Below are 72,089 nucleotides of genomic sequence, written 5' to 3'. Positions count from 1 at the left end.
GTGGTATGAAAGTGGGTCGCCTACTAATCTGGGCTGGGCACGTTATTTCGTTTTCTTTAGTATATCTGTTTAAGCAATGGGAAAACCCGCAGTTTAAGAGTTTCAGTTGGCATCGAAAACGGCAATCTTTTGAATGGAACCAATGGTCTGACATAAAAGAAGAAAAGAAGCATAACAGTTTTTCTGCACACTGCGTCTTCGCAAATATTATGCCAGAGCCATCACGTACGAGCACGCCCAAACGCTCGAAGTAGTAGCTAGACGCATTAGCCACACTTCCTCCTCTACTCTAAATGGATGTTGGGGGCAAACGACAGCTGTTCAGGCGATTTAAAGCAGGAGCGCCGCGTCTGTTGTTGCCACTGGAAAAACGAAGGGGCGGCCAGTTCTTAAAACTTATAACCGCTGCATGCAATTTCAGTTATTCCCGCCCTTCTTGTTCTTTTCACCTACAGGTTAAACCGTTCGTACAGAGTAACGAGATACGTTTCTTCCAAGGCGCTGAGGTTAATCTGAGCGACAGGTGCCAGATAGGTGCGCCAAGTCTAGCGCTGCGTTACCGGGTTCTTTTGCTAATTTGCATTCGGCCACGATACGCAGCGGGCAAGGCGAAGCGAGCGCGCAGCCGTTGCGTCCGTATTCAACGGCCCTAACCGTTCCTGCAGTCCGTTGGCGCTTTATAACAGCGCTTCGTAAACGACGCGCACTAGCTCAACGGACACCAGCAACAGCTGTTGCACTTATAGGGCAAGAAAGCGCAGCAACGACCCGCAATTTTTCCGACCCGAATGTGGGAAGTTGAAAGCCACAAGAAGTCATACTGCATGCCGTATAGACGAACTACCGCAATATGCTCATATTTATCGACTCCGCTTTTCTCTTTTCTAAGGAGCTTTTCGTTTTTTACTTCAGCATGGAAAGCGCGGTTCTTGCGACGAAGACACTCTACGATTTCGCATTGCAGTGGTCTGCTTGGTATCAATAAAAAAACTGCACAGAGAACACGTTAAGCCCCTCGGCGTCCACGAAATTTACCATCCCACATAGAGTAACACTTACGAACAGCAGAAGCTCAGGACAATGCCAGTCATTTCCATACGCTTCAACGCGCCGTGCCTCTAGCTGCTGCCTTTCCCCTGCCGAATGGAAACGCAGTAAGAAGGAAAAAAAAAAGAAAAAGAAAGCCGCTATAGCGACTGCGTACATATTTCTTCGTGTTTACGACCGCGTAGACTGTATGCAAAGAGCCAGGAGGCTGACCCAGCTCGAAACAAAGCAGAATGCTGAAGGGGTGTCAAAGCGAGGCCGGCGCACACAGGACTCCAGGCCGACGAGGGCAACATAGAAATACTCTGTGCACAGCGGTATCGAGGCTCCCCATATGCGTCACGCGTCGTGGCTCTGCGCGGAGCACATCACAACGAGGGGGCGTTGTATGCGGGGCGGGAAGAGAGCGAAGGTGTCGCACATCAATGTCACAAGGACGTAAGAGGGTCGCCCGTCGGCTGCTCCGTGACTCGAGGCGTGTACATATACAATCGGCGCCATTAATTCCGTGCAGCATCGTGGAAGCCGGGGGGCGCGCGAAGCCTCGTCCGTCGCTGCGCGCGAAGATGTAGTTCCAAGTTGCAGCAGTAGCACCTTGTTGCTACACGTTGCCTATAGTTGTAGGTTGCGCGTTAACTCAGTCGGACAGCCTTTCCTGTGCTGTCCGTGTCTAAGCGTCTTGCTCTGCAAAACACGTACGTGTTTATTACGTAGGGACAAACTAGTACGCGGAGTGATACGCTGGTTCCCGTCCTGACCGCTTTCCGGACTGTTCGAGCAGCGCTGCAGCACCAACGTCCAGCGGCAGACTGCATCAAATTAGTTGAACGTGGCACCATAGGCAAAAGCAGCAGCAGCAGTAGACTTGCATATACTGTCTGGCCCACAGCCCCTGCAAGTCACAACAGCGGTGTGATGCCAGAAAGTACGGACTCTTTTTTATTACAAACCGGCGACCATGCCGTAGAAGTAAGTGCTTGACAGCCGGAGTCTCTCATTCGCATAGTTAACAATACTGCAACGAATGACATTTTGTTAAACACAACAGAAAAAAATTTTAATGGGCTTTTGGGAGTTGGAGAACACAATACTTTTAACGGTATTGAATCTACTGACCTCTACATATTATTCTACGACCAATATTAAATTCAACAAAACGGCTTCTTGAAGCTCCGCGTCATGAACTTGACTTGTTTGTTTCAATTAACTCTTCATTGAGCCCTCGGCACTAGGACGTACCCGCAGGGGCGTGTTTAGTACTTCCCTGAAGCTACAAAAAGTATCTGTGCGAATTTCTTTATTTTTTGCTTTTACTAATAGAGATAGTAAATGAGATGCAAAAGGAGGGGAGGTTAACCGGAATGTAAAATATATTCGAAACTCTCCATGGTGTCGATCGTTGAGCGAAGCTTCTTAATCTATTAAATGTCCCTAATAATCTTTTCATCTGATCTGATTGTTCAATTACTCATTTTTTCTCCAACTTATTCATTTTTCTACATTTTTGTTTCACCCGTGCATTTACTTATTTTTACTGCATTTCTTGCAACCGCCAGGTGGCGAGCCCGTTCCCCACTGGGTTTTCATGTCAATATGTCACGTTTGAGAATCATCATCGTCATAATCATCACAATAATAATGATCATCATCAACCGCGCGGTCAGTTGCTGTCGCGCTGTTTCAAATTTGCTGAATGCTACAGACTCGTAGCTCACGAATCCGCTGATGAGTCCGAGCGTTCCGGAACACAGTATAATGCATTGGCGTCAAATCAGGCTGGTCGCCGCCGCAATATACGAGGGAAAGCGTCCGCGTATCACGTGAGGGGTCTCCAGTGTTACGTTTCATCTGGAGATTTACAGCGGCTTACGTTGTGACATCAAGTGACATGTACTTGATGTGACAACGAGTTGTGACATCAAGTAAAGAGAAAGAAAGAAAGTGAATATGTATCATCCTCCTCATTCTCCGTCTTCTGTGGCATGCGAACACCAAAGGTTAAGCCGTCTCGAACGCGCTGGCGAAGAATGCTGCTCCGTCGTGGCACGAACCAACGTTTTGCACGGACCGTCCAAACACAGTGACTCGGCGCCAAGTTCTTCTTACCCACTTAAAATGTTGTACTTCCTGAAGGTAAGCACGACGAGGTTCTTATACACACCGGTCTGCGCGAGCGTCGACCTTGCTATAGAACAGCGCTCGGAGACCGCGGCGCTGTGGACCGCGCAGGCACCCGAAAGACCGCAGAGGGAAGCAAGCACGCACAAATCCAAGCCAATACCGCTATATAGATGAGCACTCGGGAGACACGGCAGGCGCATTCCTCACGTCAGCTCCCCTCTTGCTCGGGCATCAGGCCGCAATCAGGATGCTCCCTGCTCGCTGCCCTCCGCGCTCTTCTCCCCAGCTGCAATCGCTGCTCCTTTTTCGCGTGCCCCTTTCCGCTCGGCTTTTACGTACGCGCTCTGTAAAACCGTGCAATGCTATTGAAGCTACTGCGGACGCCAGCTGATTAAGAGAGCACAGTCTTCGGTGTTTCCGCAATGCATCATATATACACTGTATATGTGGACCCCGTACCTGAACATGAAAAAGGTAGAACACACACACGCACGCACACGCGCGCGCTTCCCACTTCACGCAATCAAGCATTTCTTTTTCAGCAGCTGTAGTGGACTGTCGCAGGCTTGCTCATTTCTTTATCTTTTGCCGCTTCCTGCTGTTTCTTAATCGCCCGCCCGGCAAAGGCTGTAAGCACGCAGCGATGCCTAACAGCAGGGGACATTTGCATTGTGTATACAGCGAAGGATCGCCCGAAAGAGATTAGAGAAAGCCAGACCCGTAAGAGCAATGGAAGTCAGTAGAGGTGGAACCACAATCTGCGATTGATAGTTTCCAAATCCGTGCGCCGTCGCGAAAGCTACGGGTCAGAAAGAGAGAGAGAGAGAAACAAAAGGGGAAAGGTAGGCAGGGTAACAAGGACGTTTCCGGTTGGTTGCCCTACACTTGGGAAGGGGAAACGGGAAGAATAGATGGAATGAGAGAGAAGAAAAATAATGAAGAGTCAGTCATTGAAAGAGTCAGTCGCAGAGGAATGTTCACTGTCACAAGCGCTCGTACAGCCCAGTAGCCTTCAAGAAGTGCCTACCTCATAGACCACAGGTTCGGGACTTCGGGATGTGAATGCGTTGCTGCCTGCTTCCCCTGCTTTACTTCGTTCGCGCTGTCCCCCCCCCCCCCCCCTCTCTGTCTCTCTGTTTCTCTTGCTTTTCACCACGTATAATAAGACAGCCAACCGAAACTACTTTTGGTTAACATCTACGCCATTAAACACATCCTTTCTCTCGCACTTAGAATGTGACTGGTTATATATACGAACACCTATATGACTGGTCAGGGAACATTTCTCTGCTAATGTATTCACATGGACTGCATATTTATTATATTTATTAGCTCTCATTTTCGTTGTCTAGTTTTCCTCTTTCCCTTCCCCAGGTGTATACGGGTGGCCAGCCGGAGAGGGTCATGGCAAACCTTCCTGCTTTTCCTTCTTCGTCCCTTTTTCTCTCGTTTCGGGACGAATGCAAAATTCCACAATTGATTGATTGACTGATTGATATATCGGCTTTCGTTCGTGATTAGCTGACACGATTTATTAACTGCACGTATTTAATCAGTCACATAAAAGACAGCCATAGGTGCGCCTCATCGCTTTGTTCTCGCGGCCGGGCGCAATCAAAACGCGTCCCCTTCCACCGCAGCAGCCGCACAAGCCCTACAGCCAGCAGGGCACGCCGATCGAAGTCTTCGACGCCCGCCGATGCACATAAAAAGCGCCTGCTCGTTCGTCCGGCTACTACCGAAACTAAGCCGCAGGCTTTTTCTCCGCGCATCGCCGGTAAAAGGCGGAGGCAGCAAGGGCATGGTTGCGTCAGCTGAACACGGGTACCTGCCACAGTAAGGACGCGCACAAATTCCGCGCCGCGATAGTCGCGCCGGGTTGATCGGAGAGATCGATAAGAGCGTTCGGCGGAGTGCATGCGTGGCCTGTGACAGGGCCGGAATGTTCTTCGCTGGCAGGAGTTGACTCGCATCGGCTGACTTCGGCGCGTATACGGCCCGCGCAAAGCGTAAAACGAAAGAGAGCGCAAAGGTTGCTTTCGTAAGAGGAGCCCATGTATCTTCAGAGCGCTGTCGACTGCACCGGCATAATTCACTCGCGAAACAAGGGGAAGGCCGCCTCATTAGCTGGGAAGACTTGGGTCAGGTACAGTTCTCTCAACCTACATGGACTGACAAGCACAGGGTTGCCGTAGAAAAACGACGACACAGATCAGCAATATTGTCGGTTCTTGCGTGCGCGTTTGCCGGCGCCTTTGCCCATCGCTCTTCTATTCCCAGAGCGAGATCCGCATGTGCCACAGAAGAGAAGAATGCTAGTAATAAACGCACGTGTGCTGGGTCTAAGTACTTAGGTGAACGCAGAAAAAGATTCCTCGAAGCGGAACTGGCGGGACTTGGTGGAATCCACACATGGAGATCAGTACGATCATGTGTTCACGTTCATTTGGGGTCTTTCTCTCCCCGATCCCCTTCTCTATGCAGAGTATCATGCAAGTGCCTACTTATAGGCCCTCAAAAATTTTCTGTATTGTGATAAAGGGCTCTCTCTCTCTCTAACACACACACACATGCACACACAGACACACACAGACACACAGACACACACACACATATATATATATATATATATATATATATATATATATATATATATATATATATATATATATATATATATATATATATAGCAGGCTATTCAGCGAACATTCAAGTGCTACGTGTCCTTACACTGGGACGACACTGTACCTAAAGCAAGCAGACAAATGCCCATAAGGTCTTTCTTGTTATAGATCGACGTAAGCACATCTGTCCCGAGGGTGGGCCTGACTCGAATCCCCTCCTGTCGTTTTTCAAGTGCCGCTCTTTGCTTCTGCTCGTTCGCCCACAATTGCGGCCAGATCAGATTTCAGAGCAGCGAAACGTAACCTTGCGATAAACATCGCCGTTAGCGCGTCGTCGTCATGCTGAGATCTATAATCGGAACCCATCAGCACGGTGCGACCTGCAGAAGACCCGGCGACACCGTCAAACAGTCGAGCGCTCGTACGGTGACGTACGGTAGCTGCCCACCGAGACACAATGCAAGCGTATACGGCAGTCGTCACCGACCAAGGAGGGAGGGCCGCGTGCCGTTTTTCCCTTTTCCCACATCCGCACCCCGCGACCCTCAGGACGACCTCGAGGGCCCGGAGGGTGTCGACAGCCGTCTTTCTTCAATGGTCCCAAACTCGGGGGCGACTCTTCGCACGAAGGAAGCGTGTGCACGCGGGAGACCTTTTTGATCCCCGCGGTGCATGCAATGTGCAACAGGCCTCGGGCGCATGCGGCTTGCTCGGCAGGTGGGGAGCTTCCCTGCCGTTGTGGGGCGCCCGGCACGGGAGGCCCGCGGCGTGGCAGATGTTCTCACCGCGCGCAAAGCGCGGACCGAGAGTGAAACGACTTATCTTTTGGGGACTTCCTCGATTCTGTGTTTCTTTTTTACGGCTATATTTGTTGCTATCTAAACACCCGGCGTCTGCACGAATGGCTTGGACTTTATTCTTTCTTTAGCGAATACTACACTTTTGTGTGTGTGTGTGTGTGTGTGTGTGTGTGTGTGTGTGTGTGTGTGTGTGTGTGTGTGTGTGTGTGTGTGTGTGTGTGTGTGTGTGTGTGTGTGTGTGTGTGTGTGTGTGTGTGTGTGTGTGTGTGTGTGTCGAACCTCCTCTTTCAAGAAACGTGACTCGTTCGGTTTCGTGTGCCTTCTGAAAGACGAGTGCACTTCGGGAGCTTCTCGGTGAATGAAGACAGGCCTAATATTTACGGTGCTTCCGCCTTTTGTGTGCGTATTGTGTTGTGCCTTGTACTGATGGACGTTTTCGTCAACGTTTCGAAGAGGTGTATCCCTGGGCTGGCACCGGGGCCTTTCATAGCTTTAGAAAGAACCCGACGATCGAAGAAGTCGCTTTTAGTGTCACCCTAGCAGTGGACGTTAACGACCATTATCCCTTGTCAACAAGGACATGCAGACGGTATAATTAGTCGCATGTAGATGACAGAGAGTTAACTACGCACCAATTAGTCGTCTTTTTGTACGGGACGTATGGGTGGACATCCCCCCAAAGTAGCTAAGAAAAACAACAAAAATGAAAAAATAAAGTTGCAGAATACTGTAAAAACAAGTCTATAACGTGCGCAATTTGCACTGTCATATTGCTCCCGATCTAGCATCGCGCTGTGTCTGTATTGGACGCAAACGTCTCCAACCCTCTGCGCACCACATCACTTCGCGGCAAGCGCGTCTTCAACGACATTCACTTGGCGCTCTCTCGTCGACTTGGGATGGCCGATATCATTCCCCACAGCCGGCGACAGCCTATACGCCATGGCTGCAACCAGGAGAGGGCTTTCATTAAGTGGGAGACGGCAAGGTCGCGCCCGCAAGAAGCTGGCCGTACCGAGGTTTCGCTTGCCGATGCAAAACACGTCTTTGGCAGCGGCCCAAGTTCGGGGCCGCTGTTCGCAGTCGATCTCGAAATCGATCCCTTCTCGGAGAAGCGCGCGGTTCAGCGTTTCCGGCCAGATTCCGGACGCAGGCGTTGCCTTCTCGAATGCGCTCGGGCGTGCATGATCATAGCGAGGGCAGCTGGCCGGGGAATGCGGAGGCGTGCCTGCCGGACGAGCGCTGAGCAGATACGGAGGGACCCCGTCGGGCGCCATGCAGTAGGTGAGGTGGCTCACTTATGTGGGCGGCCCCGCAAAAGAAAAGACACCAAGGAAAGAAAGACGCGCATGTAGAAATCTCCGTATAGTCTCGGCCTATAGCTGTGCTACCGCTTCGCTCGGCACGATTATCAAGAGAAAGATTGCTGCCTGTACGCAAGCAAAAGTTCCAGCCCAGGGACGATTTCTAGACCTCTGCTGGCCCATGGGCGCCGCCATCTTGGTTGGTAGCATGGATATTTTCTCAAGTCAGTTAGGGCACTTAGAACGCAGTATTTGTCTGCATGGTTGCCGTAAATCAACAGTAACATCGTGCATAGATCATTACTATTCGAAAACGAGCGGCCGCGCTATACCAACCCTTGGTGACGGCACATCAGTGGCTCATATGAATCGTCTATATATGTATGCACTTGATGTACAGTAGCGGTCAGTATGACTGAAAGCGTCCAAATGTGTTCTATGACAACAGTGACTCCACATTTAGATGAAACAGAATAATTTCAAGCGACGGACTGTACAAAAGGAAAGCTTGTTTGTTTCATATTCATAAATAAAATGGGAAGATAGGCTACATAAGGGAGAGACAGCTACCCGGACGCAATTAGGAAACCAGCGCTGTTCCTTTCCCCACATAACGCGCACGCAAACCACAAAGAAGCAAACCTAATTAGTGCGTATTCGCATGTCAAGTTCAAACTTACCAGATGCGCATGAATGTACACGCGTTGGCAAAGTGTAAGCACACAACGCGCGTCGTAGTCCAAAAAAACTATGCCCTCGTTTGGGTTTCCCTGCCCGTCCCACACCGGCCAGCGAGCTGCCAGGTGCACCGCAGCGGATGCATTCATCCGCAAGCAACGCGACTCGTGGGTCAGCAACACAGCCCGATGAAGACAAACAATGCTCGCATCAGCGTTGAAGGCCGGGAGAGATCAGAGCGGCGAGAGAGAGAGGGGGGGGGGGGCTAGCGCGAGAGAGAGGGGAGGGCACACGTACAAACGACTGGAAGCCGAGCGAGCGCGCAATCGGGGGCCCGCATCTGAGGAATTCCAATTTATAAAAGCGGCTCGGCAATCATCCGCGCATAACGAGAACGCGCGCACACGCGGGAGCTGCTGCCGCGTGCGTTATAGCCGCAGCAGAAGCTACAGCCGGCCGGACTGCCCCGCCGGTGGCTGCTGGTCCGGGCAGCCATCGTGCTCCTTCCCGTCTACGCTTGTGGACGGGTGCCGCACAACGCCGCGGACGGTGCGAAAGAGGTGCTCGCGGGGGCAGCTCACGACGCAGCTCGCGAGAGCGTGGACAGCGGCAGAGAACGGCAGGCCGGACAGGAGCAGATTGTGGAGAGGCGCGGGGATCACAATGTGTGCGGGTAGAGGGTTGCGGGGTGGTGGGGAAGGAGGTGCGGGGGTTCCAAAAGAGGCGAAGGGGGGAGGGTTTGCTGATGGGGTGGCTCAGTTCCTCCCGGAGCTACTGCTGCAGCTCGAGATGTGCGGCGAACAGGAGGCGAGGCTGCCAGCAGCGGCAGCAGTCGTGAGCGGAGAGAGAGAGAGCGCCGGTCAGCGGGGTGAGAGATGTGAAGCCGCCCTGCTATTACGTACAGGACATCGTACATACACCCTATAGTTTCTTTCTTTCTTGGCTTTCTTTTTTCTGTTGTTGAGAGCGCGGCGACAGCACTCTAGAGGTTTGCTTGCAGTCCGCTGCTTTGGCGCACGACGACTAGGAGACGCGTCCTCCTCTTCTGAACGCGATGATGTGTTGCGAAAGAAACTTTGGCTTGTAACAATACCTCCCTGTATAGGCAAGCGCCGTCTTCAGTTTGTCACACGGAGGTGGCGAACGCCTTTGGGCGCGGCCGCGCGCAGCGTACTACGCATGCGTGCGGCACCGCGCCCCTAAGTCACGTGGCGCGTAGCACAGCTGTCGCCGTGTGTGCTTACAACGTGAGGAACACGGTACGTGCAACAAGGCCCTTTGTCAACGGGAACACGCACTGCGTAGATTTCTGCCATCTGGTTGTTCTAGACGCACTGCATAAAGGAGCACAGACAAATATTTTTGCGTACAGCTGTAGTGCCTCCGAACGATCACATCTGCTATACTTATTTATGGTGAAAGGCGAAGAAATGTTCAATTTATACTTGCTTTACTACTGGTTTGGTGGGCCCTCTGCTAGAGGATGAGACTGTACAACGTGTGGTGCTCGAAAACGGGCGTCAAGTTGGACGCGCTGGTCTTCGAAGAAGCGCACCCTAGCCGCCTTTCGTTACAGACGCCGTACAAAAGCAGTTGAGTTGTGTAGACCAGTATATAGTATACACTTCTTCAATACCCAGCAGAGCAGTCATATTACGAGCTTAGGATTAGCAACCAAGAAAGAACGGTATCAACATCAAATTCCGGCACCACCTACAGGTGACGTAATCGAACTTGACAGCATCTGCTTCGGGCTGGTATCGGTAGTTAATAGAAAACGAAGGCTTAAATTGCGTTAGAAAATTAAGAGGACTCATCCTGCCAAGGTTGGGCAAGTTCATGTACGAATAATGCTGCCTACACTGAAATTCTTCAAAATCCGTAACGCCGCATTGATATCGTGGGAAGTGCTTCTAAGGCGCGAAGTTCAAGATGGAAAGTACGGCCCTAGCTAACTTCCCCGATATTATTTAGCATAATCATGCAATATTTAAAGAAGCAATGCCACATATCTTTCAAGTCGAAGCTATACCGTACGCTGGTCTCACGTACAAGGGCCAGGTCTGACAAGTACGAAAGTTCAGAAACAACTACAAGATATTTTAACTTATTTGTTACAAAAATCGTCTGGCGATGCCTGACCGCGAGTCATCCACAGTGTTCTCACGCCATGACACAAAGCAAAATTTGCTGACGACGTGTGGCATTACAGTTACAGGTAAGATCATGTTGCTCGTGCAAAACGTAAACCAGAGTTCTGCGCGCGTTTCACGGCGATCACAGGAACCGAGCTAGCCTGTGTAACGTCGTGACATATCCACCTCCTGGGTACCAAGAGCGAAATCAGGCCTGTATTCAAAAGAAAGAAAAAGCTCTTACGCTACAATTTTTTGTAAGCACAAATGCCAGCCAATCCGGATGCTGCCCGTATTACTGGCGAAGGCATCTGGCCAATGACAGGAGAGCACTTACGGACGAAAAATGCTTCGTGAATTCGGCGCCTGGTTTGGAGAAACAAGTATCACAGTAAATCGTTTAGAGTTATAGACGTTTGCCAGAATTTAGGTTTTGGACCTTTATTTAACACACCACCACCACCATCACCACCACCATCACCACCACCACCCCACCACCCCACCACCACCACCACCACCACCACCACCACCACCACCACCACCACCACCAACAACAACAACAACAACAACAACAACAACAACAACAACAACAACAACAACAACAACAGCACCACCACCAACAACAGCAACAACAACAGCTTCAACAACAACAACAACAACAATAATAATAATAATAACAATAATAATTATTCGGAAATGTAATTCCAGTACTTCTTTAAAGAATTCCTCGCCGGGCCAAACCAATTACGTGTCTGAACGCCTCGGCTTTCCCGGTCACGGCTGCATTGACATACGAGGCACGACGGGCGGCAGTATGATCAGAGGGAGCGGGGGGACAAAAAGGCGAGAGAGGCTGCCACGGGCCACCGGATATTAATCACGGCAGGAACTAGGTCGCTGGGGTGGACCGGACATCCGTGCATATAGCTTGGGGGCACACTCGCGTGCGCGCGCGCGGCTTTCACTCGACCGCTCCCGTCGAGGCACCCTTCCCTGCATCTCAGGCGCGCACCGTTTCTTGTTGTAGGCCTGCTGCCTTCACCCAATCACCTGAACCACGCAGAACGCACGACAATCTTGCGCGCACACTTGTGGTCGAAGGTCTCAGGCCGTAGGCGGCCTGAAACTTTTGATGCTGTAGCACACTTTTGATGCTATAGCATCAAAAGTCTATGAAGCCCACTCTTAGGCCACTGCAGTGGGACTCTTTCAGCGCGTCAGTCTGGCTCGCGATTTGCAAAGAGGAGAGCTGCAACCGCAATGAAGTACGGAACGCAACCCGCCTCTCATAGTGAGCTTCGATGAAACGCGGTTTGGTTGTCTAAACTTTGAACAAACGGTGTGCCAGTAGGCTGTGTAGGATCGAAAGATGCATAGTGGAATCCGCGTTTGCAATTTCGTGATGGTCAGTGTGTGTTACACTGTTCATTAACGGACATCGTTATTTTGGGCTCGCGCGACACGCTTAGCTTCCAGCGCTTAGCTTCCAACAAGCATGTGCCGCAACCAGCATGCTTCCCCTACAAGCAGCTTCAAAACAATGCTTATGTATCGACCGGCTGGTCGATATATGACGCACTGGCCTTCAATCCATCGAACCAGGTCCATGGTTGTCGATTGTAAACTATTTAACGATGCCACCGACAACCTTGCGTGCCGAACGGCGCAGCAGCCGGTTGTAGTCGAGCACTTTCACGTGACTCTGCCAACGCTTCCTGCATGTTCAAGGAGCCTTGCGGTGATGCACGGGCTGTTATTTAGTACTCGCCCGACGGGAAATAATCTTCTTCAGTGCATTTTTTTTCTTTCAAGCTATCAAAGGCAAGTTACCGACAAGCACGTGAAGTGTACGAAACATGTTCGAGTTCATCTATGGGAGTGCGTAAACGCGAAACGCACCGCATCCGCGCCAACTCCTCAACCAACACGCGGGCCAGAGCGACGACCAAAGCACGCCGCTTCTTCAATTCGGCGTCACGGTTTGGTTGCTGTGCAGATGAGGCCTTCGCACCCCCAACACACAGCGTACGAGCATTCGCGTGTATGCTACGGCGAGGGGCCAACAGACCGAAGCACGCGCCAGCAATACACACGCGGACGCCGTATTAGAAGCGGCGGCTGCGATGCAAGAAGCGTCAGCGGGCTGGAATTACGCCCGAATCGCACGCCCTGCGTGACCCATCTCGAGCGAACGCAGAAGAGCGCGGGGTGTCACGCTACTGTAAACCGCGTGGGAAGAGCGAGGAGGTGGAGGAGGGTGGGGAGCTCCCGAGATGCGTTTAGCCGCGGCTTTGGCGGTTGGGCTTCGGATGCCAACCTCAGAGCGATGCGGGGAAAGCAACACTTCACTTTTCCGTGGGAACTGTTTCTGCACCGCTCTCGTCACAGTGTGCGCGCAACGAGTAGCTCACACTTTGACCGGAAGGCCGACCTGTCGTTGCCTCGGGAAGGCCACTGGCGGTCGTAAATCTCGGCGCATGCGAGGGTGCTTGCATTGTGATTCGTTCGTGCGGCAGCGTGCCTTCGTCGCTTCTTTTTGTCGCGCGATCGACGAGGGAAGCAAGAAATCGATTATACGAATAACCGGTCTTTCACCATGAGAAGCACACATCGAAGCGTGCTCATAAATACGTGTAAATGCAAAGTGAAAAGCTGGACATGCATAACGACCATGGCTTTCTTTTGCCGTTCATGCGAACAAAAGTATATATATATATATATATATATATATATATATATGTATATATGGCGCCACTGGCCGCTCGAGGCACTTTGCGTGTATTCACGGGGGGCTTCTTTCATGCTCGGAAAAACACTTTTACGGCAGCACGTACTGAACAACAGAAAGTTGTAACGGGAGGTTTTCATGTTGCTCTACAATTTTCTCGTTGACACCTTTCATCTAACGGTAATATTTCGGAGGCTGATTAATTAAGTCTAATTATGTAATTAGGCGGAATGCAAGGAAAATAATCAGAGTATCTCCAAGCGACGGCAAACACTACCTTGTTTCTGTCCAGCTATGGGGAATTTGCATATTTTGAAATCTTGGTGCATGATAGTTGGGACACCATGCATGTGACTCGGCTCAGTAGCTGTAACGTAGCCAGTTTGACTTTCTGCCAGGACGGCTGCATTCTACAAGAACACTTACGTATTTAGATTTAACTGCACGTTGACGAACCGCAGGTGGAAAAAAATAATCTGGTCCCCACAATCACGGCGTCACTCGCGACCCATTGTGCAGTTTCGGGTCATTAAATCGCACAATTTGCTACCTAAACAGGCTTTCATGCAGGAAACGTCTTGAGACTGAACGCCAGTTTTCAGGAATAAGCCCTAGATATAAGTGGTGTTGGTTAATTGAATCTCTGCAGAATTCGTAGCTTCCGCATCTGAACGCCACCGGACCTTTTCTGTTTTTCTTTCCCCGTTCCTCTTACCCCTCCATATTATCGAACGACCCTCGACACACAGCGCCATTCCCGATGAAGTAAGGTGCTACGCTTCTCAAGAATCGCTGTGGAGTGTTAACGAAGCGTAGTGACCACTTCTGTCAGTGGGCGACACTGCCATCTACTTTCTTGAGTCGATGTAAGTAAGAGACTATTAAATTGTTCGTGGGCAAGAAATGTAGAGAAGATATCCATAGTACCGGAGTCGCCGCAGTCGAGTAACTGCAACAGCTTTTCTACGAAACGGTTTCCATCTCGTTTCCCAGGAGGTGCATGTGTCGTGACGTCATGACCCCAAAGGTGGTCATGTGGGAGCGGTACATCGCGACGTTTCGGCACTCGCTCTCTGTGTCGCTCGGTCCTGAGTTACGTCGGTACTCGCTGCGCGACACGATGCAAGTATTTTGCGGTACCTTTGCTATACGCTCCCCACTCGGGCACGCATGCCAAAGCGTCCCTGCTCCCACGCGAACGCCTTTTGCGCGATGACGTCATTTAGAATGCGGTCGTGACTCTTGGGAAACGAAGCCGGAACTGGCTCGCGGAATAGCTTTCGTGTGGTAAATTATTTAGGGCACTCGGAGGCTTGCCGGCCATCTTTCCCAAGATTTTGAGGTCTCAGACTTTAACGCGAAACTGAGAAAACTCTGAAATGTCGTGTCGCGCCTTCCAGGAGAGTGTATTGGGCTTTCCGCGTTTTGACAGCCAATTCCAGCGCTGCGGCCAAAGTGCGCGCGCGGCCGACAGGCGAGGCTCATCTGGGAGCGAGGCTCGTAGACGTCTCCGATTCCAGCCCTAGACCAGCCAAGACCGGCCACGCTGACAGCTCCCCCGTCTCTGCCGGCCGCCGGTCCACTACGAACGGGAGGTGAAGGGATATTCGGCGCGGCGGGGTGTCGTCCCACGGCCAAGCGGTTCGTGCGCCTCGAGCATTGTCCGACTTGTTTGGCCGCTTCCATCGGTAAAAATAAGCGGCAAGCATGCAAGCATGTCGCGCCAGCAGTTTTCATACGCGGTGATGAAAGCCTTCAAGTGATGAAAGGGAAGAAGAAGAAAAGAAACGAAGGGAAAGAAAGCCACAGAAGTAGAAAGAAATCAGAGGAGGAACGGAGAAAAGAGGGAGAAGAAACGAAACGAAGAGATGGTAAACGAGCCCTGGGAAGCCTCGACGCATGGAGTTCCCTAAGCAAGCACGCAAGCACGTTGTGAGAGCAGTCTTCTGGGACTGTACGCTTTAACGAAAGGCTTCAAGTTCCGGTGAATGTAGCCTGGAGTGATGAATGTAACAATGAACAAAGAAAAAGGGGAGAGAGAGAGAAAGAAAGAAAGAGCAGACGAGTCCTGGGAAGTCTTGACACGTCAAGCTTCCTAATCATCGCCCGGAATGTCCGTTGTGGCCTCTTCTCAACCCCAGCGGACAACGTCGGGCGGGGTGCCGAGGTGGGACGGGCGAATGGAAGTTGCAGTGGTGCAAGGGGAGGGGAGGTGAGGGGGGGGGGGGGGTAAGAGGCGGCTGGCACGCTGTTTGCGGCGAAGTGGTGGCTGTCCGTTGCTTCTTGTGTGATTTTTTTGCGTACACGAAACTCGAGCCCTTCTTCTCTGGTAGTCTGCGTCAACGTCGTCATTACGCGAGAAAATGAGCCAATTTCTCGGCCTCCTCCGGGGCCGTTATACACGCCGCGTTCACGCGCGCTCGCAACAGCGGATGCTATGTGCACGACATGCCACGCAGACGCCGTCCGGGGAGGCACTGCTGGTGCAAGGACGCGATGCAGTGCATGTGCTCGTGTTAACACTGAGAGGAAGCCAGAGTGGGCTCGTGGGAGATGCTCACCCACCGCTTGCTGAGAGGCGTCGGGGCTGCGAAGAAAACGATCCTCCACTATCACGCAGGCTAGCCTTCCCGTTGCACGGGGGCTCGAACGTTGCGGCGTGTTACACTGCGCTCGCAGCTACAGGGGCGACATTACGAAACAACGCTGGAGCGCGTGTAGCCTCGGTGCTGAAGATGTCTGGTTCGCACCGGACGCTCACACGCGTCAGTTGCACGTCAGCAGCAGGCGCCGTAGCGCCGAGGCCAGCGTTGAGAGCAGGCGCAAGAACGAGCGCAGGGTACCGTAATGTCTCGCACATAACACGAGAGTTCGCTTCGGATTCTGGCACGCGCCAGGTTTGCTTCTTGCGTTACTTCGCGGTGTCCTTTGCTTTTGTACGACCGAAAACTATATGCGTGATAATGAAAATAATAAACGATCCTTAATCAACGTACGAGTCGGGACGGCTGCCCCTTTACGCATACAGGTTGAAAAAATAAAAGAAAGACGGGAGAAAGAAGCGAATTGTGATAGAATGGAAACTGAGCATTTTGGTGCTCGACGGAAACATGCGTATACAACACGCAGAAGATGAGTTACGCGAGGTAGCTCGATGAGACTACAGGCAAACGATGCTAAGTTGAAGCCCGGAATGTACAGTCATCGTCTTTAAATCGAACACGATTTAAGCGCCTCTGCTTCTTCTGTGGCAGAGCGCCTGCGATTTATGGTTGGAGTGCCTCGAATGGGAGCTCCGTATATTTGCCTGCCAAGGTATTCGATGTTCGCTCCTGACAGGCCGGGTTCGTTAACTTCAAGTTAAGCCGCTGTATGTGCGCCTTCACTGCTCGGGCTATGATTCTGGCCGAGAGTCTGCCAACTGCGGCGGCCGTAAATGTTTACGGGCGATGGGATTAGCGAGAACGGTGAATTCTGGTTGAATGCCGGGCTCTTTCCCTTTTCAATCTCTATATAGTGTTTCTTGCGACTCGCGCAGTGATAAAATAAATTAGAATCTTTATGCCCTAATCGTAGCAGAAACTCACCTTGGTCGTGAGATCCACTGCCCCGTATAAACATTTATCGGTGGCTGTACCGGTCCACATTTGCATCAGACTTAGATAATTTTTTTTAAAATTTCTTTCCTTCTTTCTTTCTTTCTTTCTTTCTTTCTTTCTTTCTTTCTTTCTTTCTTTCTTTCTTTCTTTCTTTCTTTCTTTCGTTCTTTCTTTCTTTCTTTCTTAATATTATTTCGCTATCTCGCGGGCCTTGGACTGGCCCTAGCATTGCCCTCGGGTTCACATTGTACGCGAGAAATCGCGGTATCTCTACGGGAGCACTCGAGAAACGGGTGCTGCGGAAGCAGGTTTCGTCAATCTTCGTACGAAGCGTTATGAAATCGCGTTCCATCGTCCGCGAGTTGTGCACGGAAGCCGTCACACAGGCCACTCTGCGCGCGCGCGCGCGTTCGTGACGGCGCCGAAACGAGGTGCCCGCCATGGGACAGAAGGGCACCCACTCGGCCGTAATAGCCCATTCAGGTGTCATGCAGGACGGCCCGACACAAGGTGTCGTGCGGCGGCAGCGGGGCGCGAGTGGCGGCGAACTTCGAGCGGTGAACTCCGTACCCGCGCGTTAACCGAGGGTCGGTGACGTTCTCGGACGTCTAATGTGGCGAGGTTGAGGTTATATAACTGGCGCCGAGTCAGAGAGAGCGGCTTGCTGGGCGCCAGACGCGTGCGTGAGACCGCCTTGCATGTCCCGCGCTGACCACGAAGAGTGGCATTGACGCCATGTGTAGAGTCACGCTACTTCAGTACTGCGACATCCAGCATGGTGGTGCGTCCCATTCGCTGCTGACAAAAAAAAAAAAGAAAAAAGAAACCGTGCTCGGGTCATTTTAGTCACTTCAGTTCTTGTGTTACCGTCTCGCGCAGTGACACGAAAAAATAAGGCTAGGGTTAATTAATGCGTCGGCGCGACATTTTTGTTGTCTGAGAACTACCTTCTGGCGATGTCGCCACTCGTGTTCCCGAATTTACGAGCTTTATAAATTGCGGACGCAGCGGCTTCAGTACGCCTCCTCTGCATCTGCCCCCGATATGCGATGGCCGCGTCTTCTGCTCCGCATCGCGTCGGATCACCAGGATTCAAGATCATTTCTCGGCGACAAGGGCATCCTTGGACCGTGACCGCGTGCGTCGCAAACTCGGAAAGCGACAGGCCTAAGTGACCGCTTGTGGTCCGGATCCGCAACTCCGCGTGCGCACTCCATCAGGGATATCTCTTATCCTTTCTTTCTTTCTTTCTTTCCTTATTTATTTGTTTCTTTCTTTTTCTTCATCCCTCAACCCTCTCCTTCATGCGCAAGACAGCCGATCTTTCATTTTCGCACATTTCCTTTTAATTATCCTATCTGCCAACTTTCGCGTCCTTTGCGCTGCAGAGCAAGAGGTCATGGGCTCGATCCTGGCTGGGGCAGAAGCATTTCGATGTGAGCCAAATGCAAAAATTCTCGTGTACCGGCCATGAATTGGGTGTCCCTTAAGTTGGCCCTATGAGCGGTTAACACTAATCCGGAACCCTCCACTACTACGTCCGTTATAACCACACTGCGCAATAACTATACTGCGCCGCTAACACACACAATTAAAGAAAAATTTTCCGCGTCCTTACTGGCCTACCTCATCTTCGACTTATTGTAAAATGAACTTGTTTGCTATTCCGTAGGAGTAATCGACCAACATGGATTTACTTATATTTCTCTCTGACCATTGCTGGTGGTCCGCATAAGGTATCTCAATGGGACCGGGCAACTTGAGCCAGCATTAAATCCCGGGGACAGAGCTGCACTTCGAGAAAGATGACTCGTACTGAGAGTGGTTCAGAAATAAAGTCTCTCTGGAATCTCTAAGCTCCTAATGTGGCGGCCGTTTCCTCCTCTTTTGCTGCGAAATCCTGTATCAATGTTAACACTATAGGAAAGCCAAAACTACATACAACAGATCCAACATACATTCTGGAAAATCCATGTGAAGCGAAACTTTCGGAAGTGGGCGACTGAATGCTAAATACGATGCTTCACAAGTGTCCTTATTCTCGTCCCACGCAACATGTAACCTGGTGTATTGTTTACGTTTACGCACTGCACCATTCACAACGCCAAGCCAAATGCAGACAGCGTTTCGGAGCGTCGGGGCTGTTGTGTTGGGACACCGAGGTTCGATCGCACTATCGCACACGTAGTCTGTTAATTTTTTCCGTGTCTAAGCTATTTGGTGTGACGGCAGCAGCAGCATCCACGGTCAACAAAGTCTTGGAGGGTTCTCAAAGATAGCTTCGCTTCGACAGTATCCTTGCGAAGACGTCCCACTCGAAAATCGTTGCAGGCTTTTCGCAGTCGGCAAGTGTCGCTTACGGAGCCCTGCGTCCTCCGGAAAGTTCTGACGCGAGCTAATTTACGTACAGTCGAGCACAAAAGTTCACGGACCAACTGATCTCGGGGGGGAAAAAAAGACGTTCGATTTCCGAACAGCCTGTAACAGTACAGCCAGTAAAACCGTACATCACGATGCTGTTCGCATATACTAGTAGAGGCCGCAAATGCGAATACCAAGCTGGGCGTCGCGAGAATGCGGATGCGTTGGGCTTTTCTCTCAGACCTCGTGATCCGTAAACTTTTGTCGTCGACTGCACCTATACCGCCCTTGCTGGGAGGAGCAGCGGCGGCCATGGCTCCGGCGCGCAGATTGCTCGGTTCGTCGTTCTTTTTATTATTTTTTTTTTCTCGCGATGCGCGCGGCAGACAGACGCGAGGTCACGGCCTCGCCGCATCCCGCCGGTCGACGTCGGCCCGTGGCGAAAAGCGCGACGGGAGGCGGGATGCCGCGGGTGCGCATTCCGGCGTGGATTAACTCGATCCGGCTCCTATGAGCGCGCCCGCGGACGCGCCATTACCAGCTGCACGCATGCGGCTTCATCGCTCTCCCCCTCCAGCTGTCAGGGTCGGCTTCACCCCGCCAGCTCCGTGCAGCGCGGCGAAAGCCATGGATCGTGTAAGCCATCCAGAGAAGCGAATCGAAAGGATAGAGGGCTGGCTCCCTCCGCGGTCCGTTTCTGATTGAATGCCGCGGAAGGATTAGCGGCGCACAATGGGCGAGCCCACTTTTGGAACGCGCAGCGATGCTCTCGTTGATGACTAGCTGAAAGGAACATTTGACTTCGCTTCGCTGCGCGGAGGGTCCACTCGTCGCGCAGAGGGAAAGTGACATCGCTCACCTTCAAGCGCGGAGGTGAGCCTCCACATTTGAAGATGAGCGGAGACACGCCTTGACCACGCGCAGTGGCCGAGGCGGAGACACGTGGTTGGGGGTTCGACTCCCGCCCACGTCCTATAGCGTACGCCGACATCCGGACCCACGACTCACCTATGAAACAATGAAAAAAAAAACTAGTCCTAAGAAATTCCTGAGACGTTTTTTTGTCGGAAGTCTTATAGAGTGGATGAATGGAGTGGAGATTGTCAGAGGCTCTCTGTGTAGTCTTAGCTGTACGCTTTTTGTCAACCCATGTGTGCTTATGATTTATTCAAAGAATTTGCTCGGGAGACTGAACCACGACAAAGAAAAGAAAACACATTATTTAATTACTTTTGCATTTAGACAGTTTATATATTTAATATAGCCAAAAGATAAGGAAGTATATCAGACGGCAAGAAGGTCTACACCTACAGCCCGTACTGTGAACAGTGCACCGGGACGGAGACTACTGATCACGTGGTTTGTCGGTGCCATCGGCATTCGCGGGACACTCAGGGGCGCTATACAGAACCGGTAGTTTTCACGCGAGTTCTTCAAGGGTCCGTGGCCGAAATACTTTGCGCGTGAGGCCTTAAATGTGAATGCCTTGTTGTGGTTTTACCTAAGAGGCAGTCACCTTGATGCGGCTGTAATAAGTGCTTCCAGCTACTTCATCTTCATTTTATTCATGTGCATGAACTTCGCTCTCCGGATCGTCATCACAATTTTGTACCATTCCTTTCGTTTCCCTCTGCCCTTACCCACCGACAGATTACTGGCTTGAACGCAACGCTTTCGGCTGTCCCCTTTCAGCTTTTCCTCATAGTAAATATCCGTCTTTGTCTCTCTAAAATAAAGCCTTCGTATTTATTTATTTACTTATTTAAGTGTGGTCCAATGTTACAGGAAAACGCGTGGATACGGAACACGCGCGAATTTCTCCCTCTGGAAAGCATGGAATAACCCTGCTTTTGAAGCGGGTGGCCGTGGTGTCTCATTTAGGAAACGATTGCTAACCCGCTTATCTTCCTCTTTTGTGGTGTTTACATGCGTTTACATGATAACTAGTAATAACATGGCTTGTGGTTTTGCCCCTCGCATCGTCCGTGACTTTAGTTTCTTTGTACCTGTGTGTTTCGCGCATCCTGCAGCGTGAACCAGTACAAACTCACGGAACATTTAATTATTTCACTTGTGGTTGGTGCCGCTGGCTGGTACCTCTCCGCATTCCTGGCTAGAGCACTGATAAAGGTTCAGTGGATGCTTGCAGCTGGAGGGCCAGGAAAGCGAAAGCCGCAAATAAGCGTGTTCGCTTTAATAGTGAACGGCACTGTACATTATACACCATAAAGAACACAGTGCTTAGAACAAGCATGTAGAGTTCAAAGGCTGTGGTTAAACGGAAATGCAGCTTTAAGTATCACAACATCAGTGCAGTAAATAGGTAAGCAACTCATAGTAAAACAAGTGAGGAAGTTCGTTACGCCTTACTAATATGAATAGCAGCAAGAAAACGAAGTTACAGTGCTAGAGTTCCCGCTAACCAAATCGCTTTCGAAGAGAATGAGACCACGAATATTCACTGACGACACAGGTAGGCTATTTCATGGGGTCGAAGTTCTTTTGGGAAAAAGGTTATTCTGAACGCGTGACGGTGCGTGGCAGCAGCTTCAAGCGCGGACACGGTGCTGCTGTGATGCGAGCAAACGAATTTTTCTTGAACGACTTCCTTACGAGAAGCCTGCTTGGAATTCAGAATAAAAGCAACGCCGAGTCAGCAGCGGCCGCCCTGTCCATAAATGGTCACGTACACGCGGAGCTGTATTCTAGAAGTTCCCTTCCTGTTCGCTGTCTTCCATTTCATAGTTCTCAGCGTTAACACAAGAAAATAATTGTAAAAAAAGGACTGAAAGAAAGAAAGAAAGAAAGAAAGAAAGAAAGAAAGAAAGAAAGAAAGAAAGAAAGAAAGAAAGAAAGAAAGAATCAGTAGGGCGGTTCCCTGCGTTACTATAGGGGCACAGATAAGAAACGGAATGGAATCGGCTTGCTGGCAGAGACGCTGCCCGTGCTCCTGCAAATTGCTCTAAAAGGATAATATGAAAAGCACGCGAAGTGCACCGCCCACTTTTTACGACTGCCTAGGGACCTCCTTCCCTGCAGACCGTTGCGCCAGCCAAGTTTTGTGGATGTTAATTTGTTCTCCTTCGCGAGTTCCGTATGGAGTCCTCGGAGCAGCGGAGAGGATTCCGAGTGGCCTTTTGTGAACGTCAACGGTCTTGCGGTCTCGTTAGTGCTCAGCGAAGCCTGGTACTCGTCCACTTAATGGTGATCCGTAAACAGAGCGTTGCTGAACGGTTTAGTAAACCACATTTGCACGCAGGACTCCAACTTTGCCTGGAAGTTTCTCGCTCGATTATAGTCTTTATTCGTCGAGCTCGGGCTGAAACTTCTTCAAGTTGCGTCAGGCCAGAAAATGGCGCGATAACAAGGAAGTGCTATAGCGCTTCTCCTCGAGTGTTATGCTCTTGTGCGAGAAAAGCTTATTCGTGTGCGTGCTACTGCTCGTGGTCGCCCAGCGCAATTGGATACGCATTCATACTCTTCCGTCTGGCATTTGTCATTGCATCGCGCGTTTCTACTACGTTTGTATTTTTCTGAATATGTATAGAGTACGCTTCCCTAACAACCACGGTTGCATAACAGACAAGAGAGCACACAAGCAGTTGAATACCTTATAAGCGAAGTATCGTTCCTTGAAGTATCATTTCTGTTGGTATTTGTTGGTAACGTTTCTGTTAGTAACTGTCTCTTAGTATCTCAAAAATTTTGTCTTTCTTGCGCAAAGTATAATATTTTCATTCCGAAACAATGTGTGGAAGCCACTAAACGCAAGGCAATCCCATTCTTGCATTCTTCAGATCTCGTAACAAAGCACCACGCAAGAGAAACCTTAATAACGACACTATCGCGGCATCAGAATTTGCGTGAAAGACGCCGCACACATTGGCGTGCGTAATACGGTGGCTACGCGCAAGTGTCATGAAACCGACGTAGCTAAAGAAAAAAGAAGAAACCAGGAAAACAAAAGGTCGGCTGCGCGCAGACGATCGCGCGCTTTTGTCAAGACGGCGCGAGCGCCACCACGTGACTCTGCTCCACCAATAAGGACCCGCAGACCTCATCGCCTGCCCTCGCAGGAGGCCTCTGGTGGAAATATAGAAGAGTGTCGCTACCTTTAAGTTTATTCAGGTAGCAGCTTGAGAAGCAGAGTTCAGCCAACGCTTATAGTTTCGCACGGTGACGTTGCGATAGCAGTAGCTTGTACCTTAAATTGCACGATGACTTCTTTCATGTATCGGAAATACAGGTACCGATATACGTCTTGCCAGGCGTATCGTGATACAAACACAAGGTACCCAAAGAGTATCTAAGATAGTATCTAAAGTACATGCATCTTCCATACTGCCCAGCACTGATACCGTTAACTCTACTATACTATACTATGATTCTCTTAATATACGCTAGTATGCGCTTGCCGTTTTTTAGGCAAAAGGCACATCAGACGATCCGGCGTTCGATACGACGTGTAGCGCGCGGAAAAAGAAAAGTCGATTCGGCAATCGGGAACTGTCAAAAATGCGTTCTCATCTTCAGCCGATGTCTGCGCACTCTGTGTGTCGTACGTAATCGTGCCAAACAAAACATGTTTGTTAGCGCACTCACATCCCAGGACTTGGAAACTCGTTAACGCGGTTGCTAGTACGATCACTGCTACAGAGGACCGTACGGGAAGTGCATACACTCGCGTCTCCTGTTTGAAGCGGTGCACCGCTGACAACTTGGCGAATTTACGCTCACTTTACAGCAAGCATATCCACAGCCATTCCCTTGACCTGGTAGCCAGGCCGCATATAAGTGGGGCGATAGGATTTCCTCGCAGCTGAGTGCAGATAAAGTGTATAGGCTCCAACTGAGTTAAAACACGCTGGCGGGCTAGTTGGTTTGAATCCATGGTAGAGTGTATAAGCGCGACTGGACGAGGACGAAGAAAGAAACAGATACAGACAAGCGCTGTGTCTGTGTATCTGTTTCTTTCTTCGTCCTCGTCCAGTCGCGCTTATACACTCTACCATGGCTCCAACTGAGGCTCTTTTTAACAGCAGCTACAGCATACCCACGTAATAAGAGAGAGATGGGGGGAGGGAGCGAAAAATGAATAAAATTAAGGAATGTCAACCAGTCACGCGTCGTTCGGTTTGCTACCCTACGCAGCTACGCTGAGGAAAGGTGGTCAGGGAATGAGAAGGAAGGAAAGGAAACACCGGGGTGTCGCTTCGTCCAGAGGCAGACAAAGAAACAACAGTCGCTCGCTGAGGTCTGTCCACTTCAAAAACTGCATTAATGCAAGTGCCGCTTTCTTGGCTTGTGAGGTATATGGCCACAGTTCAGGTACTTTTAACAAGGGTCCCTTATGCTTTCTCCAATGGCTTCACCTCGCTACAATTGTGTAGTGCAGTGAAAATATACACACTGTATTTCAGCGAAGGGAAAATAATTTGAGCGAATACTAAGCGTAAACAACGTGTCATTATTTAGTGTACTTTGCCGGCGCCTCCGGGACACCAAATTGGCAATGGGGAAACAAAAGCTGGAATCCGGATTGGCTACAGCTTCGATAGCCCCGGCTGCCCCTTGGATGCCTCGATGATCATGCACCGCTTGCTTGATTATAATCTCAAGTGCTCTCCGGAGGCCTTTGCCGGTGTTATATTTAATTTAGCCTGCCAAGTGATCTCACCGAAACAAACATTTGTATTGCGCTGAAGCTCGCCAAAGCACATGCGCCATTACGGAACGCATAATAAAAGCCGTCTGGCACATACTGTTGCGACCGTGAATGATGTTTTGAATCCAGGTGAAACACCATATTGACGCTTCTGATAGCCTAGTTACGCGGCACAGCGCGTTCTGCTCCGCACCATCGTAACGAGAGTAATTAAAATCGCAAGTGCGGTACCGCCGCTCCATACACGACCGACAATGTGCACCGCTAAGACGCCCACCACGATACATCCCTCCCACGCCAGAGCTGTCAAGGAGCAAGCCGTGGAACGGACGTCGGCTACGACGCCGCTGCCACCGCCGCTTCTTCTTCTTCTTCTTCCAGAGACAGCGAGCCCAGAGATAGGCCCCTACCACTGGAAACGCCGCTGGGCAAACACGCACTCACGCATTCCCAACCACGTGGTCTCTGGCCAAGTGCCGCCGGCCGCACGGCCTTCCCAATGTCGTTCAGGAGGCGGTTGAGTTTGGGTGGAGGGGGGGTGGGGGGGAGGGGGTCCGGTTATATCCAGCGTCGGCTGACCGGTTCCTCGAGGTGGAGAGATGCGCCCCGACGAGACGCGCGCCATGCTTTTGCCGCGTATGTTAATTCTTCCGCTGTGCATTTGCTTCCGACACGCCGACGCGGAGCGCGCCGACACGTGATAGAGGACCGACGCACATGCGACTTCGCCGTGCGTGTCGCGATTTTGTTCGGCCGCTGAGTTTGATGTCAGCGGTGTCGCCAGTTTGCGAGGATGCTTCTATCTATATTTAGAGCTGCGGAAGGATTGGATCGCGTTCATTGATTGCTCGTGAATGCGTGATTTTTTTTTTTACACGGGATCCACGTGATTTTCGTAACCACTGTACACATAATCTTTTACTTCCAATAAAAAAAAATGAACTTTCGGTTGTTAGGCCAGCGCCTGTCCCGTATTCTTTCTCGTGTTTTGATTTTATGTGCGCTACCCAAGCAAGAATGGTAGTTTAGAGCGATACACATATCAAGGTCACGCGCGGCATGGGTCGTCGAGCAGATACGCGAGTGGAATGAAAACCTGGCAACCTGTGCGTTTTTGCACGAAGCACGCTAAAACACTTTGAAATTGTTGAATTTCACATTGATTTCGTAGGCGCGGCATTCTCGGGCGCGAAATTAAAGAAATGGCGCTCTCAACCTCGATAATATTGCTACGGCACAATATGTGCGATCACGAAAGGCCAGCAGTGTGAAGACGACGACGACTATATACAGCTTATAGATTTAGATATATTTGTATATTAAATATTAGAGAATAATGAAATTCTGCCTGCGAAAATGGAGAGGTTTAGCTCGCGCATAAATCTATTAGAGTGTACGAAATAACGGAGCACGCGAGGAGACGTCGACGGCAGCTGCAGTGGAGGTAGCGCCATCTTCCGACATTTTCCTAACCATATCGGACTAGAGACCCTCTGGATTATTTCATTGTTTGCGCAGAAGGGGAAGAACGAAAGGTAAATCCACTACACGCGGAACGATCGTTGTTACCGCCGCCTTTGCATCAGCAGTTAGCCAGTGAACGTAGTTGTCGCAGTTGTAGTTCGGCGGGCTCTGGTTGGCGCGTTTCACGAGATGGCGCCAACAGTACTGCCACGTGACTGTTTGACGGACAAACCAAAGCTCCTTTTTCACCAAACGAACACAATAAAACTCCTAAAGACTATTGTGTTAGTATAAACTTATCTATAATTTCCGTTTAGTGCCCTTTTAGAGGAGTATACAGACACATTATCGACCGGTCATTTGTTTCGCCAAAAAGGAGTTCCAAGCTATCTAAACCATGTGAGAAAATACTGGCAAACGTCCTAAATAACGCACTAAATACATCGTTTTACAGGACATGCCTCGGTATACAGGAAATGAATGTACCATGACGTCATGATACGCTGCCTCAATCCGTTGTTGCTGTCACAACGGCTGCCACACGCGAACACTGTGAGAAGAAACGCGCGCAGTACTCTTTATTTTGTTCTTTTTTTTCTTTCCTATGCGTTTAGCTTTCTTTGGAAACTAGCCACGATTTTTTGTGAGTGTTTCAGACGCTTTCGTAGGCCGATCTCACCGTTAGTGCACTCTAACATCGGTAAAAGCCGCATTGCGATACGATATCTCCGCGACACGGTACCGGTGGTACCATGTAGTACCGAACGCTGGCACAGTGGTAAGGGGAGCGTTCTCGCACTTTTTCTTCGTGACAGCTAGCATTCTTTAAACGCTGTCGTTCTTGAGACGCTGCGCCATTGGTCGAAAACGCCGCAGGCGGTTCCGACTTGGTGCTTGAGGAAGTGGCACTCGAAGTACCGGTTCGCTACCGCGTACTTGAGTAAGGCACGGTGTAGATTTACTCTAACATGTTGGAGAGGGGAGCACCACACATAATACACAGTGCAACATAGTGCCACAAATAACCCCCTTCCCAAAACGTGCTAAACGCTTCCTTGGACAGCAACCGGGGTTGCTTCTTCATAAACTTTTGTTACGATTTGCTGGCAATGACATCAAAGGTAGTCTTACTTCTACACCGGGTTAGAAAGCTTTGCTCTCTTTTATCACAACGTCACGATAATGCCAAATGCAGGCCCGGTCGTTTAGGGACCAGTACCGAATATAACTTTTTTTTACAAACTTTACCTTTGCAAAAGTGCCGTCTTTTACGCGTAAGAAGCGCACGGTAAAGTTTTTGCAAAGTAGTACAGCAAAGCAACAGTAGGCCGATGACCTCCACTGGGATCTAACCGACGCCACAGCGCATCCGCACACTTACACGCGGGTCCAACTCTCGCCCGCGCAGAAGTACTCAAAAGTACGATCACCGAACTCCTCCTTCGTCTTCACCCCCGGCGCTGCCCCCTCCTCCCGTTGTAAGACTGCGAAGTGTTGTCCCCTAGACGAAGAGGCACGGTCATACGGACAGAAATCCCGGGCGTCCGCTGGCAAATGTGATTTACGGAGTTAAGCGACGACGACGACGGGAGCGTTTCTAGCCGCCCTGTAATTAGGCTGCGAACGCTAGCCGCACTCGGCTTGGAAACCCTTCGTTTGCGACTGCGACGCGTCGTCTGTAATCGGATTTCCCGAAAAAAAAAAAAGAACAAAGCCTCTCCGCGATGCGGCCCTGGCAGACTCGTCGGAGCACAGTCTGCGTCGTGTTTCTAACTCGTGAAGTTTCTGTAGGAAAAGCGCATTTGCTGAAGCGCGGATCAAACATTGATTGCAGTTCCTCGACAATGTTTGCAAAGCCATTTCGGCGTCCCCAAGCGCCGTGGCACTGTCGATGGGCCTGCGCTCTACAGTAAGGAATAGCGTGTTATAGCTGGAGCATGCGAGCACGAAAGGTAATTAAATTATGTAGATTTACAAACCGAAACCGATGAGTGGTGGGGGAGAGGGCAAGGGAGGGAGGAGACTGGTGCTCAGTGGTTTAACTATAACTAGCTGGGGCTCTTTATAAGGTGCAATAAGTAGCAACGTTTGATCAATACATACTTGTAGTTATCCTTTCAGAAGTCTATTCTCATTTATTAGACAGAAGAAAGTTTGGTTATTCCTGGAGAAAACGAATCAAACTTTTATTTCCCGAGTCTCGAGCGGGAACCTCAGCTCTGCATATATACAAGATTTACATTTGTTCTGTTTTCCGTTTAGCTGATCAGCTCTACATTTGATTGCTCGACATTTTGCGCAGGAATAGTCCTGAGCGATATGACAAATGAAAAAGAAAGAGAAGAAATGGCTGTTGCCAGGTTCCCGCTATATTCGTATATAGTCTTTGTCAACGAATATGTGTATAAGGCGAAAGAACATTTTCCAAACACATCGCGAACAAATTTTCGTGAACGCACGCTGGATAACTTATTTCTGTATCCTGAAATTTATTCGCCTTTACATATGAAGGAACAAAATAACTTAGAAGATAGCATTACGTCACGTAGCCGACCTTGGCAAGGGAACTATTTACCTTCGCTTTTTCCCTCGCAGCATCAGCCAAACACATGACCTATGAGACTCGGCATATTGACCTGGAATGTTTGGTTTCCGGTACTCTTTAATCGATGCGCACTTGTTCCACTGCCCTATCGTAGCTCTGCTACAGTGAACTGCAGGCCTGGCTGCAATGTGGGATAACTAAAACACACCGCACGCCATGACGTTACGATCACTTGTTGGGCCGATGCATTTGGCTTCACCCATGCTGCGCAATGCTCTCTCGTAATTATTTCGTTTCTTCATGCGTTACAAATAGTTACGACATTGCGCGCAAGAATAAATCGTTTGCACTTCAGGTTTCAATTAACTTCGATTGCTTATACACTAAATCACATTTGCCATACGTGCAGTATACGCTTTTGCTTTCTTAGGCAGTTCGCCTCGGAGCGCATTCGTGTGCAGTGCTTTTTAAAGAAGTGCCTTTTAAGTTGCTCGGCTCAGATAGAGGATTGGTCCGTCTTGATGCAACTACTACTGCATCACACGAGTTCAAAGGCAACGCCGTGTACACTTGGTCGGAGCTACGCTTATGGCAGCCAGGGGGACGCAGGCGAAAGTGTTCCCAGTGGTCATGGGCCGCCGCCTCAAAAGGCCGTTGCGGCATTCTCGTTGGGATGCATGAAGACTTGACGTGTACGCCTTCCCTCTCATCCTCTTCGTCTCGCGAGGCCGAAATCTTTACGGCGTCCCGATGTCCTTTGTGGGACCCAGTGCGCCGGACAGCGCCGTACAGAAAGCGGTGTGCACACAGGTACACGCCGAGAAGACGAGGTTGAAGGAGGGAAAGTTATACGACGCCTTGTATTGATGAGCGGTTGTAAATAAAAGGGGGGAAGGGGGAACTGGTGGCTCGGAGCTTGCGCGGTCGCCCTCAATCAGCTCTGACACTCTCGCCCGTTGTCTTCTTTTACGACGCAGGCGGAACTCAGCCTGCAAGGGGATGACTTCACCCGGCAGATGTGGCACATGTACAACACCTTCGAGGACGTGGTCGTGGGAGGAACGCTGCCGTCGACTGACCACCCGGCCGGTGACGCCCAGCAGCAGCACACCTTGCCGCCGAGTCAACAACCGCCGCCGGCCGCAGCCGACGACACTGCAGCGCCTGCTGCCGTCGCAGCCGGTAGCTTGCGCGGAGGCGACGCGGCCGCTGCTACAGCCGCTGCGCAAGCAACGGCGGCCCCGCGAGCACCCAAGCCCGTTCGCATCCCGTCGTCGCCCGACGTGCGGCGGGACTCGTCGTCGCCGACGGCGTCGCCCGGCGCTCGCCGGAAGAAGAGGCCGATGTCCCAGCGCTGCTCGTACGCTGCCTGCGGCAGCAGCGGAAGCAGCATTAGCAGCAGCAGCAGCGGCAGCCAGCAGCAGCAGCCGCAGCAGCGAAGCTCGCTGTCTTCCTCCGGCAACCCGCTGCTGGACACGATCGGCTCCATGACGTACGACCCGTGCTGCGAGTCGGACGACTACTACGACCTGGCCAGCGTGTACCTGCAGCGGCGCCAGGCGCGCCAGCACAGCGACGGCGAGTCTATCGCGTACGCGGGCTCCATCGACAGCGGCTACAAGAGTCTCTGCCCGACGCCCGAGATCCCGGACTACGAAGCGGAGGCCAAGCCTCCTGGTAAAGCCGCCGTCGTCCCGCCACAGCCCGCAGCGGTAGTGGCGGCGACGGCCAGGCTTGCGGCGCCCGCGACCGCGGGAGGACAGCAGGGTCACAAGCCGACACAGGAGGAGCTGGATGCCGACCTGGACCACTTGATGCAGCTGCGCCAATCCCTGCTGACGGCCATCGCCCGCTGCGAGTCGCCGGTGAGCCCCAAGAGCAGCACCGGCAGTCCGCGAGCGGGCTCGGCGGGCGACAAGACGGTGAGGTTCAGTACCGAGAAGCTGACCTCGGCGCCCTCGTGCTCGCCGGCCAAGGCTCCCGGAACGCGAGCCAAACCCATCCTTAAAGACCCGCTGTGCGCCAACCTGCGGGCCAACCTCGAGAGGCCAGACAGCGGAGGCACCTTGGAAGAAGAGATCGACAGCCTCCTGTGCGGAGGCAAACCCGACTACTACGACCTGGACGCCCGGTTCCCGCCGTCCACGTACGTGACCATGGTCGAGGAGAAGTACCGCTCGAACGCAGGATACAGCGTCGCCAAGGTCAAGTGCTTGAAAGGTGAGTCGCCTGCAGCTAAACTCGTTTCTCAAGCACCATCTGATGTTTAAGCCGTGGCCACGGTGTCAGCAATTCTTCATGCCCACAGTGCGGCAGTGAGGCTGAAAAACTTTGTTGTTGCATGAGACAAACTTATAAGAACGAATGCGCTTGCAATAAAGAGACACTGAATAAAGATGAACAATGTAAAGCACTATAGAGGAGGAGGCCCGATGTAAAGAAGCTAACTAGTGAGTTAGCAATTGTTTGTTCAACAAGGTAATCCTTCATAACAGAAAGGCAGAGTATTGAAGTTGAGATATTCATGTTAACGACTTGTCTTTTCTGTTCTTGCATATGCAGACAAATGCCAAGAGTCCTCCAAAGACCACAATCACGCAACGTTGACAGCCGAGCCAAGCCGGCGCTCGCAAAGTCACGCTAGACAATCGCACCAGCCACCGCAGCATCACCAAGCGGGCCCCTTGACGCCGGCGCTGGGCACGTACAACCCTCCGATTTCCGCGGAACCAATGGTTTCGCGCTCAGAGAAGAGCACAGCCCACCCTGTTCCCACGCCACGGTGTTCGGCAGCTCACGCGGTCACAACTGCCAACAGCGCAAAGCCGGGCTCTCCCAAGCCTACTCTCATGCGCTCTGCCAAGTCCCGCTTCAACGAGGTCGCCAAGTGCATGCTCGAGATAATCGAGGACCTTCAGCACAAGAAGGTCACGGAACCGCGACCCGCCAAGACTTCTTCCAGCAAGCTACCCGTGGCGACGGCAACAGCGGCCACGTCTTCATCACAGCCTCTACGCGACACTCACATCGGTGGCTCAAGAGCAGGACCCATCTCGGTTCACCAGCAACAGCAGCAGCAGACACAGAGGCCCCTGTCGGATTCGGAGTACCACGTCTACGAGGAGGTCCTGTACGACTTTGTCAACTCGGCTGGAAGCGTCGCATCCGAGCTCCAGCGACCACCGCCGCCCCTGCCGGCGAGGCCCAGTGAACCGGGTCACCGACCCAAGCAGAGGAGCAACCTGTACTCTCTGGTGCGCAACCAGGAGGAAAGGCGCAATATATCCAAGTCGCTCGAGCAGGAATGGTCCGGTGACAGGTCGACGCGGCTGGAGGACGAGTACGGGTTTCGTTCCGTGACCAACTCGTAAGATAGTGCGCGCTCGTCGAAGGGGGTCAGGACTCTGGATACGCATGGCGACCATCTTGACTCGACTCTGTGCATACGTCAGATGGTTCAGGACTCTCTCACTTCGCTCGGTGAACATCTGATTAGACTGTGCACGTGTCAACGTTGTGACGAGATGACATCATACGCAACGTGACCCGGCAAAATGGAGAAACTCCTGCAGCAATTGTTGCGGTGGGGACTCATGCAAGTGCATGCGCACGCTTGTGGATGCAAAGTGACGCTGGACTTGCTAACTCATGAGCAACGTGCGACGACATAGTGATTGCCTCGGGCTCCGCGAGACCCACACGAGTGCACTTTGTAAGCGCAGCCTCTTAGACTCTTGGGTCAAGCAAAATATTTAAACCTTCTCTCAGGGGATACAAAAGCCCATGTGTTCAAATGTACTAAGCTTTGTGCATCACGATGGAGGCGTATGGGCAATTTGTGAGGCAAAAGTGATACACAATCATTTATATGTGTATGCCACCTCGTCTGTTGCTCTTGGCTCAGGACCAGAACGCACACGAACACGCGCGTGAGTATTGGGCCCACGTTAAGTATATGGCTTGTTCAGATAGTTACGGCCAAAACTTAAATGTCTTGTAACGCATCCTGTTGAAACGTTGAGTGTTCTCTGACCTTATTTAACTATTTGTCAACTTCTAAGAACGTGAATGTGAAATCGCTTAGAAAAAACACATCCTCAGTCGACGTACAGCGACGAATGTTATGGCGCTTTATACACCCAATAGGCAGCGATATACTGGATGAGTTTTTTGCACATATCAATCATCAGCGTTGCAATGGAATTCACATTAGTGACTTGCCAAGACTCTTGCCAGCGTTTTTCACTCTGCTGCATCCACACATACCTAAGAGTTTAAGAAAATATCAGCAGCGCATACAACGTTCATAGAAAAGACGCGTTGGCAATTGGCAATTGCTATATATCTGGGCAGCTTTGCACATTTGTGTCCAGTCATCCTACCAGAAAATGTTTGCAAAACTCAAGTGTAACTACTTTCAGGCAACTGAGAACTGACACACATGACATCATTGACGGTGGTTACACTTGCCGCCGCGCTCGCTGCCAATGCAAACAATTTCCATGTTCCAAAGCTGATATGCCTGAAGGCTATCGAATAATGAACCGTTGTACGTGGATGGACTGTTCATATCAGTTTCACGTCTTGTATTGTAGCACTGACAATTTGTCTTTGGCTACAGCCTTAGCATATCTTACGGTGGAAAATTTTCCGCAGAAACAGTGTGAATATGAGCAATACCTCAACTATCGTCGAAAGCTTGCTAAAAGTATGGCAGAACCCAGAGTAAGAGCGTTTAAGCTAGAAATATACAGGAAGCAATGCTTTTTAATCAGTGCTGCCGGTCAGCTGGAAGTGCATCTACGGTTAAGCACGTTGGCGTGTTCTAGGCAATGTTGTAATTATTTTAAAAAAATGTATTGTTGATCGCTCTCGTTAAGTCGGCCCCGAATAGGATGCTGGCTCGCGACAACGACAAAAACTTGAGGCCGTTGCTTCTCCATTGAAACATGGCCCCCTTCATTCCCCTGATCTCACCTTTCGAACATCTATTTGAATAAACGTGGTTGGAATTCAGGCCTGACTTGGAGTCCAGACTAGAGCTTTGCATTTCTACGACTAGAATGATGGTAAGAACAAAATGCCTGATCGCTAACTTGAGAACATTTTAGTGTGGCATGATTTGAGAGAAAGAGAGAGAAACGAAGAGGGAGAAAGGTTGTTGGGCTGAGCTTCTGCAAGCCAGTAGGTCTCACTAGCGTGGGCACATGGAACGATGGTGAGTCTAACGTTTAAAACTGTGCTGCTGTAATAATATAATGGATCTTTTATGTCTTACGGCAATGGTGATCTACTGCACACGAAAGCGTAGAGCAGAATCAGGAGTGTCCGCTCATAGTTCAGTGATCTGGCGTTATCTCCTGATAGCTCAGTTATGTGTCACTGCCATATTGCTGTTTTGGATGACGTTTGAAGCTTTTGCAATGAAACCAGCGCTTGCATACGTGTATCCAGTGAACTTGTCGTTAGATAAAGTAGCTGGTGTAGTGAATTTTGGTGTCGGACAATACAGTCTTAAGTACTACAGTGTGAAAGATCCCATCTAGCCATCTGACAGAGAATCACTCCATACGCTTAAGAAACGCTTGTATCTTAATAAATTTTACAAAGTGTGATGACCCATACATATCCATGAGCATAACTTCTCACTGTTATTTTAATTCCGGGCCCAAACAACGGCAGTTAGAACGGTGATTCCGAGTCCTAAAATGAGACACCAAGCACAAGCCTTTGGTGTTACTGCGGTTTATCATTCAATAAGGGAGGTACGTTCATCTTCAAAATCGCTTTATCAGTAATTGGCCGATGTGTAGTGAAACATTGAGGTCGTAAGGAAAATATTTAAACTAATCATATCGCATAACTTTTTCATTCTAGCATATGTATACTCATAGAACACATCACACAACCGGCACTGTTTCCAGCGTACAGTGAGATATGAGTTGAGGAAAGCAGTAAAATATTTTCACCGGTGTTAATGTCGAGTGTTCTTGTTTCCCGCACTGATATTAAGCGAACTATAGCAATATATTTTCCCAACGCTGTTACGATTGTGTGCCTCATGCGAGATGTTCACTACGCCTGATAATTTATCCGCGCATTATTGTTATCAAGTGTGACATCTATCAAAGTTACACGTTGATAGCTTATACACTGGGCACTTCCTTTTTCGATTTGAAGGGGCATTAAAGGGAATCGCTGTGTAAGGCTACGACGGTAGTTTGGTTTTCTCGACTTACCTTTCTCACCACTACATTTGTGCAAAGAAAAAAGGAATTTGCCGGTAAAATCACATTGAAATACCAAACTGCCCTTTGTTGAACCGCGGTGCCAATTACGCCAACATGTCACATCGCAACCTGACATTTAATTTAAACGGTTTGACTTTCTTTTTTGGTGAAGAAAACTTACGAATGACGTTAGGTTGAATTTTGTTCCGTTATTCTCCTTGCTACAGTCGTGAACCAATGGCTTCGGCGGACCGTTGCTTTAACCTGCGACGACACGGATCTCTCTTTTTGAAATCTTTGTGTATCGCCGCCACCCTTCAACATTGTCCATGCATCTTGACACATCTAACCGTTTGGCCACTGGAAAATTTAGCTATTGGCTATTTCGAATGCGTCACTACACCTCTCTAGCCTGATTACGGCATATGTTTTTGTAGTACCTCTACACTGTTGGCTATGCCTTCCCATTTATCTCGGAGATTGTGCACAATGTTAAAACAGACACCAACGCGTGACTAATGTAGAGCTGCAATGCACGGCAGCGTGATCAAATGTTATCCCTACGTTGAGTGTTCCCGTGTACAAGCGGGTACATGTAACAGGGTACTCTGATATGCCTCCACATGAACGCACTTTCACTGGTTGCTGCTATAAGGTCCAGACAACTCCCGCGACCGCATCTCTTTAGGACAGAAAGGTTGCCGAAAGTATCTGGCATCGCTGGATGACGAACTGCAATTTCTGAGCTTCTCAGCATATCAATCTTAAGACATTTCAAAGCATTCTGCACAGTTTACATATCACGTTGGCGCTTGCCTTGCATGCACAATTGGCGCAACCCGTTACACTTTGGCATATCATGCATGAAATGAGAAATATAGCACGCATATCACCTAAATGCACTTGGTCACATAAACTTGGCAGCTGAATCCCAATGGTTACAACTTGTGTTAACTTAGACGTGACATACGCACGCACGTGTTTGTTTGCATCGAAATATATGCAAAGTTTCTCCTGCCCACCACGGATTTTTTCAACTGACAATATTGCCAGTAAACCGCTGGAGATGTAGTACTCGAAGAAAAGAAAGCTCTGCTTCACACCTGCAGCTGAATATTACGCACCACTATTGAACTGCCGTGACTCATTTCGTTCTATTAAGTCATCTCCTGAAAAAAAAAATGGGCCAGAGCCTTAACCTGAATTAATTTCGTGCCATTCTAAATCACCGCACTATACGCTGTTTCATTTCGCTGTGAAGACGAGCTACTTGCGGCAATATATGGTCTACCACGACGGATAAAGTGCTTCATGGTTTCGCTTTGGCATGACGTGTTGAGCCTTCACGGTGAAACACGAAGCAGTGTCGCTGTGTATAATTTTATGAGTTCTGTGTCAGTGATTCTGGGGGTCGACGTGAAAAAAAAAAGTATTGTTTGTCCCCAAAGCAGACATATCTTGAAGAGAATCGTTGTATAACGATCGCTCGCTTGCAGCTGTAAGCTTTCAGATTCACTATATACTCATGTTCAGTTTTACACCTATACGAAGACGTCTGGATGAAAAAAAAAAGTGTATATATAAATATTTCGATGAAAAGTACTGCCTCAACGGTATATTCACGCATATTGACAGTTTATGTGGAGAAGAGAGTAGAATGTGTATATTTCAGCAAGTGAAATAAATGTCTGTTTTCTTTTTTACGCCTTCTGTGTTGTCGAGCGTGAATTGCGGCGAAGCCAAAATGGTGTGTTGTGGCCGAGGTAAACTGACTGTGGCGCACCATACTGCGCTCCGGGCTTTTGGCCATCTTGGTTTTGGTTCTGTTGCATTTAGACAACTGATATGATGAGGTGAACAATGAGTACAACTCATCCTTCACCACAAATGTACTGCAGCCTAGCTACTCTGGGAGCGCCTCTTGAAGGGCGAGGAACTGCTAAGGAAGAGGGAAACCTCATCGCGTGGGCTGTAACTGTCTTGCTCGATCGAGACACTCACAGTAGTGGTGGTGGATGAAGGTCTGTTAAGCCTGGTAGTCAAGTGTAGGAATCCGCTTGCTTCTCGGTGTGCGACTGCGCATGCGCCGAATCCCAGTAGACAAATGACAAATTATTTAGTTATGGCCTCCGAGATCTCAAACGTACATCGCCTTATCTCTGAGGCCGCAGTGGGGCATTTGACAATTTGAAAGGCGCACAGACGCGCACTGCTTGGAAAAACCAGTAATAATTGAATGCGATCTAGTAAACAAAGTGACGAAGATTCAAGACCGTGGCACGCAGAGAAAATGACGAGATGAAAGCCCGACGCCCTTGCAGAATATTTAAAGCGGTTCGCGGAAGGAGGCACCAGCGAATGAAGAAAACACATCGCTGCTCCTTAGCGTATTTTGATATATTTCCTATGGATGTAAAACTTCAGCCTACTGAATACCGGAATGAATGGCCCCAAGAGCACCTAGAAAGCATCCAACTAAAATACAGCGATTGTCACGGGTTCTTCATTTATTGAAAAAAAGGAAAGCGTGAGAAGTTCTTAATGATGAAAGGGAAAAAGTGGCATCCACCTGAATTGCAGTGCGAAGCTATTAAGAAAGCCCATACGGGTTTTCTCAGAAAGAACGCCTCGCAGTTGAACTACGAACGTAAGTTAGTCCTGGTCCACGACAAGGTCAAACTTACATTAGTAGTTGAGCTGCGAGGCCTCCTTTTGGGACAAACTTACGAACGTAAGTTCGTAAGTTCGCTTAATGAATTGTGCCCCGGTTTCGTTCACAAATGGCCCGAAGGTATTTGGATGCTGGGAAGGTATCTGCAGCAGCCCAGACTTAATAGATCTCCGTCACTCATTAGTACAAAAGCCTTGCCACTAGGCTAATGGTTCCACGTGCTTCGTAAAGCTTCTGACGCCAGCCCTTTACCAGAGGCATTCCGCGAAGTTTGAAAACTACCCTACGTTTTCAAAACGAAACGGAAAGCCTGTAGTGAACACCCTTGAAAAGTGGGCTGCTGTTCTCTTGTCATCATCGTCATCGCTTATAGAATCGTATGTTACATAGCAGATGATGAAAATTAATGATGTGGAAGTTTTAAAGTTCTTTTTTTTTCACATTCTCAGAGCTTAAAAAACTAAAAAAATAATGTTTCTTCTTTTGTTTCAGTCTTAGCGGATTTTTTCCCGGCCCTTACATTTCTACTAGGACCCGCAAACTGAAGGAAAGAGACAAAGATAGCTTCGCTTTAAAAAGGCAAAGTGGAAAACACTGAATTTTTATGGTAAGCATACTCGGGCTTAACCAAGCACAATAAAATTGAGAGCATCAACTTTAAAAGAGAGCGCATGCGACCGCTTAACACAGCTGCTAGAGAAAGCACCTGCACGATGGACATAAAAGGCATTGCCCGTTTGACATGCCACTGCTGAAAAGAGAGAAAAAGAAGGATGGCGCTGCCAATTACGCTTGCTGTGAATGCTGCAGCCACAGAATAACTGCGACTGCGACGTAGTTATACAGACACCACGTCCTCATGCAGCAAGAGTCCCCACGTTAACTGCTGAGAAAATTTACGTACCATAAGTATTCGCGAATCGTTCCGAGTGCCATGCTGACGCGCTATAAGTTCAGCAGGCCCTCAATATTCGCGGCGTATTACACGCCAGAGAAAATTGGGAAGCATTCAACGCAAAATGGGGAATGACCCAGGACACGTGTCATTACTGCGCCTTTACTGCAATAATCCGGTAAGTGTACCCATGAACAAGCAACAAGCTTTCCAGGCCTATAATTAGACGTAATTAAATAACTAGGCGAAGCCTACAAAGACACGCAATAAATTCGACGCGCGGGCTCCTCGAGCCGCATACATATGGCCACATTAAAGCCGCGGTGGTATGCGGCGAAAACGTGACGTGCAAAAGTGGCCGAGGAAAGTTTGGCCGCCCCGGAGCTTCGAAGCATTCTTGTCGTTCTGATAGCACGTGGAATCAAGGAGCCAAGCATGGTGAGGCCAACCGAATTAAAGCGCCACGCTTTTGCAGCGCACCTGCCCGTTTCGCTCATGCTTGTACGCCAAATCGCTTCAAGAGACGATGGGGAGAGGAATTGCAGGTAAAGTGGGCATTTCAAGCACGAATTTCTAACAATATCTACCTGCGTCGTCATGGAGCGATTACATGTCGTCTTAAAGCAACTTTGGAAGTAAAATAACGTGCAATGTCTCTGTCAAGACGTCTAAGCTAAGAAAAGCAGCTGCCAATTAATACATCGTGGTTATTATCGGGCAAGGCTGCGCAGAACACACGACGCGTAATGTCCCGATTGGAGGCTGTCCTTGCTGCAGGCACACCTTGATCTCAACAATTAGCGGTCTAGGTGATTCTTGCCTTTGTGATGGATACTCATTCATTCGTATTTATTTCTGCATTCTGGTACATTTGCAGCATGCACAACATGCTTGGGGCGCAAACTAAAAGCCACAAATGCTCGATGGAGCACACACACGAGGCGAGAATCAAGGTAAGAAATAAGTGTTACCAAGAAGGGCAACTCCGCTTGGTCATAATTCAAACGGGAAACGGGGTGTGCGGTGTGATAAAACTAAGACATGAACGGCTGAATCAAAAGAAATAGTACCAGGCAAGCGTGTGAATAGCACCAGATATGGCAGGCTTAGCCTTTGTGACACCACCGTAAAGAAACGTACTTTAGGGGCTCTTTGAATATTGCAGTAGGTATACATCTAAGGAACAACAAGAACGTCAATAGAAAAATCAGTGGTAGTTCTTGTACGTCGGGAAGGGGGCACAGGAATGAAAAGAGAAAGAAAAGTAGGGGTTCCACCGCATGTGTTTGGTGCTCTTTGGCCGGAAGTGGCCCTTGCGCCAATAAAATTCGTTGATCAATCAATCACCAAACAGACCGTAGGCGGAGATAAGAACACGAGAGACGAGCACAGACAAATTAAAAGACGTACACTATATAGCAGGCTGCGTTAATTAAGTCTGTCATGGAGGCCCTTGGACCTCAGGAACTTTACTAGTGCAACAATATTCCTCTGCGCTGATTCCCTTTGTGAACAGTGTCCTAGAAGTTTTCGATTTTACATAGGACGTTTCTCCGGTCGAAATGCAGTCTTTGAGTGATGCTGGGACATTTACAGAGCTATCCGTCTGCAGAAGTTTGCACGAGAAATGTCCGAAAATTTTCAAAAGGCAATTCGCTGGATGCATTGCCGAAGCTAATTGCGGATTCGGAAAATGCGTAATGTCGTTAGGACTTTACCACGTGCTGTTTAAGATTATCATCAGCGCGTACATGAGTTCTGCTCATCGCTTGCAATATTCCACCTCGATACTTCCTGATGTGATCGTTCGAGTATCAACCACGAGCTCCTGCTTCTTCACCCAAGTTCATCGGAGGCTGCCGCGTGCGCTTTCCTCGCGGCACAAAAGTGGCAAGCGCGAGCAAGACAGGGTGAAACAGGACAGAAGTGTTGCAAACAACTAACACCACGAAAGCGTACAGTAGCGCTTTGAAAATGGACAATGTAAACGTCGCTGGAGACAAGAAAGTATCACCCGTAACGTGAGTGGACTGGCGATTCAACTTGGTCCAGAGTCATGAAGAGTGCTTAAAACGCAAGCAGTTGGTAGATGAGATGTATAAAATCATCAAAACCGGAAGCTCCAGAAAAAAGCTGCCAGACGCGCCATCGCGAACAAAAGGTGTTTGCGAATGTCTCAAAATGCTGACGGAGCGTTGATTCTTCATACAAGAAACTAATGAAAATGACATTACAACATTTTGATAGCCGTCAAGGACAGTTGAGCTAAGTAGTAGGTCCTTTGAAAGCAACTGCGTTGTTTCGCTTCCTAAAAGACATTAAAAGATTTTTGTTAAGACTTTGCAGTTCTGTCAGAAAGGTGAAGTATCGACAACGATATCAAAATAAAGCTACTCGAAGTAAGGCTTGTAGTTGTATGGACACATAAACTGAAGTAAGCATTCGTTTACTTACTACTGAAGCGTGGTGCCCCTCGCCTGAGGACAGACATAGAGTTCACTCTCGATGATCGCGAGCAACTTCGGTCACAACGCTGGCGTCATAAGGATCGCCGGCGATGGTGAGTGAATGTGCTCACCTAAAATAATCGTTCATTACTGCTGCCGTTCCTTTTGCCATTTCAACTGCGCCGCGCCTCCAAAACGCAGCTGCAGATTCACGACCTCCAACGCCAGGGCATGCTTGAAGAGAAGGCGCATCAAGTTACCAGCCTTCTCGGCCCGCCCTCGCATACTCAGCCTTCGCCCTAACATACACCCAGGTTTGAAGACGTTGCATAAAGAGAGTAACCGATTACAATTATAATTGGTTCATTCAAAAATGTATTTGATTGCAGCGCTCCACGAAAGCAATTGAGGAATTACTAAGTAGGGAATCGATTACTTCTACGTTACTTTACTCTCAACTTTTATTAGCACTGCACAATTTCAGTAAATATATTAAGATCGGACGATCTGGGCTGGCTCTGGTAGTGAGTCCTGTTTTCAATATTTTCGTCGGTCATCTTCCTTCGTTTTATTGTGAATACATCGGGCAGCGACGCTGAGTGCTCGGTCGATGTGCACATCAGTGGTAAGGGCGGCGTGGTCACGTACGAACAGCTTACGGAAAGAGTTCAGGTTACTCAATGCGGCGAAGTTCACGTTTGGATCCTTTATGCAACGCAGCACTTAAATGTTGCTGGTGCTCAGGCAAGGCGCTCCCGGTAGTAGCAATGAAAAGCAAAAAAAAAAAATATATATATATATGTAGGCGATCTCTTCACATCAACGTACGAAGTGACCATCCCTATCCAGTCGCGACCCTTCTGCTATAGTTCCCAAATTCACACCCAATTCAAGTCCTCAAAGCTGCTGCAAGGTGTGAGACCGGCTTAACTGGTAATAATCCTTGATGATGTGCAGCGCGCAAATGCGCCCAAAAGACGGAAAGGAATGACGGACACACGTTCTCCGTCGTTTCTTCGCGTCGTCTGTCCGCAGTTGCACTGCGCACATTATCTCAAAAGCTGCATCGCCTGTTACAGCTTGTGCCTTCGATAAAGTAACTGGTTACACGTAATTAGTTACTGAAAAACATGACTGAATGACCATGAGCATTACCGAGTAAAAAAGGTAATCGGTCAAGCGTAAAACAAAGAAAAATGTAATTGATTACCAGTCATACATCAAACATAATTCATTACGTGCATGTCTGCACACACCCCAGCGCCGCAGATCACGTGACCTACGAAAAACGGTGCGCAGGCCGCGCATGCACCGTCGCACCCAGAACAGCATGGCGTCACCGACGGTGCGAAAGTGCCTTGGGTGTCTATATATGCATGTATAACTGTTATCGCAATAGAAGTGTAGGCAACGCATTTATTGGTCATTGTCAGCGTTTTGTTCATCATGTCGGTCCTAAATCTTCATGCAGTGAGTCAGCAAATAAGTGCGGGAGCGTGTAGCGGCGCCTTTCTCTCTCGGCACTCAAAAGGACCCGGTTGACCCATAGCTAGTACGAGCCGGACTGTGGTGTGACAAGGCAGAATTTGATGCGTGCACATTTTTGTGCAACCCATTTTAGTTTGTCGAGATTCATTAAATGTTGCAAAAGGCCTACGAAAGTGACTGTTTTCAAGTGGCTCCAGTGTTACCGGGAAGGCCGTAAGTACCCCTAGGACGATGCATGATTAGCACACCCCTTCACCTCATTCAAAAACAGAAGCATCAATCGTGTGCGTTTTCTTGTGCTCAGTGATAGCCAAATGACCAGTAAAACATATCAGAAGCACTTGGTTTGGGAAACTCGTTCGTTCACCGGATTTCAAATGAGAATTTAGAAAAAAGAAAAAGGGTTTGCGCAATGATGTGATAAATGTGCGGACTCCTCAACAAAAGTTTCGACGAACAGAATGTTGCATTGATTGGAAAACTTCAGACGACAGTGATTAATTCTTGCGAATGGTCGTGACCGTTGACAAAACTGAGATTTACGAAAACGACATACAGCTGAAGCTGCAGAACAAGGAATGGAAGAGCAAGGAGTGGGCATACTAGACCCGTGCCTCTTCCCCCTCCCCTCCCACCCGAAATTTCTTGGTGCCGAGATAACACGCATAAAACGATGTGCGACAAAAGACCATGCCACCCCCCCCCCCCTAATAATTCCCCTAATTAGTGCTTGGTGTGTTAGCCACATTTGGAGGAATGGTTTAAGCATGGTTTGAGGATTGCTTACTCGCATCTGCAACATTATCCACGAAGAAACAGCGACAAAACTCATGCGCTCAATTGTGACACATAACTGCCGCTAAAACAACGCACACAAACCACATACGGAAGAAAGAAAGAAAGAAAGAAAGAAAGAAAGAAAGAAAGAAAGAAAGAAAGAAAGGAAAGGAAAGGAAAGAAAGAAAGGAAGAAATGTCCGACAATTAAAATACTTCCTAATGCGAAATTTGGGCGCAGCTTTATACGTGCTTTCATTTCTCGGTACATTGAGGCGAAGAGTACGAGACCGAAATCACCGCACCGACAAGAAGTGGATCAGGGCCACCCGCGCATTCGCAGAGGCACAGTCAGCGTGGGAATGCTGGAACGATGAGCGGCATCGTAGCCAGCCGTGGAAGGCGAACACACCGAAGGGCACAAACGATCTATTGAGGCAAACAATTTCAGACCGAAATCACCGCACCGACTGGCAGTGGGTCAGTGCCGTCAGCATCTTCGCAGAGGGATGGGGAGTATGGAGGAATAATGAGTTGCATCGGAGGCAGCTGTGGAAGAAGACGACGACAAAGGCGTGAGCAGTGGCACGAGCGCGAAGGGCAGTGTGGGAACGCTGGCATAATGAGCGGCAGGCGGAGCCAGCTGTGGAAGACCACGACGAAGGCGCGAGCACGTTCATGCGGTGACACAGACGCCGACGCTCAAACCAGGAACGGGCGAAAAGCTGCGTAATAATACACGAAGACACGGGCGGTGCGAATTCCATGAACGAACTGCAAATTCCGACAAGCAGAATCCCCATCGAAGCGCCGCAAGTTTGAAGTTTTAAGTCAAGTATTTCAGTGTGCATGTACCCTCCCAGTGGTCAAAGTACACGGCCTCCGAGATGAGTGATTAGCTCGCGAGATTTCAGCAGTTGTCTGTTTTTATTTACGGAACCAGGTGGCGGAAGGCTCAAAGCGGCACCCTCAATAACCCCTGCGCGCGCGTTTTTGTGTGTGTAGGGTGGAGGGGGTGTGGAGGAGAAGGTAATTACGTATATCTACTAACGTATACCTACTTAATTAATGTATATCTACAAACGTTTGCTAAGTTAGCAGTCGTTCTTGCGTTGTGTGAGAGCAGCAACGTGATGAAGCGAGAATAGCACTGTTCGTAGGCCCTCAATAACCCCTGCTCACGTGTTTGTGTGTATGGGTGGAGGGGGATGAGGTGGTGAAGGTAATTCATGTAATTAACGTATATCTGCTAACGTTTGCTAAATCTGTAGTCGTTATTTGTTTGCGTTGTATGAGAGTTGTAACGTGACGAAGCGAAAATAGCACTTTCCGTAGGCCATTTAAAATCAGCAGTAACTAATTAGCTGATTTTGGCTAGGCTTCTAGCTGTCGAAAGCATCGAGACATGGCAGGGCATATTCTATTTGCCCTAATATAACGCGATGTTTTCATACTATGCTGATTTTCTTTGTGCAGTAAGCTTGACTGCTATGCGTCTGAGTGAAAGAAGAAAGCCAACCCTACATAGCATGTGACATGCTGAAAGAGGACTTTTTTGCACAACTTCAAATATAGGTGGTGTACCACAAAGCAAGCGTAGTAGAATCCACGGCTGAGGTCTTATAAACGTTCCATACTGGCAAATAATTTCAGGAAAGCTTTGCCGTAACACGCAAGTGCACTACAGTAAAACATTTTGCACAAATGGTGTATTGCCGTGGAGCGTTTTGGCAGTACCTAATAACTGATAAATTAGAACAGCAAACAGAATGCACAAATTCTACTGGAGTTGTGTAAGTTAGCGTAAGCATGCTTCCAAATTTCAGTTCGCCCACCCCCAAATTTCCAGGTGCCCCGCCCCCAAATTTAAGTTGGCACAGTCCCAAATTTCAAGTTCGTCCACTCCCTAATTTAAGTTGGTCTACTTGCAAACTTAAGTTGGGCCTTTTGCAAATTTCAAGTTGGCTCACCCCCGATGTTAAGATGGCCCACGCCAAAATTTTAAGTTGTCCCACCCTCAAATTCAAGTTCGCCCATCTCCAAATTTTGATTGGCCCAGCCCCAAATTTCACGGTGGCCCACCCCCAAGTTTCAAGTTAGCCCACCTCCAAATTTCAAGTTGTCGCACCCCCAAGTTTCAAGTTGACCCCCTCCCAAATTTCAAGTTGGCCCACTCCAAATTTAAGTTGACCCACCCCAAAATTTTAAGCTGGTCCACCCTCAAATTCAACTTGGCCCACCCCCACCACAGTATGTTAACTTGACCCACCCCTATATTTAGGTTGGCTCACGTCCAAATTTTAAGTTCCTCCACCTCAAAATATCAAATGGGCCTACCCCCGAATTTAAAGTTGGTTCGCCCCCCGGTTTCTGTTGGCCCACTTGCAAGTTCGTCGGCTCTCTTGCAAACTTTATTTTGGTCCACCCTCAAATTTCAAGTTGGCCCACCTTCATATTAACTATAACTTCCCCATGCATCTTCTGTGGAACCCTATATAACCCCATAGGTATTCTCATTTAAATGCCAAGCATTTCTTGGCGAAAAAATGTCACTTTGTCAATCTATATCACAGTATCACTATTACACTCTATCTAGCCACCTACGTCTTGGTGCTCTCGTGTTCGTTTCGTTAACTTGGTATGTGCCGAAACTGGCATAGTATGACAAGCGTGTAGGAGAGACATAACTGATCGGTCATGACGTGAATAACATGAAATGTATGTCATGCAGGTCATGAAACAGCCGCATACGTCTTGGTGCTCTCATAGTCGTTTCGCCAACTTCGTACGTACCAAAATTGGCATTGCATGAAAAGAGTGCATGACGAAGATAAATTATGCGTCAAGACATGAATGTCGAGACATTAGTGTCATGTAGGTCGTGAAAGAGCCGCCGACGTCTTGGTGCTTTCATGGTTGTTTCGTTAACTTGGTAGACTTGCCGAAAACTGCTTGGCATAACATCGATTCCCACAGGGCATGGGGCCTGCCGGTTTTCTTATTCTTACTTTTTGGTCTATATAGTTCCTTATCGCTTGCAAATATACCAATCATCTACATTTACCCTATCATATAGAATAAATGTCTTAACTCCTCTAATTAAGCAGTCTTGTGCAGATAAAAGGCATTACACTTTTCGCTTAACGGGACTGGGGTACTCGCCAAAGAATGCTTATGCTCTAAAATACTCCAGGGTGAAACGCGACCAGTAGACGCAATGTATTGCTGCAACGCATATTAATATTGGAAAGAAAGGCAGCGAAGCATATTAAGCCTAGAAAGGAAGAACCTATGTATATCCGGACCCTTGCCGGATCCACATTGGGAATGGCGCAAATGTCCCGGATGAATGACAAGACTAGAGAAACTCCGACGATTGGTAGGCTGTGAAGGCTGGTGAAGGGGCTCGATGCTTCCCTTACAGCTTAGCACTCATGGCCGAAAAAGGGGAGTTAAGCAGACAACGTATATGATGAATGCGCATATTTACATGCGTATCTCTCAAGAGCATATACAAGCGGCTTTCCTGCCGTATCTAAAGGCCCATAGTTGATTATGACTCGCATCGTCAGGTCGCACCGAATAAAATATCGACCACCTGCTGTGCCACTGACCACAATAGGCCCCAAGAAAGAAAGACAAGAACTTGCTAACGCTCTCCAAAAACTAGACAATTGGCCGCTTTCCGTACAGGTACTGCTGGAGCACCACCCCCACCGCTCGTCGGCCCATGAAGCGGTGAAGGCACTTTTGTGCTTCTTGGGGACGACAGGCTTGTGGGAATGTCTGTGACTATTAGTGCAATTACTATTATACCACACGCCGCAGTGAACTCACCGCTAACTTCCTTCATTCCTTCCCTCCTCTCTGTCCCTGTCATCTTTGTTTTCCGCTTGCCCATTCTCCCGGTGTAGGGTAGCCAACGGACGTTATTCCGGTTAACCTCCCTGCCTTCTGCTTTTCTCTTTCCTTCCTTCCTTCACACTTTTACGGAATTTGGGTTAGTGTACCTTGGTTCACACAGATCGCCCATGCAGTCAATAAAAGATAAGGGGTCATGACTCATTGGATTGTGAGTAAAATAAGGCACATAACACATTCGTGCTAAAAAAAGCATAAATTGCCGGTTAGGATGAGTAGATTCAAGGTGAGCTGAACGACCTAACAAGGCATTTGGACATCTGCGTTAGTTTTTCCCTAGCACACGCGAAAAATGTTCTGTTGGCCAATTTCTCATTCTGCCACCGACGCAGTCTGCTACGCCGCCAAACAATGATGCCTAGAGAAGAAAAACACCTACGGTATCACGAGCGCGTTTTTGGGGTTGGCTTTCCCCGGAGCTTCTACGTTTGAAGGTCGGGACCAGTTGGCGGGGCATAACAACTTTGTAGTACTTAAGATTGACGGGTTCGAAAAAAATATCCGCCTGAATAATTCTTCTTTAGCAGGACAGCAGTTGCGGGCCACCGATCGAGTTCTTCCACAAACAAACGGAGCATATACGCTAAGCACAACAGTGAGCAGCGGTTGAGCAAACATGTCTCGTCTTAGGCAGCTGATAAATTCGCTGTATTAGATTTAACCAAATAAATACATTCTTTGACCAAAGTCGTTATGTTTGGATTCCTTCAAAATGATGAGTGGCGCTGTAGTATTGCTAATTGCTCTTTCAATTAACGCCAAGTACTCCACTACGTGCAACTAGGACCTCCTGTTCCTTTTTTTATACAATTTTCAGTGTCCTCGTGCTCCAGATGTTATCGCACTGTATCACGGTGTTCATGTGTGTGAGCAGAACGCGTCGAGGCACCGCACGGTGTGCCGCACACTCTTGCGACGACATTGCCTGAGATGACCGTCCTTCTGTGTATTGTTGCCTGCAGCTGTACAACTTTAAGCTTAACGTGTATTCATGCAAAAAACTGCGATTTTTTTCTCCCATGTGCCAGAAAGCCGATTCCTTCCACTTCCTGGCAGAACCTTCATATGCGCCATACGGACACATCACATCGATAGCACTTTGCAGCATTGCGCCATAGGATAGGTTAATGTTTACTGATCTGTACCGGTTCGCGAACCGGTTAAGTGTTGCCAACCTCTCTCTCTCTCTCTCTCTTTCTATATATATATATATATATATATATATATATATATATATATATATATATATATATATATATATATATATATATATATATATAGGGGTTTTCTTCAAAGTTCAGCACGCAGGACCCGACGTAGCATACGCAGGAAAGAGACGACGAACTTTTTGGAAGACTTCTTTTACTTAACGTTTTCGGCTGGTGGACCAGCCTTCGTCAGAGTACAGTAACGTATTTACGTTACTGTACTCTGACGAAGGCTGGTCCACCAGCCGAAAACGTTAAGTAAAAGAAGTCTTCCAAAAAGTTCGTCGTCTCTTTCCTGCGTATATATATATATATATATATATATATATATATATATATATATATATATACATATATATATATATATATATATATATATATATATATATATATATATATATATATATATATATATATATATATATATATATATATTTCTCCGAACCAGAACTGAATCGGAAGGAAATCTGGGCGCTGCGAATGCAACCCGAATCAACCCGGTATTTTCTTTCCGGTTCGACATCGTGATAGAAATAGCCGCTGGGTGCTAACAATCGTTAGAGTAGACGAGGTATTGCCACCTAGGTATATAAATATATGACTTTAGTAACTTCCCGCATGTGCGTGTACGGGATACAAGACACGACCTCCAAGGCTGCTCAATGACAGTTGGCCCTGGGATGTTTTCAAAGACGAGAGCTTGGAGGAGGGAAGCTGATATGACTTTTCTTACGTTGTCCAAGTAAGAGTGTATGTCAAGGTGAACACATTCGCTTTCCGTTATTACATATTCATGTGGTTAGCGGCCTAATCGCAGACCTAATCAGTGGTCTAATCAATTGGTAAAGAAGACGGCTAAAGAATTTGGCTCGTAAAACGCCGAGATGCTTCGATAGCCCATACGTGGAGGCCGTTTGGCATTGAGTGCACAATAACAAGCGAATAGCATGGCTTTGTGCTTGCGTATGCGTTTCTCGACGCCGAGGCTGATCGCGTCTCCAGTATGGTTGGACCGGGGAAGAGGGGGGGGGGGGGGGGGGAGGGAGGAGGTGAGAGCTGCACCATGTTTCTGTCATCCACCTCCGGAGGCGCGTGTTACACAGATAGGCACGCAACGGGAGGGCGATTATAGGCGTCGTGGCGACCCTCCTGCTGACAAACCACAGATGCCGTTTTCTACACATTTTGGTGTGATCGGCGGTGTTGGCAGTTGCCAGCCTGCTATTTTCATCTTAAGGGAAGCAGCGCGAAGAATGAACTCAATGCGACAGAAAGAAAGACAGACACAGCTCCGACAATCGAGTGAGGTTTCTTTTAACGAAATCTCAGATGTATACAAACACGTGGCAAAAAAAAAAAAAATTGCAGATCCCGCGCACTGCAGTAATTGGCATTGTGCGAAGTGTTTAGTAGACAGCTTGCTGTGCAGCATTGTTTGGGGTTCCGCAAAGCATTACCACGTTCACGAATGTGTCTGTTTAGGTCCCGTAATTGTGCGTGTGACGCGAATACAGTGAACCAGAAATAACGCGAGTGTGTGCGTGTACGTGTGTGTGACGACAGCAGCAACGTGTGGCACGGAGCTGGGAGATGGGCCAGAAGCGCAGACAATGAATGCTCATGGACAGCAGCGCGTGATATCACTAGGAGGACACAAATAGATGACTTGACTGCGAAACGAAATGACTTGACTGCGTACAATTCGAAGCCAGTGTCTTTCTATAGCCATTCGGACGAGTGGCGTGTTGCACAGTTTGCCCTGACCGAGCCGAGCTGACGCTGCCATTGTGGAATTCGGTGCAGCGTTGTCCTGCTCGGTCATTATGTGTACCAGGAAAGAGCAGGCCTCGATGGTTGATTAAGCCGCCTGCTAAGACGAGAAGGGCCGCGAAAGTCTGGTACGAGCTTTGGGAGGAATGAGGAAGAGGCGCGTCGCTGTCATGCATACGGAAATCATCGCTCGTGGGAAAACTTGATTTCAGATCGCTGTTTGAACGGATGCAACTAACAACCGGTATTATACTGCCGAAATGTCGGGATCTTCTTACGCGCAGATAGCCCGCGAGAGTTAGAAGCGAAAGTCGAATTACGAAGCTTTGATGACCATGCACTGACCATCATTGCATCACGAGCACGAGCATATAGCCACCGGCCCAACTTTAAGAAAAAAAACTTCGTCCACTGGGTCGGTATAAGCTCACGTCAAGGTAATAATGTGATACCGTGGATGCATACATGCATGCATGGTAATTATGTGATGGCTTGACCTACAGACATGTCATGTATGCATACATGGCATTCATGCCAATCACGTTATCACCATGCATGTCATGACATACTATTCATGTCATTCAATATGTCATAACGCGCAGATATAATATCAACACCATCATCATCATCAGCCTATTTTGTGTCCACTGCCTCTCCCAGCGATCTGGAATTATCCCTGTTTAGAGCTAGCTGATTCCAACTTGCGCGTGCAAATTTCATAATTTCATCACCCCACCTTATGCCGTCCTGAACTGCGCTTCCCTTCCCTTGACACCCATTCAGTAGCTCTAATGTGCCACCGGTTATCTATCCTACCCATTATATGGCGTGCTTAGCTCTATGCCTTTTCTCATAATGTCAAGCAATATCGGCTATCCCCTTTTGATCTCTGATCCACGCCGCTCTTTTCCTGTCTCTTAACGTTGAGTGTAACATTTCTCGTTCTATAGTTCTTTGCGCGGTCTTTAACTTGGTCATTAGGTTCTATGCTAGTCCCCCGAATACAACGACTGCACACTTTTCATTTCAACGGCAGTGGTAAGCTCCCATTGAGGATTTCGTAATGCCTGCCGTATGCTCTCCAATGCATCTTATTTTTCTGTAGACAATATAAATGACCCGAGTTGATGGCATTGTGGTCGCTTCTTACATGGATATGCATCAGCATATGTGTCACAATACAGGCGTCCATGACATGAGAAGAATAACATGGCATGACGTGTTCATTCACGTCTTTTCATTGATGTAATCTAATGACGTATATGACATATCATGCCATTCATGACATTGGTAGCATAACAGGGATACCATTCATCCGGGGACATATAGGCCATATCATTCATGTCACGTCATGCACGTGTGTCACGTCATTCATATCCAGATATACAGCAAGATAAAGAAAGAACCACGACGGCATCCTGATATTTATACCATTTAAGCCATAACATACATGCCATGACAAGCAACTGATATAATTGATGTCATGACATGACATGCACATTCGTAACTTGTAATTCATATCATGACATTTATGTCATGTAACCTATGTTAGGTCATGCATCTGTAATTTATATCCTGATACATTTCAAGTTCAACGACCATGAAGTCATCATGTACAGATCATTTATGTCAAGACAAAATATCATGAGAAGTATGTGATGTCATTGATGTCATCATATGAGATGCGCATGCATGTGTTGACATTAATGGGATGACACATATTTAATTCATGCCATCAATGTCAGCTCATGCACGCATGCCGTGCATACTATTTATGCCACGACATAAATAGTATGCATGGTGGGGCATGCATACTATTTGCATGCATGTCAAGCCATGCCTATTCTGATATATTTATAGAAATGTACGACGGCATCACAACGTAAAAGGGGACGGATGGACGGACATACATACATACATACATACATACATACATACATACATACATACATACATACATACATACATACATACATACATACATACATACATACATACATACATACATACATACATACATACATACATACATACATACATACATACATACATACATACATACATACAGACAGACAGACAGACAGACAGACTGCAACCGGTTCAAGTTCGCAAAGAATGCTTCGCATTAAAAACGTAAAGACATAAGTGAAAGACAAGAAAATATTACTTAATGGTGCGCATCTAAATACCTTTCTATTTGACACAATTTGTTCTTTTGGGAGTGTGACACAAGTAAAAGTGCATGAATGCGTGATATATTACTTCATGACTCTCTCAGAAACCTAAGCTGCCACGAACATACGATTGCCGGTCTTGCACCGCTCACTCGACGCTATCGGTGTCCTGGGCTCTAGCCTGACCTTCACTCCTCCTCCAGGTATGAGTATTACGCTAGGAACCGATAACGTTGGTGGCCCAGCGGCCTCATCGCACAAGGTTAGCCTAAATTCTCGAACAACTTTAACGAGCGCTGATTTTACCGCCAGGAACCCTAACTTCTGGTCTATGCATACTCTGGGCCCCAGTCCGAAAGGCATATAGATCCCATTCTGGCGACTTTCGCTGTTTTCTTCGGCAAACCTGTCTGGGAGGAACTTCTCAGGCTCCGGCCAAATTTCAGGGTCCTGATGGATGAGCCACGGTGTAACCATTACATTGACACCTGCTGGAATGCACTGTCCGCTAACAGTCGTGTCCAGACAGCAGCTCCTTATCAGATACAGCGGGATGGGAGGGTAGAGGCGAAGTCCTTCGTAGATCACCATGTCGATTCTCTTTAGCCGATGCAGCTCGCCGAAGTTCAGCTTGATTCCTTCTTCAGAGGGAAAAATGTCTTCCATCTCCTTGAATACTTTTTCCTGCTCACTTGGGTGTCTTGCCAAGAGATACATCAGAAAAGAAAGCGCGGAAGCCGTGACCTCTGTGCCAGCCAACAGAAATATTGCCGCATTGGACGATATGTCCTGGTCGTTCAAGTATTTGTTGAGCCTGCTACGTTTCTTTTGAGCTACATCGAGGGCTTCTGTGCCCAGAAGCGTCTGAAGCACGCTGGGTTCTTTCGGGAGTTCTCCGGAACGGCGTAATTCGATTATGTGTTGCACATTGCTCATAATGTTTTTGAACGCTCTAGCATGCTTCGTGAATGGATATATCAGCGTAAGGACAGCCCGTATGACGGGTACCGTAAACGCCACTTCAATGGCTGAGTTCTCCATGTCCTTAGAGACTTGCTTCAGGAACTCCAGAATTGGTTCGTTGCAGCCCTGCTGAGATTTCACCTGTCGAAGAAGCAAGCGAATTGAACTGACGACGTGGAAGTGTTCCCAAGAGTAGGAATGTACGAACACAGATAGGAGCACCTAACTTTTGTGCCAGTACCGTGTTCATGGTGAAGTCGAAAGCAAAGTCCAATGCACGATCGAACACTTCAACTTGTCCGCTCCTCAGGCTTATCGAAGATATCTTCTCCACAAATCTAGTGGCACTAAAGTCTGCTACTGCGGAGAGATCCTTTACTCTGTTTGAACTGAAAGCGTAGTTCAACGCCGTCCTCACGTTCTTCCATTTGCTACCTGGAAACAGATATAGACAATACACTGCAAACCAAGAAGTAGTGCCGTTCAGGTTCTATTATTTGCTTGCGCCTTCTTTGGAAACTCCCTGCATGTAATATTATTTACTCGATCGCTTCGCTATTCTCTTTTTTTCCTGTGCAAAATAGTGATTGGCAATAAAATTCACTAAATGGTACATTTATCAGATATCGATCGGACTGTGGCTTTTAAAGAAAGCTATCTTTTTAGTCGTGACATCGTGGCTGGTTGTCATTAAGGCGGTAATATTGGCTGGTTGTCATTAAGGCAATAATATAGAAAGAAAAAGAATCAAAGTTAATTGAAGAGTCAGAACCAAGCCTGAAAAATCAGTGCAGAACAAGACTTCCAGGGAAGAGGTGAAGAATGGTTGTGGAGGACAGACTGCGTCCAGTAAGACACGAAATATTTCATACATGCGCGCGTGTTTCATGCTACACGCGCAGCAAAACTTAACTGCTTCACGCCACAATTTTTTGCGCATAACTATGACACAAACCATATTCAGGAGACATGTTTAGTGTGAACTATGGGTAGAATAATGGGTCATTCAGTGCGGCACCGACGTCTGTTGCGATTCTCATTATGTCATTTTTGGTGCAAGAATTTTTCAAAGAAGGCACACAAAAACCCTTTGTATGCCATCTTTGTACTTTCCTGCGCTTTCGTCAGGTTTTGGCGCAGTTCCTCTATACGAAGAATGCTTCGTATATTTGCTGGCTTTTCACGGTTGTAGGAGAAAAAACATAAAGTATAGTGCGCGAAAGACATAATATAAAGGTTGCTAATAAAATTTACGTTGGTGTACAGCGGCTTCTATCGTATAGCCCTACAGTTACAAAGTGTGCCTGACAATTTCACATTGAGTGCTAATTTGGAATAGTTGTTTGAACATCGAGATTGAAAAAAATACAGAGAAATTAAATAGCGTACAAGAAGAAGACAACACGGGTATCTCACATTGCTTTGTTCCTTCTTCACTGTCAGCGACAAAGAAAAAAAAGAACATGTTTCCTACACTAAGTAACATTAAAGGAGCATGAAGCATAAAAGCCTCCTAGGTGGTGCTTCTGCATGTATCTATTAAGTTTTTCTTGAAAATAAACTTCGTCCTAATGACTCCACCGATAATGTGAAGCTTACCGCCAAGCTGAAAGAGGCTGCTTTTGAAAGGCTCCGCATCCACGAAAGATGTCGGTCTGTCCTGGAATATAGCAGCTTGCTTGACAAGGCACTCGTGTGCCATCTGTGGGTCTGTGATGACCAAGAAAGGTTCGCTCCCGACGTAGACGCCGAACAGATTTCCATGTTCCTTTTTCCACTGCACGAGAGCCTGCAGCAACGAAGTATTTGCACGTCATTTATCCTATCAGACTTATTTACAACGTCGCAGCACTTTAAGAAATGTTGATTATTAATTATTAGATTTTGCATTTGGACTGACTCATACAGGAATCGTTCCCCAAACGGATGTCACGTGCTTCGTTTCGCTTCAGAGACCTTTGTGTGACATCGCGCGACACAGCCGAGCATCATGCAGCAAGACGTCAATGCTAGAACTAACGTTCAAAGACAGCATGGAGAAAGACAGAAATAGTCGTCAAAATTCAAAAACCAATGCACATAAGCAGAGGAAGTGGATGATTAAAAGGAAAAAAGGCTGAACTTGTCCGCGTGTCCCGCCTTCGACTCATCACTCTTCAAATTAGAAGAAAGCAAGCACGTAACTTAAAACTCCTCACTCTTCAAATTAGAAGAAAGCAAGCACGTAACTTAAATCGAAAATATCAAAGACAGTCGCTATTTTCGATGCACAAAGGGTATCTGAAATGAATGATCGCGGAATTAAGTAACAAAGGAGTAAATCAGAACGTGCATATATTGGGCTTCGATTATGCAGTCCCAGATTGTTCACAAACTGTCTGCGGTTTCCGGTCTCACTAGCCCTGACAAATGTGCACCTCACAGCCACGTGATCCACCAGTCGGGGGTTTCTTTCGAAAGCACCGTGACCGAAAGTCACTCTCCTGGCTGCCGACGTCTGCTCTTAGCTACTAGTAGATACACCCCACCCGGCGAATTCATTCGCGTGGTCTCCCAAATTAGCGTGGCCTAAAGCTCTTCTTGCCCCTTAACTGCTGTATTCAAGCTAGCTCATTCCCTGGTTAGCTAGCTAATAACTGCTGTATTCAAGCTAGCTAGCTCACTCACACGCACATAAGCAACGTCGCGGTCGTGCCACGTCGCTGTTCACGCAGAAAGCATCCGCTGATATTCTCAAAGCTCGTGAGACCATCTACTAAAAGCCCGATGCGTGTCTTGGAGAGAGCACACGAACACCATCTACTAATCCTGCACGCCAAAAAGCAAACGCTCGAATTTGGCAACCAAACGAATCAACATATATGTCAACAGTAATGGGCCAAACTTCGTTTTATAGCACCCCAGCCACATAAAACATGATATGCTTCCTCACACACCAGTTTCACTCACCTGAAAAGCAAAATCTACCTGTTTACTTCGCGCATATAGCAATAAGCACGACATATTTCGCGAAACACGTCAAGAAAAGCAAATATGTGCGCCTTATCGCTGTGCTTCTCTCTTAAAGAACACGAAGACTAAAGCTGCAACAACTAAACTGCACGTGAAAAGCTCGCGTGAGGCTCCACAAAGCACCGATGTAACGGAACATATAGTCACCCACGCAAACGTGCACACAATAAATGTGTGCGCGTATCTTTCGTCACGATGATCACTGATCAAGACAATAAATGTGTTGGTACTTTGGTCAAAATTTTGTGTCACCTCTGCGACGTGTGCTGAACAGATTCGCTGGTCGTCCAACTTCACAGAATGCAATGACTCTGCATTTTTTCTTAAGACAGGCGTTTTTCTGCTAGCTGCTTGCGCTTGTTTGTACAAAGAAAAATCTGCTGACAGCTCCAAGAATCCGCGGACACTTCTTGACTTCCGGTCCATGAAAAATGAACGTGGTTGTGGCGGCGCTTGGACTGGTGGGTGGAGCTTCCGAAGCTGTTCGAGAAAGTTGAATACGGGACAGCACTCCCAAGCAGTCCGGGACCGATAATCAAAGAGGCCCATTGTCAGATTGTAGTGACGCTGACAGAGTAAAAAAAATATGGGGTTTTACGTGCCAAAACCACTTTCTGATTATGACGCATGCCATAGTGGAGGACTGCAGAAATTTCGACCGCCTGGGGTTCTTTAACGTGCACCTATATAAATCTAAGTACACGGTTGTTTTCGCATTTCCATCCCATCGAAGTGGCCGGGATTCAATCCCGCGTCTAACCTTCATGTTTACAACCAGTTGACATCCTGCTATGCTCTAGGATACACACGTACGCTAAGTACATTTCACGCACCTCAATGCGTCTGTGGTCCATTTGCTTCAAGTTTCCCCACAAGAAGTCCGGTTTCGGCCCTGGGATTCCGAGATCTTTGAAAAACTTGTGCCTGTGACGACGCTTCAGCAGCCAGAGCACGACTGTGGCCGCGGAGATAGCAACAAGAGCTGTGATGAGAAACACTGTCTTGTCCATGATAAAAGCTGTAAAAGAAACATTTGTCAGCTATCGTGGAAGCGAGACATACCTTATGTATACACGCTGTGCTCAAACATATGCGGTGAGTTGAGTGACGAAAATAACCTCAATGTGGCAGTTTCTTTTTTTGAGTAAATGATTCATAACTCATGTACAGCCGTATAAGACATCACGGAAGATAGTGTTGTAGGTGAAGAGTGGTGCTTGCCAGCAAGAATAGTGTGCCAAATTTGAAAACGTATGCAAGCTACATTTGCGACTAAAAACTGTGCGTGTTACTATATAGTTAGCATGACACAATATTTTTTTTGAAACTGCCAAACATTTGTTCAGCACGAGTAATAATTCCTTTTGAACTATGAAACGTTTTGTACGGCACGAAATGATTTATAAAATAAACAAGGGAAGACAGCAAATACGCACCTGCAGAAAAGTTGTGGGCCACTTCCACCTACGCCAGTTTTGAACGCGGCGACAAATGCCTCCTCAGTTATATTCTGACGCAGTCAGCAAGTTAGGGGCGTGGTAATCCGAGGCTCCAATACGATGTGTGGCTGGACGCTTGAGATGGATCTCCACAGGACAAAAACGTTCGTATATAGCGCAGAATAGGTGGCGCAAACACGTGACCTGAATGCCACCTTCTCGGCTGTCTCGACTGCTAGCGTAGTACCAATGCACTTCCACAAAAATATATGCTGCCCGTCATGCGCTGAATGAGAGGATTCGAAAAAAGAAAGAAACGTCGTTGGCGCTTCAAGACTGGATAAAAGCCAATAATGGTTTCTACAAATCGCCGCGAAATCTCCATGGTCGGAACTTAACCTGCAAGTATTCTGGCAACGCTAGGGAGCAATAAAGAAGCCTGCCTTGATATATGTTGTGGGGTCTTAAGGTCTCACAGGAGTACCGACCACCGCGGGTTCGAGCTTAGCGAGCCACAGGGCCGCGTCAGCCGTCAGCCTCTAGCGCCGCTGCGCGCGAGCTCAGGACACAAGGGGCTACCGAGCGACGCACGCAAAAACACAGTATTGCCCTAAAATGAAGGAAACCGTTTATTGTTTCCAACGGCACCCAATACTGCACAAACGCCCGGTCCCGGGACGGCGGGGAACCAAAGGGGTCCCGCACCAAGGGCGAAAAATACAGCTAGGGGTGCCTGTAGCACGTCGCTGCGAGAGCACAGGCTCAAGCTGGGACGCGGCGCTAGGAAAAGTCCCGGCGGCTATGCTACTTGCTCTGGCGATAACCAATGGGCCAAATCGCGAGAGCTCGGGCAATCTCCTTCGGCTTGAGCCTTCGATGAGTGCGGCTCGGCGTGGTACGACCTCGCGCGAGCGCTAGGCACCCGTTCTTAGGCTTAGCGTCGGGATAGGAAACAACACGAGGTACGCGCTCCCCGCACGGGCAAAGGCGCCGTGCGTGAGCTCAATCCTAGTCACAAAGGTGTCGGCGGATGAGAGAGAGCATCGTACGTACCGGGTGCTGTCCCAAGGAGAAGAGAGGCCGTACCGTCACGGCAGTAGCCACCAGGGCCACTCCCGTGACGTCACTAGCTCCGCCCTCACCCACGAACCATGGCAAGTGGAGCGCCACCGCTAAAACTGGTTCGGAGCAAGAACGACATGGCTTTTTGGATTGCAGACATGGGTGAAATGCGGCCGCGCCATGGCGCGTCGAATTCCCCAAATCCCCACATCCTCCTCTCCTTAATTGCCCCCCTACCAGTCTGGCGAGGAAGCTGGTAGGGGCTAATGCACCAAAGACAACTGAGCCTTTCATGCACTAGCTAATTGCTACCTCAGCCCAGCAAGCACTATGCGTCCAAAAAAAAAAACATACATACAGTGATAATGGAAAAATAAAAAAATAATACACTCTAAAATACAAGAAAATGACGCCGCGAAGGGGGGGAAGAAATGTTAACAAAAAGAGTCTGCTGCTAGCGCGGGACAATGTCCGGGGTGCGAAGAGAACGCGGCGCGTATAGTTCTGTGGCTAGGGCGGTGACCGAAGTCGCGGGACTTGCGAGCGTAGGCTTGATTGCAGGCCAGGTAACGCAGGAACGGGCTCACCGTTGTTCCGTCGGAGTTGCCGGCGAGCCCGAATGAGTGTCGCTTTCGTGGTGGTGGTGGTCCCGAACTCCAGGTGGACGGGGCAGGACACTGCCAGGTCAGCTGGCCACGCCGCCGTACGCAGGATGGATGGGCAGCCACAGCGACGGCTGCAGGGCGTTCGCACGGCGTCGGCGACTGCAGAGCCGAGCTCCTGGCGTGATGTCATAGGGTCCCGTCCACCATCGGTATCCGCGGCGATCCGATGGAGTTGGTGCGGCTCCTTCAGCTTGCTTCACGAGCAACAGCCCCCACGCACGCACGCACGCACGCACACACACACGCGCACACTCCTCGTGGCACCGCGCCTCACTCCTCGCCGTCCGCCATGCCGCCCGTCGGCCACAACGCGCCGCGCCGATCCAGGCGCGAAGCGTCCCTCTCTCCCGCACCAACGAGTCAAGGGGACCACTGTCACCCCCCCGCGCTGCAGGACACGCCAGTCACCGACCCCCCTCTTGGCAAAAAAAGCAAGGCAAAAAAAAAAACGAAAACGAGAAAAAAAAAACACACACAGAAGAAAACAAGAACGGTCAAAATCTATGTACAAGTAACAAAAAATGAACTATACAACTCTACACTTAAACACAAAGCAATAATTACACTCAGCATGCGTACAAACAAACAAAAAAAAATGCACACTGAACAACACACTGCCAACAAGACTACAGCTGGGCTGGGGCCAGCTTCTTTTCGTGCACTGGCCGCAAAGAAGCTAACCCACTGAGGCTAAGCAATGTTACTGAGGGCCTTCGGTGGCGGAAAAAGTCCGCCGTCAGGCGCGATATCACACAGGTGACCGTCTCCTCAGGTTGTACCGGTGCGTGGTCCGAATGCGGTCCTTCGCCCCGGGTGTGCCCTGTTGCTTGCGGGTGGTGCCACTGGGCACCGGCGCGAGCTCGTCGGACCGCGACGCAAAGGCTTTCAGGTCGGCGATATGGGCACGGCTGAGTTTTCCCGAAGGGGAATCCTTCAGCAAGTACGCGAGCGGAGACCAAACTTTCTCTACTCGGTACGGACCAAGCCACTTAGGAGCGAGCGAGGCTGAGAACCCCTTGCTCGCGTCGCTAAGAGCGTGGTTGCGCTTCAGGACTAAATCACCTACCTTAAATGAAAGATGGCGATGTTTCCGGTCGTATTGAGCCTTCTGCTGGGCCCTGGCAGAAGTCAAACTCTGCCTTGCTCTACAGAGAGCCCGGCAAAGCCTGTCCCGAAGTGCTGAAGCGTACGCAGAACAGTCTGCCGGCGCCTCCTCATCCCCGAGCTGACATTGAATGACACTGGTCACCGGATTTGCCAGCTCCCTTCCAAAATTGAGGAAAGCGGGAGAGAAACCAGTCGAGCGATTCTCGGCGGTTCGGATTGCGAACGCGAGCTCACTCAAGTGGTCTGCCCAATCCTTTTGACTCACGGCAAAGGCCGCCAACATTGGTTTGAGGGTTCTATTGACCCTCTCTGTCAAATTGGACTGGGGATGGTAGGGCGACGTGGTGCAGTGATTAATTCCCAGGGAACGGCACGTAGCACCAAACACCCGAGCGGTGAAATAAGACGCGTTGTCCGTAATTAGTCTTTTCGGAAAGCCGAACCGACAAAAAACTTCCTGTAGCCTCTCCAGCACCACTCGCGCGGTCACTTTTCGAAGCGGAAACAACTCCACCCACTTCGAAAAATGATCGACGACTACCATCAGGTGTGTGAACCCCTGCTTACTCCTGGGGAAAGGCCCCATAAGATCGCAGGTGGCCACTTGCCACGGACGCTCACTGTCAATTGGTTTCATCAACCCGGGCGGCTTGCCACCCCTTGATTTCACCGTTTGACAGACATGGCAGGAACGGCAATAGCGAAAAATGTCACGCTTTATGCCAGGCCAGGTCACAGTTTGGCTTAGTTTCGCAAAAACTTTGGAGCCACTCAAATGACCGGCCAAGGGTTCGTCATGAGATGATCGCAACAGTGCGCTTCTCAGACACTTGGGGATAACCACCTTAAACGGGTCCACAGCCTCGTCATCGGTAGCTATGTATTTCAGCAGGAGCCCATCGTGATCCAGCAAATATGAATCCGCGGGGGACCCAGCGACACACGCCGGTTCCGGCCCCCCTGCGCCCGCCGCACTACCAGCAGCGTCTCGGCGCTCCGTCTCCCTGAGACCGTCGCTCACTCCGCGACAAAACGAATCAATTTGCTGGGCCTTCAGTAACTCTTGCCTGCTGAATGCGATTCCAATTCTCCCAAAGGGGAGTCTGGTCTCGTCCCCACTCAGGACTGCAGCCAACGGCGTTGTAGGTTCGCTTTCGAGAAGCTCCCCCGCTCGCTCGTTTTGCGGCGCGCTGCTTGCCTGGAGAGCGGAATGACAGGTTTGCCCGCTTGCGGACTCGCCTCTCTCTGCGCTCGTTTCGCCCCCGACGCTTGCTGGCGCAAAGGCACCGGCAGTGGCTGTAACACCTGGAGGAATGCTCTTGGTGCACAATGGGGCACGGGATAGCGCGTCAGCTACCACGTTGGTGCTCCCCTTTCGATACTGCACTGAAAAGTCATAATGCTGTATCAGGAGAGCCCAGCGCGCCAGTCGGCCAGCAGGCTCACGGAGCCGCATCAGCCAACTGAGCGCACTGTGATCCGTCTGCACTACGAATTTCGTTCCATCAAGGTACACATCGAACTTACGTAGTGCAAACACGATAGCGAGGCACTCCTTCTCGGTCACGGAATAATTCCTCTCTGCCGGAATCAAGGAGCGGCTGGCAAAGGCCAGCGGCTGCAACACACCATCGTATTCCTGTAGGAGGACTGCTCCTAAACCCAGATCGCTCGCGTCGGTCTGGACAACGAACGGTCTGGTCAGGTCGGGGAGTCTGAGCTGCGCTGTCTCCGCAATGGCACTAGACAGTTGGCGAAAGGCCTGCTGCTGCTCAGGTCCCCACTGCCACGCGGCCGACTTACCCAAGAGCTTGCTCAAGGGTGCCTGCACTCGGGCACGGGACGGAATGAATGACCGGTAAAAGTTGACCATTCCCAAAAAGCGGCGAAGGCCACGTACGTCCTTGGGCGCGGGGAAATCGAGGATTGCCCGAAGTTTCTCCCGGTCCGGCTCAATGGAGCCTCCGCCCAGCGTAAACCCCAGTAACTGAACTCGGGTTTGCGCTAGTTGGGCTTTCGTAGGATTCAAAGTCATCCCGGCGGCCCTCACCCTCTCGAGCACATCGGCAACATGGGCCAAGTGTTCATCGAAGGTTCGTGAATAAATCACGATGTCGTCGAGGTAGCACATGCAGTATGACCACTTTGCTTCCCCGAGGACGCGGTCCATGAGTCTCTGAAAGGTCGCAGGACCGTTGCATAGACCAAAGGGCATACGAGTAAACTCAAATAACCCTCTGTGGGACGTGAACGCGGTCTTGCACCGGTCACGTTGATCCATCCGGACCTGTAGGTAACCTTTAGAGGCATCCAGCGTAGTAAAGTACCTCGCACTGCCCAGGGTTCCTACGATGGAGTTAATCGTGGGGAGCGGACAGGCATCCTTACGAGTCACTCCGTTCAGACGGCGGTAGTCTACGCACAGGCGATGACTGCCATCTTTCTTAGGCACCAACACAATTGGAGACGCCCAGGCGCTGTACGAGCGGCGGATAATGTCGGCCGATAGCATCTCGTCCAGCAAGCCATCGATCACCTGCCTCTTGGCTAGGCTGACGGGCCGGGGGTTACACTTCAAAGGAAGCGCGTCTCCAGTTTCGATCGTGTGGCTCGCCAAATCGGTACAGCCAGGTTGATCGGTGAAGAGCTCTTCGTGCTGGCATAACAGTGCCGACAAGCGAGCCTTCTGTGTATCATCCAAATTAACCGCACAGGCGGCCAGAGGATGTGGTGCCCCTTCGTGCCGTGTCGCTCGATCCCAATGGGGATTTTGAGTCGACAAGCGCATAGCGCAGGGGCCTGCCCCCGAATTCTGCGCGCAACGCGGTTCGTGCCGTGCCGCTCGTTCCCAAAGGAGAGTCGCAGCAGGCGAGCGCACAGCTCGAGGGCTTGCCCCCGAACTTGGCGCGCGGCACGTTTCCGACGCCCCATCTGCACAGGCAAGATCGGACGCCGGCGGGCTGATGAACGGCTTTAGCAACGTGAACGGTCCGTCGCGATAGCCGCCATTCGCAATGTCCACAACGATTCCAGTTTTAAGGAGAAAGTCCCTTCCGAGGATCACAGGAACACTGAGCCCGGGGAGATGAACGAAACGCGTGCGTCTCATTCGCTCTCCCCACCTGACAGTCAGCCTTGCGGCGCCCGCCGAATGGGCCACGCCTTTCGCAAGATTGAATGTCGTTCGGCAATCCCGCAAGCGCACCGAGTGCTTCTGCAAGTGGGATAACACCTGTTCGCCGAACAACGAAGCGCTTGCGCCCGTTTCCAACAGCGCAGGAAATTCGCGGCCGACAATGGTCACCGGAATGAAGGGCGCGTGCGCCCCAGCAACACAACCTGCTCGATACGCCGAGGGGAGAAGCAAGGGTTCGGTCACTCGTGCCTTCACGAGCGACCCGCGCTCCCGTTTTTCGACCTCGCAGGAGGCCTGGACGCGGTGCAGTCCCTTGCTATGTGCCCTCGTTGTTGGCAGCGAAAACAGCGCACTCCGCCGCGGTACCTTTCCCGAGGCGGAGTGGCCTCAGCTCCCTGCCGGGGTCGACTCGCTGCTTGACCAAAGGGCCTGTTATCACGAGCGTCCGCCTCTGCGATGCGCTGGGTCGAAGAGCGTCCCTGCGCATGCATTTCGGGCGGTGGTGCAGCACAGGCTGCCCGCCTCCCGTACGTGTAGGGATCTAGAGCGCGCGCGCTCAGCTCCCAAACACACCCGCTTGTAGCCGCAAAGGCAGCTTGGCCGGGTTGTTGCCGTTGGGGGAGGGGCACAGGCCCTCCCCACGCGCAGCGTGGCTCAAGGGCCTCGCTGGCGGGCGGCGGTGGGCGATAGGCTCGCGCGGCGAGAATGTCGCCTTGAATGCGCTTTGCCTCGGCGGCCAATTCTTCCAGATCTCGGAAGAGGCCGACGCGCAGGTACGCCGAAAAGGTCGGACGTGCCTGCCTGATCACCCGTTCGACGCGTTCCTCGTTCGAAGCATTGGGCTCGGCGATTAAGAAAAGGTCTTGCATCGCGCGTACGTACTCCTGAAGCGACTCGTCAGGAGCTTGTGTACGTAGCTCAAGCTCTCGCCGCATCCTACTCTGGTAGTCAGCGGGCAGGAATTCGCGCAGGAATGCCACGCGGAACTCCTCGAGGGTTGTTGCACGGTATCCGGAAAGCCGGTACCACCTAGCCGCCGTGTCAGTAAGTGCTACGGGAACGACGCGTTCCAGCACCTCCTGATCCTCCAAACGATTTGCCATCTGGTAGCGTACCAGGGAGTCCCAATAATCCCTGGCACTGAGCAGGTCACCGTATCCACTGTAAGTCGGGACTGCCAACCGTACAGCGGGGTGCGCGCATTTCGGTACAGCCGAAAGCGTCTTAACTGCCCCCGAGAGTGACTGAATCATTTCAGCGGCGTTTTGCAACAGCGTCTGTGCGCCTGCTCCAAAGGGAACCGTTGGCGCGTTAGCGGCGTGGTCGAGCAAGGGTGAACAGTCCTCCAGCTCGATCAGCGGCGCGGTTTCCACAGGGATACCGGCCACTGCGCCGCCAGCCCCAGAGCAAAACGGGCTCCTAGCGGGGTGCGCCTGCTGTCGTTCACAGCCGCCACTTGAGGCAGCTATACGTGAATTGCTTAGGCCGCTTGCAGCCAGCGTCGACAAAACAGGTGCGCGCTCGAAGGTTGCGCCACTGGGCACAACCGAATGTACTCCAAAGGGAGACGCATGAGCGAAATTCGTGGCTGCAGCATTGTAATCCCCACAGGGGGCCGTGGCAGGCCACTGGTTTTGGCTGCTCATTTCAGGAGCAGCCAGCGGGCAAACGTCGGAGAGGGCTAAGGCCCCGTTTCCGTGCTGCGCTCCGTAAACTCCACAGGGAGCCGATCGAGAGCGCTGCGACATCGCACTGCCTTGCATTCCGAAGGGAGCCGTGGCAGACGAATGTGCTGGTGTGCACTGTTCGGGGAGGGCTCTGGCCCCGTTCCCAAACAACGCTACTGCTCCAATGGGAGCTGGTACGTAGCGCCTCGTGTTGTCGTCCCCACAGGGGGCTGCGACAGGTGAGGGTGCATAAGTTCGCTGCTCAAGGGGAGCACTGGCCCCGCTATCGAGCAACGCGGCGTCTGCTCGCGGTAACAAAGGGCAAAAGTCACCTAACAAGTGACAAAGGTCACTCGGCCTAGCAGACATAACGCGGCAAGTATAATATGCAAAGGCGTACTAACTCGGCTAAGCACAGACAAAGGCTTAATGAGCCTTTGAATCCGCGTTGGGCGCCAGTGTGGGGTCTTCTGGTCTCACAGGTGTACCGACCACCGCGGGTTCGAGCTTAGCGAGCCACAGGGCCGCGTCAGCCGTCAGCCTCTAGCGCCGCTGCGCGCGAGCTCAGGCCACAAGGGGCTACCGAGCGACGCACGCAAAAACACAGTATTGCCCTAAAATGAAGGAAACCGTTTATTGTTTCCAACGGCACCCAATATTGCACAAACGCCCGGTCCCGGGACGGCGGGGAACCAAAGGGGTCCCGCACCAAGGGCGAAAAATACAGCTAGGGGTGCCTGTAGCACGTCGCTGCGAGAGCACAGGCTCAAGCTGGGACGCGGCGCTAGGAAAAGTCCCGGCGGCTATGCTACTTGCTCTGGCGATAACCAATGGGCCAAATCGCGAGAGCTCGGGCAATCTCCTTCGGCTTGGGCCTTCGATGAGTGCGGCTCGGCGTGGTACGACCTCGCGCGAGCACTAGGCACCCGTTCTTAGGCTTAGCGTCGGGATAGGAAACAACACGAGGTACGCGCTCCCCGCACGGGCAAAGGCGCCGTGCGTGAGCTCAATCCTAGTCACAAAGGTGTCGGCGGATGAGAGAGAGCATCGTACGTACCGGGTGCTGTCCCAAGGAGAAGAGAGGCCGTACCGTCACGGCAGTAGCCACCAGGGCCACTCCCGTGACGTCACTAGCTCCGCCCTCACCCACGAACCATGGCAAGTGGAGCGCCACCGCTAAAACTGGTTCGGAGCAAGAACGACATGGCTTTTTGGATTGCAAACATGGGTGAAATGCGGCCGCGCCATGGCGCGTCGAATTCCCCAAATCCCCACAATGTGTTAGGCTAATTTCGAACTGACGAGGACAGAAGCTTTGGCGACTTAGTTGGACATAAGGAAAAACCAACGCGATAGACATGGACAGAAAGGAGAATATGTGTGGACTCACAAACAAGCGCTGACTAACTCAATTTTATTGCTTCGGCGTGCGCATGACGTATATGTGATATAACTCAGTGCGCGCAAGTACAAAACCAGAAAAAAAAGAAGGCCAGCAATAGACAGAGAATATGAAATTATATCGTTGAGACGAGGCTAAAGGGCTGAAATATAATGCTGTTTTGGGAGAGAGAGAAAGAGATTAACATGCACAGTCTCGGCAGTGTGTACTTTGGTTATCTTTTACTGTCATCAAGGAAGTTTCGCTCTTTCAGCATTTCGTTCAAACAGCAAAAAGCTTCCTCGAAGCATTTATTTTCAAGGAGAGAGAGAGAAAGAGAGAATTTATTGACAGGAAAGACAGAGAGGTGGACCTGAGCTGGTGCGCTGTAGTCTGGTACTCTGCCCTGGGGAAGAGGGAAAGGGAGTGAAAGTTCTGGGACGGGTGATGATGATAAGAGAAGTGGTGAGTGCTTATGTATGAGACAGTTGCCTTGCTAGAGCCGCTCGCCGATCTTGGTGTCTTGCAGAAACTTCAACAACACTTCTGTTACAGGCATTGAAGTTGCGGTGACAGGCCATAGGCCGAGGATAGCTTCCTCCGACCGTGGTTGCCTGCCAACGCTGGCTAGGAAACTTTCTAGCGTCCTTCGCTCCAGGATATATGCTGGGCGATCGCACAGTATGTGTTCCAGTATTTCAGGCATTTGGCAGTGTTCACAATCAGAGCTGTTTGATTGGCCGATCAGGTGCGCGTAGCGACGGGTGAAAGCAATGCCCTGCCAAATCCTCCGTAGCAATGACGTTTTGCTCCGCGTAACTTTCGGGGGCAAACAGAATTTACCGTCAGGATCGATCATATGTGAGCATCTGTGAACGTTGCCATCATGGGCACTTTTGCCTTTGTAAGGTCCTGCATGAGTGCCTTGATCCCGGAGTTCGTGTCAGGCCACGGGTAGGCGATCCGTACTGCATCAGAGCAAGAGAACGCCGATCTTGCCTCACTGCCAGCGAGTTCAGTGCCAATTACACCACAATGACTAGGCACCCATTGAAAAGCGATCACGTTTCCACTTAACTCGGCACTGTGATGAAGCTCGGCGATTTACAGCTCGAGCAGGTAGTATGGTCCTTTCGTTAATAAGCATTTTAGAGCCTGTAGCGCTGATTTGGCATCGCAGAATACCGTCCATTTATGAGGTGTCTGCGTTTTCATAAAACGAACAGCCTCCCGTATTCCCGCAAGTTCCGCAGTCGTAGATGTCGATTTGTGGTATAATTGAAATCGCCGAGTAATTCCAAATTGTGGGATGACAAATGCGGTCGTTGTGGCAGACGGCGTGACGGAACCATCAGTATATACTCGTACAGTCCCACTATATAATGTATATATATGGGACAGGGTGAGCTGTTTCAAGTCAATGGAGGAAACGTGTGATTTCTTCATAATTCCGGGTACGTGAAGCCTCACTAGTGCTCTTGGCAATGTCCATGGAGGTGTCTCGGGGATGTTGGTGGCCTGGAACCTTGCAGGTATAATGCTTGAGTGACATGCAATTGCTTTAGAAAAACCACAGTCAAGGTTGGTTCTTGGAAGTGTTGACAGAGGATGGTATGAGTGTCTGGTCAGCAGGCAAAGATAGCTTCGCACAGGTTCACAAGACCTGTATATGTCGATTGGACAAGCCCGTGCTGCTGCTACTGTGCCCTTAGTTTACCTGCAGCGTGGCAAGCCAAGGCACATCCGCAGTGCTTGTGCCTGATGGCTCTCCAGCGTGGGTATGCAAGATGACCCCAGGTTAGATAGCACAGGCATGCTGTAGCGTATGTAGCCCACAAAAAGTGCCTGGTACACTTGGAGCAAACCTCGCTCAGAGGGGCCCCACCTCAGTCGAGATATTACGCGAGGCAATGGCTAGGACAGGATGAGGGGAGGTGACTCAACAGTTGGTGCGTCCGTACTATTCACTAATATACGTAGTTTCTACCCCGAAAAAAAGATAAATTAGATGCGTTAATTAATGACTGTAATGCTCATCTTGTACCTGGATTTCTAGCCGTATATCTAATTCGTAGTTATTTCAGTGTAACAAAAAATTTAATGTGTGTCGTCGTGATCGCACTGATAGAATTGGTGAAGGCGTTCTAATTCCCATCATGCTTGACACAGCCGGCATTCGTGCTATTATTAACAGACTAAATCGATCATCTTCATGTGGCCGGGATAGCATCAACGCTAAATTCTTGCAAAACACTAATGAGTACAGCTCTATCATTCTGAATTAAAATTCACCAAATCGCTCCGCGATGGATGCTTGCCCAAGGATTGGAAAGTAGCCAAGGTCGTGCCTTTCTACAAGTTTGGTGACGCACACAATCCAAGTAATTATCGTGCGATATCCCTAACATCTGTTCCCTGCGAAATATTAGAACATGTCATCTTTGCTCACTTAGTTAACTTCTTGGCGTCGAATAACTTCTTCCATCCATCCCAGCATGGTTTTCGTAAACATTTTTCTTGTGGAACACAGCTACTTACATTTACTAATGACCTTCACGCTTTCCTTGACGCCGGCCTCATCACTGATTGCATATACTTGGATTTTGCGAAAGCCTTTGATAGTGTAAACCACGAGTCTAACCTGCCTAAACGTTGACCCTTTAGTACAACATTGGATATGCGACTTTCTTTCTAATCGCACTCAATTGGTCACGGTGAATGGAACCGATTCTCTAGAGGCACCTGTTTCCTCTGGAGTGCCACAGGGCTGAATTTTAGGCCCATTACTATTTTTGATTTACATTAATGATTTGCCTACTAGCATCGCTTCTTCTGTCTGTCTTTTTGCTGATGATCGCGTTATCTACCGCACTATTTCTAATTATACTGACACAATAAACCTTCAAACTGACCTAAATAATTTTTCTGCTTGGTGCGAAATGTAGAAAATGAAACTTAACATTCTTAAATGTAAATCAATGAGAGTATCGCGTGATAACATGTCTTGCCCGAACTACCTTCTTCCCAGCATGGCGCTTGAATCCGTAACTACATATAAATACCTCGGTGTACATATTACTAATGACCTTTCATGAAAGTACCACATCGAGCACGTAACATCAAAGGCTAATCGCATGCTTGGTTACCTGAAAAGAAACTTCTTTCTCGCACCTTCATCACTCAAGCGACAGTTATATATCACTTATGTCCAATCTAATGTCGAATATGCCTCGTCACTCTGGGACCCTGGCCTTGCAACTCTTACCAATAACTTAGAGGCAATGCAGAATCGCTCAGCACGTTTTATCCTAAGTAACTGCCATCAAACTTCCAGCCTAACTAACATGAAATCGATACTTAATCTGCCACCGCTTGCAAATTGACGGAAACTATCTCGACTTGTGTTGTTTCATAAGATCCATCATCATAATCATGTTCTTAGGATTCGACTGATTAAACCACCTAATTTTGTTTCATCTCGACTTGATCACCACGACAAAGTCCATGTCCCTCACCAACCACTGTAACGTACTCGCGCTCTTTCCTGCCCAAAACCAGCCTTGACTGGAACCATCTTCCCGCCTCATTAGTTAGCATTACCTACTGTGACCATTTTTGTGAAACTCTTGCCAGCGCAATTTAACGCATTCCAACATTTTTTCTATGTAAACGTTATCTATGTCGGCTGGAAACTTCATCTTTTCGTGTCTTAATCCGCCGCGATAGTAATTTCTTCCCGTAATTATTGTACAAGCCTTGCATGACTGTGTGAATTTTCGTTGTTATTAGAAATTACATTCGTTCCCGTTTTTGAAATTTTCGATTGCGTATGTACAAATAACTGTATTTATGTTGAATGATTGACCCCTGCCCTCTATAATGCTTGCATGTCTTGAGTGTAGAAAAAAAATAAATAAATAAATAAATAAATAAATAAATAAATAAATAAATAAATAAATAAATAAAAGATACATAAATAAATAAGTAAATAAATAAATAAAAAATACCGTCTGCCCTGCGCAGATCGCGCTGACATGGCCTAGCTTTAGGCACTTGTGACACTGCAGCGGTCGGGGCACATGAAGACACACCGGGTGTCTCACGTAGCCCACCTTGACATGATCAGGTAGCGTGTCTCCCTCAAAAAGAAGCTTGACGATCGTCGAGCGACAGAACTGGTGGAAATCGATGACCGTCACTGTTGAAGACAGAACACTTTGTAGCCCTTCGTCGCTGATGTCAATCACGACATCAGAAATAACACCTGCCCTAGTACGACCACTGTGCACGATGAATGACCGGAGATCTATGTGTCCTAGTATGCGCACTGTTTTGAATTTTTCTAAGGCGGCCTGCGTCGCTACTTCCAGCGTGACTACGTTTTTCTTGCTGTTCGAACGCAATTCGTTAATTCATTTAGGAGCCACACGACAAAGGTCTATAGGTGTTAAGAATCTGTCTGTACAGAATTTAAATTCTTAGAGACATCGATAGGTGGTCCCTTGGGGCCCTGCTCACTCACGTCTTTGGTGGTCTTGCGGTATTTTCTCTTCAGTCGCTTGCCCTCCACGACAGTGTAGTCGTTGTCAGAGTCCATTGGCTCGCTGTTGGAGAAACAGGAACCGGACATCTCCATGTCTACGTTGCAAGCCTTACAATATATTCCGGCGAGACGCAATGCGAAAAGGCGTGCTCGATGTAAGTGATGGCATGCCGTTTGTCATCGCCTCAGATGGCTTCTCATCCAAGAAGCACAATTAACGCTCCACTATGACAAAACTACACCTACAGAAGAACATTAGCGCCATAGTTAAGGTGAAGCGCCTCACATTAAGAGAGCGAAGGACGATTACAAGTTACCGTCCTTTCTAGTCACGTTTGCGTCATTATTTGACGTTGTGGCGTCTACTTCCAGTTGTCTTGGAGCCAGCGCGTGAAGCCTTTCCAACGTCTCTGCTAGCCGCCCGGTCATCAATGCCCCGCGAGAGCTGTCCAAGCAGCGTGCA

General features: G+C 49.3%; 2 protein-coding genes across 3 annotated transcripts in view; one reads left to right on the top strand and one right to left on the bottom strand.

Annotated features, from left to right (window-relative positions):
- Nucleotides 1-37,004, top strand: part of LOC135911635 (nucleolar and coiled-body phosphoprotein 1-like) — a 179,982-nt gene extending 142,978 nt beyond the window's left edge. For both annotated transcript variants that reach the window (XM_065443976.1, XM_065443977.2), the window contains 2 exons: nucleotides 30,049-31,291; nucleotides 31,634-37,004. In XM_065443976.1, the coding sequence (XP_065300048.1) occupies nucleotides 30,049-31,291; nucleotides 31,634-32,442 (2,052 nt within the window). In that variant the 3' untranslated portion in view covers nucleotides 32,443-37,004. The remainder of the gene's footprint in view (nucleotides 1-30,048; nucleotides 31,292-31,633) is intronic.
- A 15,755-nt stretch (nucleotides 37,005-52,759) lies between these two features.
- LOC135911601 (cytochrome P450 3A24-like) lies at nucleotides 52,760-71,719 on the bottom strand. The gene is made up of 8 exons (XM_070539449.1): nucleotides 71,606-71,719; nucleotides 64,402-64,514; nucleotides 63,644-63,830; nucleotides 63,288-63,555; nucleotides 57,460-57,644; nucleotides 55,214-55,403; nucleotides 53,856-54,049; nucleotides 52,760-53,755 (listed from the first exon to the last, which is right to left on the bottom strand). Exons 1-8 carry the CDS (start codon nucleotides 71,717-71,719, stop codon nucleotides 52,760-52,762), a joined length of 2,247 nt encoding a protein of 748 aa, XP_070395550.1.
- Nucleotides 71,720-72,089: the final 370 nt, after the last annotated feature.

Source organism: Dermacentor albipictus, chromosome 5 (assembly GCF_038994185.2).
Source record: "Dermacentor albipictus isolate Rhodes 1998 colony chromosome 5, USDA_Dalb.pri_finalv2, whole genome shotgun sequence".
NCBI lineage: Eukaryota > Metazoa > Arthropoda > Arachnida > Ixodida > Ixodidae > Dermacentor > Dermacentor albipictus.
Note: the sequence above shows the minus strand (reverse complement) of the source record. Positions and strands in the feature narration are given on the sequence as shown.

What these genes read in the sequence shown, in the direction of transcription:
- LOC135911601 (XM_070539449.1), bottom strand. Translation starts at nt 71,719, where the DNA reads ATGGAGATGTCCGGTTCCTGTTTCTCCAACAGCGAGCCAATGGACTCT. An exon ending in GCCACTCCGCCTCGGGAAAG is followed by an intron (nt 63,831 to 64,401) that starts GTACCGCGGCGG and finishes TTGCCTGTGCAG; the next exon opens with ATGGGGCGTCGGAAACGTGC. An exon ending in CAGCCTCTTTCAGCTTGGCG is followed by an intron (nt 54,050 to 55,213) that starts GTAAGCTTCACA and finishes ATCTGTTTCCAG; the next exon opens with GTAGCAAATGGAAGAACGTG.